Raw genomic sequence first — 72,089 nt, 5'->3', positions numbered from 1 at the left:
GAACGAACGAGCGACCGGCGGAAACGTTTTGTAATTTGTGTTACGCTTTTCAATTTGAATAACGATCGCAATGCAATCCGGCATTTCTATGTCGTCGTCGTCGTCGTCGTCGTCGTCGTCGGTTGTCGTGTGCAATAAGTGAATCATAATTTGTGTGCCGATTAACAAGATAATAAAATAATTATTTTTTTCCAACCATCTTCGTCTCTATTGCACACACACGTGCTGATGATTGGTGTTATGCCAACAAGAATTAGTAGGAGAAAAAAGGTTGAATTATGTAAACGGCCCTTTAAACGAACAAACCAGCAAATGCCACAGCAAAACACACACCTAGACACACACACATCTCATTTTCACGATCCCATGGCTGGTTGTAAGGCACATTTGATATCGCGTCTCTTCACTCATCCAATGCACTTTTCGTATTCTTGGTTCTTTCCCGTCAGCAATACTGCATTCTCTCACTGTTTCGCCGTTCCGTTGCATTTGTTCGTTGTTTGTTCGACTTTATATTTGTTATAAAATTTATTTACGGTGATGGTGCGTGCATTTAACTAGCCTGGCTCGGTTCTCTTCTGCTTTCGGGTAAAACCTTATCTACCTCATAAAATCTATATTTTCTTTTCATTCATTCCGTTTTTATTTCCCATGTCATCGACAGTCAGCGACAATTTTCAAATTACCGAAAATTATCAACGAAGAAAAAACAACGATGTTTGATGATTTTCCGTGTGTTTCGTGCGCCCAATTTAATTTGCCGCGCGATCAACCAACATTCCTCGCCGTTGAACTCTTTTCCATTTGGATGTGTTTTTGGAAAATGACGGGCTCCTGTCGAATGTCAAAAGGAAACACAGAGAGTGGAAAAAAACGTCACTTATTCCATCAAATCTCATTTTTGATCGCCTGATTGTTTGTCGTTGGCTTCTTTAATTTCGATATATTTGTGTCGTTTGTCGTTTGTCGTATTAAGGAATGTCGAAGTGGCTTGCTTTTTATGACTTTACTACGTTTTAATGGTACATTTAACGTGGCAATAAACGTACGCTTATGTCGCTCTAAATCACATTTGATGAATTTCAACAAATGATTTTCTATTTTTGTGTCCGCACTACCACTTTTGAATGAAATGACTGAATGAAAATGACTCTCTCTCTCTCTCTCTCTCTCTCTCTCTCTCTCTCTCTCTCTCTCGGCGATTAACTCTGGCATAAAAGATTCCTATAAAAGCAAAGAAATGTTGTAGTTTCCACATCACATTGGTTTGGGTAAGTGTTTTTAATTTCTTTCGATGGTTTTTAATTGCCCAACTAAATTACTTCACTTCGGGTTTATCCACTGTTCATCAAACCGAAATGTTTTCGGATTCAACTGCCACCGATTTTTCGGTGTTTAGAAAAACCACAATTGAAGCAGATTTTTTTGTTGAAAAAATTGAAGCATTTTTTCTAGTTTTCTAATTCATCTGAATTACAATTCAAGCAAAATCAACATAAACAAGCTCAAAAGAAGAAAAATTTGTATGAAATTTCCTTTCATCTCGCTCATTCACATTTAGCGGTTGATAAATCACGAAATGAGCAGAAATATCAAAGGAATATCAATGATCGAAAAGAAAGGCGAACGGTCCAAAGGAGAAAAACAATTTTCTTCTCATTTCAAACAATTTCCATACAAAATATTTTCATCGAAAAATCAATTTCACATCAGAAATCCATAAATCTTTCGTGATCAATGTTGCCGGTTTCGCTGGTAGTATTTTCATATTTCGAATGTTGTACAAACAAATTGTAAATCACTTAATGAGATAATTTGGTCAATCGCACCCACCAAATTAATCCAAAGTTTAAGTCATTTTTCAAAGGCGAGCAGAATTTGAATGTACCTAATGATAATCACAAGCTCTGCTACAATTTTGTGTCGAAAATGAAAAAAAAAATCGAATAGTGGTTTTTTGAGGCCAGATGCGACCATCGGAACTGGATCATGTTATCGTCAAACGTAGACGCAGCATGAAAATTGATATTTTGAATGAGATTCAATTGATTTGTATATAATTCATTACTTATTCGTTTCAATTCAAATTGAATCATTCAATTTGTTCCGAATCACATCAAACGAACCAAAAAAAAGTGTTCTGTTTTTGTTCGACCGAACGCATTGAAAATTGAAACAAAATCAGGCTTTTTGTTAATTGAACAATTTCCTCAGGTTTTCAGCTCGAGTCTTCTTCTGATCTCGCACTGAATCCGCCACAATAAATACAAACAGTTTATTAATTTCGAAGTGATTTCATTCAAACGATTTACTTCTGGTTTTCGCTCTATATATATGTTATTTCGATAACGATCTTAATTAAATGTAATGCTTAAACTCCATTTCATTGTTGGATAATATTTGTTTGGAATCACCATTCACCGTCAATTTTTCATTGCTTATTTGCCCATTCAGCACCATCCATTTCAATTTTTTTGTTCGGTGTTCGCTCTCAATCTCTTCAATCTGGTCGCCTTTCGCGCATCGAACCTCTTGTGAACGCCATTTTTACACTTCTTTTTCTAACATAAACACTTCGCTCATGAATAAATTGGTAATGAATGCTCCAATTTATTCAAATATTTCCAGCAGTGAAATAATCATGAGGACGTAATTTTTTTTTTTTCGTTGGGGAAATGTATAAATAAAATTTATTTGCTTTTGTGTGTCTGTCGTTTGAAATTATTCAAATTCACCAAACATACTGTACTGGAGAGGCCAATGTCGAATTTAAATAAAAAAGAGAAATGTACAAATATTTTTATTACACCCAAAATTGAAGGCAAGCAATTTTATCGCGCTCGCGCAACCTGGAAATTAATTGTGTAAACACGAGGAGGTAAATACCAAAGACCTATTAATTTCACGGGCTGTCACCTCAACTGCACTGTTGAATCCATTGAATAGCCTGACTGCTTTTCCCAAAGTCAAAATCCATAATTTGTCTTGACATAATGAGAAATTATCACCTGATTATTTTGTTATTATTCAAAATTTAAATTTCAAACCAAAAGAGTAAAAAAAAAAATTCCGAACAAGAACGATCACCGTCAAAAATTATCGCAAGTGAAATTTATAGTGCGTGCCCAAAAAATGGTTGTTTCAGCATTTTTTTATTCGGCCAACAAAGATAAAGACTTTATTTTTTGTCAATTAAACAAAAAGAAATATTTACTCAAACTCATGGGAATTGCCCGTTCTGGATTGTCTGTGGAAGTCTATAAATTCCATTTTTTTAAACATATTTCTTCAAAAGACACCTGAATAAATTATTTTGGGCTCGTGTTACGGCTACAAAATTCTTGAAGACTTCCAAAGGAATGAGTGAAAGGTGTGAAAAGAAACGAGCGTACTGCATTGCGTAAATAATTGATATGGTAATTTTATTAGGTCCAAGTCAGGAGTTTTGTCGCTGCATGCCATCCAGACTTTTGCCCATTCATGCACCCCAATCGAGAGAAAGAGCAGATGTGCCGTTATCCAATCGACATCATTCCTTCGATACTACACAACAAATGCTCAAGTAAAAAGACGCAAGTTATACTAAGTAAAGACACAAGCTAAAATAAAAACACACAACGACAGTAATTGAATGATTCAACATTGCTTCGGTATCAGTTTTTTTGTTGGAAAACACAAAAAAATCGTGTGCATTCAATTCGTTGTCGCTGGTAGCGACGACAAGACAAAAACCAACAAAAATTAATGAAATAATGACCAATTTAGGTGGAATTTACTCATGTTGTCGCAAATTGACGGAAAAGTCGCATTTAATTTGATTAGTTTCTTCATTTCAATTTAATCGTTTCAATTTATTTTTTACTTCCTAAAATTTGCCCATTTTTGGCTTCATTTCTCTGTCATTCAGTTTTAAAATCAGATGGGATTGAAGAGAACCCTTCCCTTTGAATCATTCGAAGCTTTGAATTTAAGCTACTTTAACTCCACTTCTTGGCTCATCGACTCCACAGTTTTTTACTCCTAAGCCCTCACCTTCTTCATTTCAATTCAACGCCTCGACTCACCTTCGCTTCTTCAAAAAAAGTTTTTAATTGAAAATACCATTTTTTGCATCCTCACTCGTAATCACTCAATCTCTCCACGAAACATTCTCTAATCGCGTCATGCAAAAGGTGCTGAGGCCGCAAAAACGTTCTATAAAAAATGAATAAATTTATTTACCCAAAGCAAACTACTCTATCGAATAGCAATTTTATGTGTTTCGTTGTACATCGAAGTGCATTATCGCTGGTACCTTCCTACCGGCGAACCAAAAAACACACAAAGTTTTTAATGCGGCAGCTCAGGCAAAAAAAACACCGAGTTCTTAATAAAATATTATCTCCATAACACAAAAATCAAAGCGAAAAGCATCGAGTAAAAACTAAAATATTCATTGATCCAGTCTTGATTGGGATATTGCGAGTGCAGGCAGCAGCAGCAGCAGCAGCAGCACAATAAGCGAATGGGAAAATGTTGTGCCAACGCCGACGAAGAGAAAAAAAACACAGATCGCGCCCAACCAACAACGATCAAGAACTAAACGAAACGAAATAAAATTTATAATGACTGCATTAAATTAAGATTCGTTGTTCTTTTATAAATTATTAACTTTTGTGTGCGAGCGTCCACATACTTCATTACATCTGTCCCTTTTGCTCTGTGTATTCGCCATTCAAAGCCAGCCATCCGAATGCCGAAGGTAAAGTGTTGGTGCTGATGAATGGTGCAATGCTGTTTGCTCGCCTGTATTTTTCTCATCCGTAAAGGTTCTCTTCCCCTCTCTCTCCCTCGGATCTTGTAGTGTCGCTGTCTTATTCTGTCTATCACTTGGAAATGTAGCGTTCATGTTCGTGTTGCGCATAGTAGTGTAAATATTTATAATATTCAAAATGCAACAAAGAAAAAAAAACACAACCGAAGATAGTGAATGATCTGCTGCACCAACAACAACAGCAACATCGTCATCATCATTGCTAAAATGAAGCGGAATCGGTTTTGAATAAAGCCGTTCATATCACACGGAACGAATAACATTTATTTACTTGCATCGTATTCATTATACGAACAAAACCAGGCACCAAACCAATGAATTGAATGGGATGTCGATGAGTGGAAATGCGTTCGTGCATATGTGGATGTACCTTTTATTTCGCATACCATCTCTCTCTCTCTCTCTCTCTCTCTCTCTCTCTCTCTCTCTCTCTTGCCATCGAGGCTTTGACGTGCACACGCAGAAAAAGAACACACAACAAAAGGGAAGAAAAATGATGATTATATGAATATATCGTAATTATATTTTTATTTCAGTCGCTTTGCCTTTAATCCGCTTGTGCGTTAAGTTCGATTTCATGTGGTGTGATTATTGGTGGATGCTTAGCGAGCGCGAGCGCGAGTACACGTCGATCGTTACGTGGATCAAAGGGCACCAGCAACAGCGACAGCGGCAAACTGAATGCAGATCAGACACGCAAAATCACATCGCATCGCCACAAAGAATGAAAATGTGATTCTTCAAGCGCAAAATATTTGCTTATAGTAAATTCATTCGCAGAGATTTATTATTATTATTTGCTGGCTTTGGGATTTTTTTTCCGTTGTTGTTCTTGATGGCATTACTTGTTGCTGTTGTTTTCATCGTCGTCATCGTCAACATCTATCGATCTCATTTGCTCTACCAAGCCGATGCCAACGACATAAACACAACAAAATGCCAATGAAACCGATTAAGTTTTGCTGTTGTTTATTATTTTATGTTATTCGACTTTTGTTTCCATTCCGTTGTTGTTTTTTTTTCCTTTTTTCATATATGTAAAACCGTCAGCAGCAGCAGCAGCAGCCGAATGGAATCGCAACACTCAAATGTATATCATTAAATTATTCGCCATTTCCTTTTGATACGCAATGATACCACGCACTTTGCGCAGTGCCGAATTCAAGTTCCAATCATGTGCATGAGAGCATATTCTTTCTCCCTCTGTTTGTTTCTCATGTTACAATATTTTATTTTAGCTGGAGCGGAATCAAAGTGTTCTTTTTTCTTCTCTTCGATGTTTTTTCTCCGCTCTCTCGGTTCGAAACATGGAAATCAGACACGAAATCGCACACAAAAGGAAGAATTTAGCGACCGAATGGCGAAACAGCGGCAACAAAATATAAGTGTCGTTCTCATCACACATACACACAAATCGAAAAAAATATGAAAACGGCTTCGATACAACCATGACCGCATCGATCCGATCGATATGTGTGTGTGTGCGATGCACTCTCATCCAATCGCGTTCATCGAGATATTTATGAATATTTTTCTTATTTATTCCCTTTTCGGTGAGCGGACAGATTACATTTTTGTGTTGGTAAATGCAATATGTTCGCTTGTAATCATTCGATACATTTTCAAATGCCAAGTGTGTTTGTTCGCCTTGACATGATCGTTATTAAGGAAAAAAAGGAACGAACGAATGAACAAACAAACACGCACACCATAACCAAGCCATGTGCGCTTCGGCACGATGTCAACAAAGACTTTTCGAATAACAAGCAAAGTATTTCACATCCTTTGGCTGTGTGTCGATGGTTTTGAAAACGGAAAACAAAACACGGCTCGCTATTTTTTCGGACTTTCTTCGCACACCAAAACTAAAAGAAGAAGAAAAAAAAAATACGACAAAAAGAGATCTTACGAAAGCGAATATGTTCGATTTCACTGGATAAATAATTGCGCGCATTCCGATAAAACAATCTTTGTAGCGACAAAACAATGGATGATCTCACCGATGTTCGATTTGTCGCCAATTATTCTTTATTACATATACGCGAGCACATGTGTTCATTTCGTGAAAGTCCAGCGACAATTTGCTCCCACGGGAAAACACGGCCTTGAAACAATACCAATTTTCGGTTAGACCAGGCGAGAGATCTTCGGTTCGAGAGCTCTTTGACTCAACCTCTTTTTTAGAAGTTATTTAATTTAGTGAAGCGAACGAAACGAGGCAATTTTCAAATTGATAGTTTTAGCAAGGTCGCTTTCTTCGTATACAAATACATGGGACGTAAGCGATCTTGGTTTTAGTAATGGCATGACCGTAATGTAAATTTTAAGGATGATCCATTTTTCCACAGAAAATGGTATTCAAAGAAAATTCGAAATTCTGTCGGTTTTGTTTGATTCGAACATTCATTTTCTATGAAAATAATCAAAAGTCATAACTTAACACTTTGATTTGCATCAGCGTGAAATGACTTCGTTCAAAACTGGATCAGCCGCACAATTTCGGTTAAAAGTCATAATTTATCATTTCAGGATGCATTAACTCAAATCCATAAGAAAAGAAGAAATGCACATATGGCCTATTTCGAAGCCTTTCTTGCTGAAATTTCGTGATCTAGGATGTTTAAAAAGTTAATGTTGTAATATGCATAATCATATGGCGGCAACAGGAAGAGACAAAAAGTGAAATTATGACAAACATTTGTGTCGTGTGCATACTGCATAGAATATATTCTGATGTTTTATAATACTCGTACAGTTTTTTTTTCTAATAGAAAATGGTCTACGTTGGCACATAATGGGATTCAATGAATACACTGCACTGTGTATGGTGTGTATTTATTAATACATAAACATAATCGCTATTTGACGAAATGCGTTTGGTTAATTCCACTTAATGTGCAGGCAATTTGGTTAAAAATGTGTCTATAGACAGCTTTGGAAAGGGTTGCATTGTGCGGGAGCTAATATGCATTTCTGATATATGTCTGTGACTCATAAATTATTATGATAGTTCAAACGGTTAATGAACGCGGGTGTCACGTGAACAACATTTGGTTATTGTTCAAAACACAAGCGCTGAAGCGCATTTCGGGAAAAAGGGGGAAACGTGTGTACGCTGTACGCCCGAAAGGTTACAAGTTCAAAATTACAACAAAACCGACATGCTAATATGATTACATATTTTCGTCAATATTCGGAACATTTTGGATGACATTTTTCATACTTTTTTACGATTATCGAACTTACTTGATGAATATCGTATACTTTAAAACGAATATGATGAGTATTTATCGACACAAGATAAAAATAGATATAAAGTGTGTGTAGGTGATCATTCACAACGATTTGATCCTTGTTGCTGTGATTCTGAGCAAGCAAATACATGGACATCTTTAGGCATCCTGCCCGGTTAGCTCAGTCGGTAGAGCATGTGGCTCTTAACCACAGGGTCGTGGGTTCGAGCCCCACATTGGGCGCTATTTTTTTTTATTTTTTTTCACACCCATTTTTAGAAAAAAAAATCATGTAAATATGTTCAGGTATTTGCTCGCTCAGAATCATCGCTACAAGGATCAAATTCAAGATTTTTTTTTTTCATATTCTTTCATTCATTTCATCGATAGTGAATTATGTAACGTGGATTATTTTTCATCATAATGAAAAAAAAACAGAAAATTAATGATAGAGACGCGTGAAATTTTCTGATGACCTTGGAATTGAATCCAATTTTGGTCAAAAACATATCAATATGTTGGTTCATTTTTTTGAACCAAAATATATTCTGAAAGAAGATCAAAAATCCCATTGATTAGTCACTACTTGGTGATTGAGTTAATTTTTTCATGCTGATAGAATTAAAAACTTTGATTAAATTTCATATTTTATAAATTAAAATGATTCGGCACATATAAAAATAGATATAAATTGTGTTTAGGTGATTTTTCACAACGCTTTGATCCGTGTTGCTGTTATTCTGAGCGAGCAAATACCTGAACATCTTTTCATTATGAAGAAAAAAATCAGCGCCCAATGTGGGGCTCGAACTCACGACCCTGTGGTTAAGAGCCACATGCTCTACCGACTGAGCTAACCGGGCAGGATGCCTAAAGATGTTCAGGTATTTGCTCGCTTAGAATCACAGCAACAAACGATCAAATAATTTTGCATTAATTCTAGGTTAGAAATAGAATTCACCTATTATTATTTTCAATCCATATCGAATGTCTCCATAAACTTTTGGTGTTTTCAATTCAACCAACTGTCATTTGGAATCAATTTTCCTGCTTGACTTCTCGTTCAGAGAGCACACAATGCCAAATTAACCGAATGGTGTCAATGTATAATGATTTTTCCTAATACGTTTCTTCCGTCACTAAATCGCTCAAATTCATTAGTTGCGTGTGTTTCAATTTCCCCAATCGATGAATATTGAGGAACATTGTGTCTTGTCTGACAGACAATGTGACTTTCGTGTAAACAATTTTTCAAGCGTTGAAATGGAAGGCGAAGGAAAAAAGTTATGTTTTCAATATTCATATTCCACAGAGGGGTCATATGATATATATATCGCGTGTTCAGCATTCTATTTTTACACGCATAAAGATTGAAAGGTTTACGTCACACCATCATTGAGATAAATAGATTTTTGAGTAGTTTGCTCCACGAACGAACGAAGAAACGAAAAAAAAACTATCGTGAAAACGTATGTTTTTTGTTCACTTGCTCGTACTGATAGCGGCTGACGTATGCTGTGAAACATTACAAAAAAACATAAACAAATTATGATTTCCACAAACCATCAATTATTACGCAGTTCAACACTGTTTACGCACTCACGCTTCGTGCCGCATTTAAACTCTTAATAAATTCAAATTTTACTGGAATATTTCATCGGCTTTTTTTCGACGAAATAACCAAGAAAAAAAATTGAAGCGTATTTTGTCATTACTCACAAGTTAGCAATTATACAACTCAATCTCAACATTCAACACATTGGCTCAAGAAACAGTTTTCATTTGAAAAAAAAAGATCCGATTCCGTAAAAAAATTCATATGAAAAACAATCTAGAAAACAATTCATTAGAAAAAAAATTGTTCAGTTGGAAACTGTAACCGATATCCGAATAGATTTCCAACCGGATGCTCGGAAATGTATTTACAATTTGCGTTTTTTTCGTTGCGTTCGCTATGGGAAAATATTATGATTTCATTTAAAAATAATAATTCAAATGAAACATACGGTCGAATTTCGTTTAGAAAATGTGTTGATTTTGATTAAAATATCGAATGTGATGAATGAGTTTTTGCTTGGAAAACAAATCAGAGTTTTTGACTTTTTTCTTCGGAGGTTTTTCTTTCGCATTTTTTTTCTTCTTCTTTTGTCTAAACAAATCCTCTTTTTTATCTTAAAGTTAGATAAGCCAAATGGTGGTTAATAACCGAACAATTCCATTTTGGATGTAATTTCAAACGGATTCGCGTATTCGTTTAATTGCCGCTAGAGAAAAAATTGATAACACAGTGCGATTGCGCGAAATTGGAATGCAATTTTGCGGTGTAATCGGTGAAAATGTGCAGCGATCGTAAAAGAAGCCATTTATTTTATTGGATATCGCCTTGTTCCGTGTGATCGTAATGAAAAGCCAGGCTTCAGTTTGTAATTATTTATCGCATATTGTGTGAGAGAGAAACATAGGCAAGGAGTATGAGAGAGAGATTGAGTAAAAGAGGGACTTTATACCTTGTCTAGGTCTTTTGCACGTGTAATAAATTTAAAGGCATAACGCTGTACGTATCCATCATATGTGTGGAACGAGTTGTGCGATTTGCAACATCTAGCAAAATGTGGTTCATCGCATCGATATTAGTGCATTTTTTCTATGAAACTTGGCTGGTCGGCTTGAATGTACGTGCAATAAAACACACGGCTAAAATGGGATTAATTTCATGCAATCACAGCGATGAAACGTTTATCGTAGAATATATCGACATTCGACACTGAAACGACCCAACGTTAAGAAGTTGCACAAAAAAGGAATAGAACTGATGAATCGTAGGCAATGAAGCAGTAGTCGATTCAGGAGGAAGAGAGAGTGAGAGAGAGAAAAAGAGGAGCGAAAGTGCGAGATAAATGGACGATTAAAATATGCATTTAGATTCGCTCGATGCAATATTAATTTCTGTTTCGTTTGTTGTGTCGTTTTGCTGCCTTCCCTATTTATAATTAATACAGTTTTATATATAGATTTACGGCGTTCAACTGACGAGACCATGGTCGATTGCTGGCGTCTGGTGTTTGTAACGACCAAAACCGATGTGCCTTGTTGGAATGTTTGTGCAGAATAAAAAAAAAGAAGTAACCAGCAAACGAACGTGCATTTTGTATTGGGGGCCGTGTTATCACGGAGCGAATGTTCAACTGTGTGCGATCGCCACCCATGTTTTCGAATCGCGCGCGGACAAATCTTGTCGACATTTCAGTGTCCCTCGATCTCACATATATGTATATATGAACCATCAGAAGCTCGCGCTGCATTTTTACTAATCGATTATTCCTTTTTTAGAATTTTAATTTCCACTTCTTATGCGTGCACACCACTGACGTGATTTCGATAAAGCAGAGAGAAAAAAACACGCGAATCGACCACGCTCTCGAGCAGCCATTGCTCAAACGACGAGACAGCAACAATTTGTGTTGAATCCTTATTGGTGAGTGTGCTGGCGCAGCCACAGCACCCAAATACGCAATAATTAAGCTAATATGATATATTTATTCATTAAATGCAGTGTATCGAAATGCGTGTTACGCCACGCGAATCAAGTGAGTGACAACAAATACTTTACGCGAAAAGCGACTTACTACTTTTGGGATGCATGCTTTTTGGTCATTGGTTGAGAGATCATAAGGTAGATGGAAAAATTGAAAGCTGAATTTTGATATTTTTTTTGGGAGTATTTCTGTTTATTTCAGTATTTTCTTCGGGATATTTGGTCAATGAAAATTTTACTCAATGAAAATGCTCGATAGGACCGAAGGGCTTGCGACGCCTGAAATACGGCCATATTTTCATATATTTCCATATTTCAGGCATATTCCGTCATATTTCAAATATTTGGAATATTTGATATATTTAAGGCATATTTAAGCCACATTTTGACGCTTTTTGGTATTACCCGATATTATTTTGACTATATCTATATGAAATATTTCTCTCAATTTTCAAATATTTGAAATATAGCCAAATATGTCAAACATACGAAATATCAAGATGCATTTTGTAAACAAATAATGCTTCAATATTTGAAATATTTGGCATATTTGAATATATTTGAAGATATTTCATATATATTTGTTCGTCGCAAGCCCTTCGATAGGACAAACATTGATTGACCCTTTGCTTAAGCATTGAGTGCACTTTCATGCAAATGTAAGTCGAGATGCGCATTTTTTTCGTTTTTTCTACTTTTCTGTCTTTTCTTCAATTACATAAATCAAAAGTGTAATTTTCCCCAACTTTTCGACATGCGGCATGTTGTCCGTTTGGTTGAACGGTGTTTTTTTTTCGTTTCATTGGTAACATTTAAAATTCGGTAACAAATCGGCACGATTGGACTTAAAACAATTGGGAAATCAGTTGAAAAAACCATAACAATGCATAAATAAATGAAATCGAATCGACCCGGTCCCGTTCGCTTGTTCGAGATGTTTTGGTGAGATAATATTTTATAACAACACATGGTATCAATCAAATTGTCAGTGTGGCTCAACCAAGCTGTTATTTTCCGTTTATTCGCAACTAAGTTCGCAACTCACACAATGTCCGACTAATCACAAAACCGATCCAGCACAACAACAATGTAAAAAAAGCACGTCACGATGTGCAATAAACAATTGCAATATGTTATTCATGAAATCGAGAGCAGTTACAAAAACCCGGGAGAGAGAGAGAGAGAGAGAGAGAGAGAGAGAGAGAGAGAGAGAGAGAAGGAAAAAGAGACAAAAAGAGAGGTTGAAACGGGAAAAAGCAAGAGAAAGAGATCGAAGAGTGTGCGCTTCGATCCATGGCATGCAAAAAGTGTGAGCCCGCCTGTGTACATAACAATATAATTTGTACAATTTAAAATATTATTTGGAGTTGAGTTTGATATTTGTGGTAATTTTGCGATTACAGTTGGTCGACAGCCTCGTAGCCAATATGTGAGTGCGCTAGTACGCGAGTGCGACCACTTGTATAAGTGCAACGAAAACAAGTCTATAATTTCGCGGTGCATACAGATGGTTTTTTCTGTCATACACACGAAATGCGATTTGTCGGTTTGAGAATCAACGCGACGAAGATTGATTTGCGCGAAAGAGTGAGTGCGAGAGCTGAAAAGGGAACGCAAATCGATGAAGAAATGCAGGAAGAAAATGAATGAAAAAGCAAAATGCTGCACCACGCAAGCGATTACAGATGATTTTAATTTGTGATATTGTCTAGTTTCATTTTCATGTGCACAGTGCAGCAGAAAAAATAAACACACACCAAACAAGCAACGATCCAATCGTTGCGCACTGTGATGTGCCGTACTGATTTTCTATCGTTTATTATTGGTGCAGGCCGAGCTCCTCTCTTCTTTATTATTTTTCGCTGCATTTGTCTATAATTTCGAAGCGATAAATCTCCGGCCACAACATTCATTCGGCACAAAGCAATATTCACTCTGCTGTTGCTGTCTATTTCGTGAGAGAGTAAATTACTGGGGCCGATCACATCATCTTGAGCGCTAACATTGTAATTTGTTTTGATTTGTGCAACTAATTTTAATTGGTTCGTCGCTTTGCAAGCGTCTGTGCAAAAGAACAAATATGCCTTTTGTATTTGTGTGTGTGCTGTTTTGCAGCAGATTGCGATCGCATTTGGTGTTTTTGCTGTTGCTTTTTTCCGCGATGCCGAGAACAACTCATTTTTATGTTTTATCCTCTGTCAAATCATTGTTGCGAGCAGCATTGAATGTGAACACCAAAACGGAAACACAATCAACTTAATTATTATATTTTTATGCTAATTCTCTCTGCCTCGCTCGCCTGTCTATCGAAATGTTAATCAGAGCCCAAAACGTTCTCACGCACCAAATCGCGTTCCACCGGCCCTGCAATGCGCAACGCACAAACTCTCCTCTTTCTCGCTCATTCTCATTCGCACTCACACACCCACTCTATCGCTAGGCGATTTGCGCACACATTTTTTCTCCATAAATTATCGCTTCACATAAATTCATCGAAATTGTTTCACATTCGTTTTCACGGCAGCAATATTTGTTGCGCGCCGATTGTCACCCGGAAAAACTCTATTTTTTTTTCGAATCATACATATCGAAACTAACTCATATTGCGTATATGGCGGCCGCCGCTTCGATTTAATTTATGCATGAAATTACCTTATTAACATGATAAATGATAAACAGCACAATAAATACATTAAATAACGCGATGGCAGCGACCAAACGCCTCGAAACATTTGCAAATTATGTAAAATAATTTTTGCGCGGTGATTTTCTATAGAAAAAAACCGGCATTGTTCTAACGACAACTCTATATGATGAGTAGAATAAACGATACACACAAACAATATTTGTCAAACATGCTACCTATGACAATTTGATGTGCAAATGAGCAAAAACCGTGTCTTATTACCACTATGATTTATTCATTTTCTTCGTTGCAATGGGTGCGAGAAAAAAAATGATATGAACATTCCATGAAAATGCTGTCACCTGTGAACACCAAGGGATTTATGCATATCAATGCTTTGTTTTGCTTGGCTTCATTTTCAGTCAGTTTTTTTTTCTCCATTTATATTCAGTTTTTTCCATTTATATTTCGTTTTTTTATGTTTATTTCCAGAACTGAATTCCCATTAGAACGAAGCATAGTGTCGCCTTGGTGTGATCTGAATTGAACGAGTGAGCAGACACAAAAACCAAGAATTATTAAAACAATATCAAACGTTGATTCAACAAACCAGACACAATAAAAACAAACTTTATGAGTTCACGACACAACCATGTCCGGTCGATAGAGCATTTTTATTCAGTGCTTTGTTCTCTCTCGATTCATTCTAAAATGATTTTTATCGATTTACATAACAAACAAAAATATCGTTATTTTTTTTTTTATTGTCCGGTTTTCAATGGAATAGATTCAATTTGAAAGTATTATTTTCGAGATTTTATTCGAATCATTGTCCACTGGTTTGAAATACGAATTTCAATTCATTTGTTATTGACGTTATTGATGACGTTTTTTTTGTATGAAATAAATATTGAGATCGAAATGAATCGATGCAAAAAAAAAAATGGCTGCGGAATATGGGCTTGGCGCGAATGATCATTTCGAGTAATTTTCATAACAATGACCCAAAATACAAAAATAGTCGTAGTCAGGAAATTGCAGTGATTTTTTTTTCTCTGTCATTCTGTGACAGAGAATTTCTGTCAGATCAGATGAACTGAATCTCACATTTTTCATTCAAACCCCGTCAATAAATTAATCGAAACGGTTCCAATTTTGTCGTATGCTCTTTTTTTTATTATTTATTTTCATCGAATAATGAATAAACGACATATGAAATAAAGCGCCATAGAATCCAAACAAATAAATGCGATTCAATTGAAAAAAAGAAGAGAAACACAAAATATATTGACAGAAGAAGAGAGAGAAAAAAGCGAAATAATCAGCGGAAATGGAAACGTTTGATTGATTAACGTCACATAATATTACCGCCAATGCAATGTATACCTTTATTAAATTCTATCGCTCGTTGTGCTTTTATGAATGTGAGCGCGATATTAATTGGATAGTGCTCGTGATGATCAATTAACAGGTGTGTTTCATCTCATACAGTACTCGTTCGCAAGTTCGTTATCATTCAACAGCCACAAACAAAATTGTTTTTTTTCTCTTCGAACGAGACAGATTAATTGGTGCATGCGATTGAATGGCAATAATATTGAAATTGTGCTATTTCGTAATTTGATTGAACGAGTGATTCATTAAGTACACAGGAATTTATAAATGAATGTCTGATTGGTTCAATGCTGAGAAATATTAGGAGAAAAATTCCGAGAAATATTGAACAATTGATTGAGATAGAGTCATAATTTATGAATTTTAAAATGATTTTGTGTCGAATGTCTGAAATATGCGGTGATTTTGATACAAAAAGACAGATAAGGCCAAATCTGGATGAAATTCCTGATTTTTGCCACCCAAAAAAATAAAATCTAAAAATAATCGACAATCAAAGGAAATTGACTTCAATTATGGTTCTGATATGTTGATCCAAGAAGACCGTGACTGCGTGATGAGTAAACTGATGGTACAATTTTAATACGTAGAGTCTACAACTTTCAGTGTTGAGTCACGTCCTTCTTTTCTTCGAATGAAAATAGTTTTTTTCATTTTATTTCATTCATTTTATTTATTTGCAAGCAAATCTAAAAATTCCATTATTATTCACTTCTACGTATCGAAAGTTTTAAAGCATTTCTCTCTTCACATGTCGATAAACAGAGCAATATAAACTGCATATAAGTTCATGAAATGCTGCATCAAAAACTTGGCTTCATTTCCTCTGCCCATAATGACGTAATCGGTGAATAATTCATATATTCGGCAATGGTACAAGGTCGACAAGCGGCCTCGAGCATCAACCGTTACATTGACTTCGATTTTCTAATCAAATTTTCCAATCTCCTAGCGAATTCTTTTCCATTCAAATCGAAAAAAAAAGTGTAGGCCAATCGACACCGGCTCATCGTAAATTCCATGCAGAATTGGAGTGTTTCACGTAGCCAAAGGAAAGTAGATATCTGCAATGGTCGAATTTAAAATGAAAAATGTCTTTTGAATAAATGCATAAATCACATCGTTGCAACAAAAAATGCATTTGCCTAGCGAGAGAAAGACACAAAATGTGGCGATTAAATGCAATTCCAGCAATTGAAATGCATGAAATAAAATGTGTGTTAAAGCAAAAGCGAGCAAAAGTCATCGAATCAATTTTCAGTGAGCGTATTCGGTTGATGTGCTCGCGTTGAGACGAGCCCAGTTTTGAGTATGTGTGTGTGTGTATGTGTGAATTTCTCATTCGGTTTTGTCCAGATGACCGATAAATATTATTTATTCAGAATGGCATGAATATTGTGTGTCGTGATGTGTCGCCAGTTTTCATACCATTTCATTCTCTGGCACATTTGAATTTATTAATTTTACACAAATTTATATTCGCAGTTACTACATCATATGCTGCGTAAATGTAGAAGCACCCAATTTAGAATGCGACGCACGAATTCGAAATATGGCTGTGGTTCTCATGTGAGAAAAGAAAAAAACCCAAAATTTCATAAGTTTGCCGCACGGTGACAGAAGAAAAAAAGCAAATCGTGTTATTATTTATGAAATGCGCAAAGAAATTCGTTAAGTTAGTTCCGTGTTCGCATGGCGCTCCATGGAATTCAATCAAAACAAATGAAGTCATCATCATCTTTTTGTGTTCGTCGTTGTCGCAACTGAATTGTAAACTACGAAAGCGATTATTTGATACCGTTATTGATCCAGTTTGAACAAAATAAAAGAACTTAAGAACTAACCGTTCGAATTGTTTGTAATCGAATCATTAATAATATTTAGAGTCAAAAAGAAATTGAATCAACGCGGCGATTTCTTTAAATTTCACCGTGCAGACGGCGAAATGATTAATGGAACTTGATTTTGGGATAGTCATGCGACAAATTAACTTCATATAACACCATTGTTGTTGTTTTTTTTTTTTGAGGCGCAAATGTTCTGAACCGATCAGTTGATCTAAAGTGGTAGTCAACATGCATTTAATACGCGGCGATTGAGTCATTAATCATTTTACAAAGGTGCAAACAGTTTGATCTCACTTTGATCCATTATATGGAGAGAGCGATAGAGACCGTGTAAAAGAGAGTAAGAGAGTGAGAAAGACAGAGAGGGAGAGCAAAATTATCGATTAAAATCCGGCATATAAAATGGGGTTAAACACTGTCATTTCGAAAAGTGAAATCACTACGGCACTAAATCCATATGTAAATATTCGATATAATCCAAATAAAAAAAAAAAAACCATAATCAAGGCTTTTTTTGCGCCAGAAGTAAAAAAGAATGCATTTAATTAACGGCTAATTGTTGCTTGTGTGCTCAAGCTGGAAAATATTCATTAATTTTACTTTCGCGTTCATTTACAATAAGGGTTAGCTGCGACGACGACGGCGACAAACCGTGTGGTTTGACAAATGATATTGCACATTTCGAAATTGATATTCGAAGCAACAGCGAACGAACAAACTCCGATTCTAATACAATGCGATCAATTTCGGAGCGAGCGAATAAAAGTGAGCTCAAATCAATTTCGGGCACGTCACGAATCAGGATTTCTATCGCCTCTATTTGAATAAATACTTATAAAAAAAACCTTTTTGGACTGCGAACCGAATTCAAACAGTTCCAATTTTTTGTTTGTTAAATGATACCAATGAAATTAGGCGCTTGACAGACAATAACAAATAAAACGCAACCGAATATTGCAATTGTACACATTTGGAATATTAATTTTGTCAATCTTTCATTTGTTGAGGCTTTGGTGTATATCAACAACAGCAACGACAATAGTCATGGTAAAAAAAAAAGTAGCAGGCGATAAACAGAGTGTTTTTTTTGACAGCCACCTTACTGAATTCACTGAAATTAATGACAATATTCAATGCATATGAATGCAATCAGCCACAAAAACTCGGCAACGAATTTAAATTTAAACTCGCAATTAAACAAAGGAATAAGTAAAATGAAGTGAAAAAAAAACAAACAAATCCAATGAATATTCAATTCTCTCATAGAAATGAGTTCATAAAGATAAATTTATCAAACGTTTGTTCGCTCATAAAATCGTGCAATGGAAAAATTCGACTTTCTGCTTTGGTACTACGATTTGAGCTACGGTTTTTTCAACTAATTTTGGTTTCGACGTAATTTCATATGCGAAACAAGTAGGCAATTATCCTTAAAAAATGTCAAAGTGGAAGTAGAACTTTTCTTTGGAACTTTCATTTCATATAGAAAATGAAGAAATAGACTTCTTCATGGACTTTCTTCTCAGGTTTTTTTTTGTGTGGATTTTTTTTGTTGACTTTTGCGGTCATTTATTGATTATTTTTTCATTCCAAATAATTTTTTTCCCTAAGAAAAAAAAATACCTTTCACAATCATCTCAACGAAAACATATTCCTCGTCGTGTCATGTGTCTTTGTTTTGCTTTTGCAAGTTCCTTTTTCGTCGATAGCAGTGTTTATTCAAAGGTTCTGTTTTCCCACGAACAAAGTGCTAAGAAACTGACACCAGTGTGATTTACGCGTTCAGCGCGAGCGTTGTGTCGTGTCGATAAACTTGATCCTATCTCGCACACATGAAAATCGATTACCGGTTATTCGAATTCAGAGCTCTTTCAGCTCACACATGCAAAACACGCCGTTGCTGCCTATATTTCGTTGTTTGCAAGTGTGCGAAAAACAAAGCTTCGAAATCGATCGAAATAGAAAACAGCAACCGACGATTTCCCCTGTAATTCGACTCTTACATTGCTCTGCCACGTAGTTACCCTTCGATCTGTTGAACCTCCACGGAAAACGTTCATATTATCCAATAAAATTAAGTTTGAGTAAATAAGGTCGAATTTGAGCCGAAATCAATTTTTCAATTATGAAAATGTTGAAAAAAAAAATGAAGGAATTTTCATTTTTATCAAAATTCGACAATTTTGAACTAAATCAAATGATTTATAAACGTAATTCGTACTAACAAATTTTCGCTCTCCGAAATTCGATTCTAATTAAAATCCATGTGAAACGAAACAAATAGTGTCTTATCAAAATTGTCTCTAGAAATTTTCAACCGTATTCCAATACTTTTACTACGAAGAAGAAGAAGACGACGACGAAGAATAGGAAACTCGATTCGATAAACCATCGGAAAAAAGCTCTCGATTAATTGTATGTTCCGTTTGGAGCATATTGTTCTAGCCTTGGATTCGAAACCATATTCCAGTAGCTTCAATAATAACTCCGCCTTTAAAATGTCAGAATGTTATCAAAACATAGAACATAGCAGTTGAACATGGGCAAAGAATAAAAATGAAAAAAAAGCGAATGGGAAAAAATACACGTACGAAAGAATGGGATCGGGGCGAAGGAAGCGGGAGAAAAAAAAACGAGTCCGTATGAAACGCGCAAAATTTACGAATACATGCGAGAGGACGATGCGAGGAATAAAGAAGAAGCGACAGCCGCAGCAGCAGCAGAATAAGAAGTATACACACAGCACACACAGTACACGGAATATCTCTCGATGGCGATATAATATAACTAGAAAAAGAATAGCCCCACTTTATGGTGTATGCGCGTGATTCAAATTGCACAGTGTTGGAAGTTGTTCCTAGTGTGTGTGTGTGAGTTTTCGAGTCCCAATGAAAATGTTCTAAGATGCGATGGTAGTTCGCACCCAGAGTATGCTATATAAAGTGCAAAAACGGCAAGCACCAAGAGCGTATCGGTGTGTTCCTCTCTGCCAATGTATGCGTTAGTATTTCTCCAACTTTGGAGCGAATACCGTTTGGGTATGTGTAGCATGATATTGGTGTTGGTAACCGTGGTCTGTGCACCCATTGCACGCTTCGTCATGTATCCGAACGCAGTGGTTCCCATTGAATATGCTTATCGAAATCGCGTCTAAATTCACAGAGCATTTGTGTTCTTCGGCAATGTCAAAACTTTTCGACGGCGATGCTTTCGTCGTGCGTTTTTCTTTCATTCGCTCATTACAGTCTTGGCAATTTTCATCACACGGTGTGTGCGTGCAATGCATTTGTATGTGTGACGCGCGCGATATGTGTTCGCAGAGCGAGAGAAAAGCCTTTTGGCTTTGGTGTGTTGATGCTTCTTGCTTTGATGTATGCGTTTGTTGTTCTCTCGGCGCAAAAATCTTTAAATCCAGCGAAAAATGTATGCGATGAGAAATCACCGAAAGCGCACGGGCACTACGAATCGTGAACACAGAGAAAAACAATCGACGGCACAAAAAAAAACGCAACTATCCAACAGAAACGAGTGGCAATAAGAGCAGTAACAACGTACATTTTCTTATTTATTTATTTTTTTTCCTTCGTATAATTCGCCGTTTTCGACAATCGTCGTCGCAACGTAAGATGTTGATGGTTAGGTGCACACACGGTGTGTCCCGTTTGCCGTCAATGTATGAGTTTTCGATACTGACGTTGATATCTATGTGGTGATTTTGCTATTTTGTTTTCAACAAACGGCGAGAAGGTTGTTGTTGTTGGTGCTGCGTTTTTTTTTCGTCTTCTTCAATTCAATTCGTACCGTTTTACCGTTTCGGTTCTTAGTTCTTGGCATTCGGTGCAAATGCGTACGCGTACATACGGCTTCGAGAGCGATGAGTAGTGTGTGTATTGCCTGAATTATACGTTCAGCTCTGCTATCGACCGACCGACAACGCCACACCGTCGTTTATGATCGAACTGGAAATTTTTTATTGTGTTTATTGTTGTGTGAATTTGGAGCGAATATACACAATATATTTGTTGGATCGCGTCTATTCGCTTTGTCGACTTGTTTTTTGTGTGTTGTTGTTGCGTTTGTTCTTGTGCTGACCGGGCTTTGAAAAGTGTTCATTCGTCGAGGATTATTGAAAATATAGATTTTTATAAACATTTCAAATCAGAAGAAGAGACTTAAAACAGTTTTATTACCCGTTTTTTTCTGAGTTTTGGTCGTGGTAGTCTCTTGTGTGGTGATTTTGTGTGCTTTGATTCTAAACTTTTGAATGTGTCGGCCTAAGAATTTACATCGATGATTCTACGATTCAATATTCAGGGTAGGAAAAAAATCAGTTAAAAAAATTGGTTGCGTGCAAAAGTGTCAATTCGTGCTCAAAATTGGATCGATGATGATGTAATACAGGGCAAGAATATCGTCAAAAAAAAGCCCAAGTAGTGTACACACAGCATCAAGTGATACAAACAAACGTTGAAAATCGCAAGGCGACACCACAACACGAAACCATTCACGTAAGACAGAGACGCAAGGTTTAACTGTAATCGATTCGGGGCTGCTTTTTTTCGATGTGTTGCCATTTTTATTGAAATGCGATAAAAAAAAAACCGAGTACGAAAGAAGAATTGAAAGCGTATAAAAAAGGAAAACCTTTGCACATGCCGATATCAATTCAATCAGTCGTTGAAGGATATCGGATCCACATTGACGGATTTTTCTCGTTTTCCTTTTTCGGTGCGCGCTCCTCAGTTCATCGTTCTTTTTTTTGCTTGCTTTTTGTTCATTGTGCCTCAGTTCATCGGTTTTCGGAATAAGTTTATTGTGAACTAAGGGTTAAAACGGACGTTTCCATAAAAGAGTAAAGAAAAGAGAGAAGAAGTTTTTGTTGAGTGAAAATTCCATTTTGGTTTCGAGACGCATTGTTTTTCCTCGGTTCAAAGATTGGTGAATGCTAACGAACGTATCAGTTAAATTAACAATGTTGAAGTTTTGATTAAAACCAGCAGACAATGTTGCTAGTTCCATTAATTAAAGTGATATCAACATCAAATCGCAGCGAATGACTTTCTTGATATTCTTTCGGGCCAAAGTGAATTGAGTCGCTGTACACACTAACACACACATATACGCGCGCGCACCAACGACCAACTATTATGTCCAGACGAAAACAACTGCGACCATTCAAAGTACAAGATGACGATGATGACAGCAATGCAAAGCAAAACAAGAGTGCAGATAACGGTCTTTCGACTTCGTCAAATGGTCACAGTACCTATGAAGCGCATACATCCAGTAAGTTTGATTTGGAATATTTACTCTACCTGTTTATGACCACGGGCAATCGAACTATTCGGTTTTTCCCAATCGAAAATTACTCGAAAACCGGTCGGAAGTGACGATAAAGCGCATTTATTTGATAAATATGATTTGTTAATTCAACAAATTTGGTTCACTTTAGAGACATTTTGTCTCTGAACAGAGTGTTTGTTGACATTTTTGCCCTGAACATTTGTATTTTATTGAAGTTATTTGGATTTTTTCGATTAACGATGAATCAATGATTCATTGAATCATCGTTTATAATTTGATTTTGACTAATTTCTATCTCAAACAAAAACATCGACTTGAAAGTCGAAAAAGAATTCATTTTCTGTTGAATTCTTTGTATTTTGAGTGACAAACTCGCTATTTCTTTCGAAAACCTCCTTACTTTCTGTGCATAAATGGTCAATTTAAAAGTCTTTGATGTTACCTCATCATCTACTGGAGAAAAAAAAACCCGTCGAAAAAGCAATTAAACTGGAAAATTGCGTTTCCTGCTTCAAAAAAGTGTACTAATCACGTGCTCCATAATGAAACTGCCATTTGAAGTGTGCTTTACAATCACCTTAATTTATAAATCAAAGTAAATTACTACAAAACCGAGTTTTTTCGTACATTGTTTCCAAAATTGGTGGCTTAAAAAAAGGAATGTGCGAATGTCATTCGATCGACTAATTTCCAAATGGAATTCAAATTAAGTTAAATTTTGGTTGGAAAGAAAATGCTAGACAAAAAAAATTAGGAGCACAAATCAAAAGTGGAATAAAATGTAAAGCAGAATGGTGGACAGCGTTTGGGTACCAATTAAAAATCACCGAAAATGTGTGAAATGAACGGAATAAAAAAAAAGTAGCAATTTGACAACGGAAGCGTGGCAAAAGAGTAACAACGACAGAAAAAAATGGTTTCTTTCTTTCTTTTGTTGTGGTGGTGCTGGCGATCGATAAAAGTTATGTATATGAGGAAACGAAAAATGTTCGAATTGTAGATTGGGACCGATGCAGAAGACAATGCCGGAAAGAAAAAACTTAAATATATTTAATTGAAATTAAAGTAATAGGTTTTTTTTCTGTCGTGGTCGTTGGTCTGGTGTGCCACAAATGTAGTAAAATATATTAAATCGAATGCATAATTTAAAATGAATTATTTTTACGTTGTATTTTGTATATGGCGCCATGAACTGCACGTAATTGGCTTAGCTTTTACCATTTGCGTATGATTTTTCGATGTGACTGAAACAGATGAGAGAGAAAAAAGAATCAAACAACAACAATAACAACAACAACAACAGCGTCTCAAGCACACACAAAAAAAGAAACAATTTATATCAAATGACGATTTAGGCAGGAGGGAAAAAAAGTGGAGAGAAATCTTTATTCTCTTTTGTAATGTGTGTTTGTTTTTGTTCACTTCTCAATGCTGGCTGCAAAATTTCATTCGGTAGAACGAAGAAGAGCCCGAACGACGATGAAATGAAGAAAAGAAACATTCTGTGTGTCGTCATGTAGATCACCGTTTGCTTTAATCACTATTTTGCAAATGCATCGAGCACTGTATGTGAATTCGGTGTGTGCTCATGTCGTTTTTTTTGCCCATTCGTTCTTTCTCTCTCGCTCGGGGCTCGCGACCAGACATACAAGTGAATAAAATAAAAACAAAAGCAATACACACATAGGGAGAGATACACACTCGCTGGCAAAACATTCGCAACAAACGACATCGTATGCATATTTATTTTGTCGATATTCAATGAGAAATAAAAATTCAACTAATTGGACATGTTTTCTTTTAAATAATATCGATTTAAGAAGAAACTTTTGCAGCAGCAGCTATAACAACGGCTGTGTGGAGCAACAGCGGCAGCAGCAGCAGCAGCAGCAGCGACAACGGACAGTCGTTCGTCTCTCGTTGGCTGCAACGGAACGAAACGGATAACAGAGATATGCAGCAAAAGAGGCAGAGAAAAATATAAGCGCGCGCGCATTTGCACTAACATAAACAGTGTACGAAAGTAACCGGGCTTCGAGGTAATCGCCATCGATCAGTGCAGACGCAAAACGAGAAAATACAACACGAAAGAGACAGCCAATGCAACAATCACAACAGCCCAACAACAACCGAAATCAAATGTGTGCATATTTCATTTGTATGTTATATTTTCAACGCACTCCGGCGATTCCCTCAATGGCCACTTTTATTCACTTATTCGCATTTGCACAATGAATCAATGTACCTGTGCGCGCGCGTACCGATCAGGCTCTCTTTCATCGTCATCATCATCATCGTCGTTGTTTGGGGCACCGGCGAAAAGGCGATATTGTTCCAGTGCAATAATCCCACGGCCGGCTGTTGTCAATATGTATGCATTTTTTTTTGCATATCGCAATGAACGTCGTCGGCACACACGGACACGAAGCGAACCTCTCATTCCGAATGCCTTAATCAAAAATATCAACGAAATAAACGAAAATGAAAATTTATTTGTTTGCATGCGACTGCGTTGTTTGCTCCATCTTTTTCTTCACAACTTTGTTTCTTTTCTTTCGTTTTTGTTCAACCAGCGTGGCTTTTGCAAAGAATCAGAAGAGAAAAAAAACGAAGAAGAAATAGAAGAAAACGCTTGGCATGCAAATTGAAAACTGGAATCGACCATATGCACACACCAAACTAGCCATATATTTGATCAGATATTGACGCAGTCCTCATCGATTCTTTCAGATTCGCTATTGCAAGTGCAACCAGAGCCAAAAGAAATAGAGAAATTTGAATGTTATCTTTGGGTGTTTTTTGCTTGCCTTCTTGTCTTCACCGAGCAGAACTCAAGTGGTGTTTTGTGACCTGCCTGTGTGTGTATAGTTTAATTTTCAAATTCTCTTTCGCATATTCTACGCTGCGTCGTGGTAACCGTGCTAATCACACTATTTTCCGTAGGGTCTAAATGTCACCTTTCTCAATTATTTATTCGTTGCTCTCAAAAAATCGACTTCGCCGAACCAACCGAACGAAATTCCATCCGAATCGTTCATATCGTTTATTTGCATTTGCAAACGTGTACACGGAATCGATTCTGTAGCATGCGTGTAGCTCAGCTCTTCGTCATGTACGGCCCCGTTTAATTAATTCATTCGAACTCAGCGAAAAACGAAGTCACAAATAAAATATTTTCGCAGGCGATCGAGAGTCAATAAAATGTTAATCGGCTATCGAGAGAGGATGGAACGCATTGGTGTTATGGCTTTAAAGGTTATTCCGTTTTCTCTCTCTCTCTCTCGCTGTTTCATTCATCTCACACACACACATACAGGCCAGCCGATCCGAAGGACGCATTGTTTATGATAGAGAAGCGATTTTCAAAAACCGAAAGGCTACTGGTTTTTCGCTTCGTTTCGTATGATTCGATCTTTATTTATTCGATCGTTCTGCTTTTCGAAAGTACAATGCGTACGGTTTTTCGGGCCGAAGCATACAGCAAATTCGACTTCTACCGTTTTTTTTTCCATTTAAGAATCGTGTGCTGAAAGAAAAAAACGCAATCCAATCGAATATGAATGGGTTTTTACTGCCACGGCTGCCCACTATTTATTGCCAATTTAGAGCACTTTTGTTATTATTATATAGTACGCCTTCGTCTCTTTCATATGTATTACTTACTACTCGCTGGTTACAAACATAATGATGAAAAAAAAACTACACCAAAATAAAAATAAAGTCATCATTATGATTGTTAATGCTTTCACATGTGTATGTGTATGTGTAGTAATAACAATTGGCAAACAAACGTCTAAATAATTCGTTACACGTAACGTAATAATGATAGAGTCGCACAATACCTTCTTCTTCTTTTAGCTGGCCGGCAATCGCCCAAATGGCATTGTTTACGCATTTACCCATTTAAAAAACCAACCGTTGTCAAAAACCTGAATTGCACGCATTTTTTTCCATTGGCATTTTTCTGATTGTTCTGGCATTGTTATTGTTGTTTTTGTTTTCAATGAAAAGTGAAAACTTTGAACCGAATTACGGGCAAATGCAAACGGTAATTGATAAAATGTGCACAAATACTGGGTTTGATATCAATGTTCGTTAGTTGAATCAATTGCGGTTTTTAGGTGAGTGTGTGCTGCTCTGATCAGCAGCGTTCTATGGTTGACTGTAACACGTGGGATCAAGTGGTTTTTCGATGCATTCCGAGCACAAAGTAATGCACGAGACTCGATTACAATCAAATACAAAATAATGTTTGAATAGAAAATTAACAAAATCAACGAAATACCAGCTCAAATTCGGAAACACAAACGAGAAATGGAGAAACGAGCGCAGATTAAGCATAAATTCAGTAATAGTATGAATGAGTAAGCAGAAATGTGTTATTTTTCAAGAGAAATAAGTTGAAACTCCAGTTTAAGTGGAGCTCATGAGAGAGAGAGTGAAAATTTACTTGAATTAAGCCAAAATATGCTGAAAACAAGGCAAATATGAACAAAAACTACGCAACACCAGTAAATATAACAAATTTATGCATTGAATTTCGCATTCTCAACTACAGAGCACACAAAAAACAGGCATTTTCAAAGGTTAAATAGGAAAAATCAACTGTATGAACCATATTTTGATTGCGTAGTTTATGTTGACTGCCGGTAATTTGGTTATATTTGGTTCGATGCGATACCCGATTGAGAAGTCAACTATGATTTCTCTAATGAATTGCATTTCAATTCACCACATCAATTGGTGGAACAAGCCACGCGTTTTCTTCAAACGCGTCGTTCAGTCTCTCTCTCTCTCTCTCTCTCTCTCTCTCTCTCTATCTCTCCGCCTCTACCTCTCTTTCTCTCTCTGTCACTTTGGTCACAAACGTTCCGAGAGCACCAAATCGATAGCGCACAGCAAATAAAGACATTTAAATTCGGTTTTACTTCGACAATTTGTGCCAATACACATCCCACTCACGCACAATCTCTCTGTTTCTATCTCCTTTTTGCCATTCGTGTCGTGGATGTTGTGTATGTGCTTTCTAACGTTGTGAAAATACACACAGCAGTGACATTTCTCATCGTGAACCAGCGTAGAACATATTGCACACGATATATTCACAGCGAATGAACGAACGCGCAGAGAGATGCAAAGCATTCAAAAGGCAATACCATATCCATGTCAATAACTCTATTTGGTTATTCTGTTATTCGCTTAGTTTGCCGAATCACACACAAATACACACACTCACACACAGTGGCGGCTCTCTTTTGACAAACGAACTATTTGCTGTAATTAATATCGATCTGGTTTTGCCACACTGCTACTGTTTGCCGATGTCGAACGAAAACACAAAACCCCAGCCAAATAATTGGGTTCATTTGCTGTATTATGTCTCATATTTGTTTATTTCATTCCTCTCTTCTTCATGCGGCCGATTGCGCGCATTCAGCTCTTTTTTCCTCCTCATCGCACGTTCTCTCTCTCTCTCTCTCTCTCTCTGCTACGTTTTTTTAAACGCCCGCACATAATCGCATCATACATTTTATGAAAACCCACAATCAAATATTAAACACACCAAAAATACGTGACTAGAATACTAAAATCAATTTAAATAGACCAATTGCAAAGCCCCTCGCTTCGAACAACTAATGCATTCCACCATTTTTACAATGAAAATGGTCTACAAAATTTTAACTAAAAAACAATTTTGAAATTGATGAAAGTGTGCGCTGCGCTGTGCACACAGTGTTTTAACAAGTCCGTTAACCGAAATTGAAATGAGTTCACTTTGAATGGTTTTTTTTTCTCGGTTGCCACATTCAAAGCGGTAGCTCATTTTGATAATAAATTCCGTTTTGAAGAAGAAAAAAAGCTCAAATATTCTCGCAATCAAACCAATGATCATTTTACTTCATAGAGCCATTCATTTGGAATTCATTGTTCTAACCGCTCATCATTTTTAATATTCATAGCTGCTCAGAGATATCAAATGAGTAGACAAACAAATATAGAGAAAGAACGAGTGCGACACATATTACAGGAGAGCAAGAGAAATGAAGACCGACTGAGCGAGGAATAAAAAAAATATATCATATATTCATGTGAAGTCCGAGATATAAATTCATAACTCGGCTTAAATCATGGCAATTAAATGAAGAGTGAATATTTCTGTGTGCACTTGTTGGTCTGTCGTATGTTTCAAATGGCTTCATTTTACGTGACGAACGTTTTTTTTCTACTTGAAATTTTATGTCGGCCACAGCAAAATCAAACGTTTCGGTAGCAACAAGAGATTCTTAACACTTGATTTGATCAAGGCGGCATTTCATTTTTTCCTCTCGAACACTTTATGAATTCTAATATTTTCATATTTAACAGCAAAATGTGTGCATTTTAAACAATTTTTTATTGACTTTCTGCTTTCGAACTATTAAACAAGTGCTTAAACGTCCCGGCAACTATTCAAACATTTTCGTTGTGGAGTTGACGACGTCAACTATGAAATCGGTGCTTCATAGAGCATAGGAGAGACTAATGCATGCTAATACAAATTTATTCGTTTAAATTCTAACTAAAAAGATCCATCCGAAAATTTGGAATCCACATTGAAACTGAATAAAAATGGATTTGTTAGCCATTCAGAGATCCTTTGGAAGCGATTACAACATCAATGGGCCGCAACGCAATGAAAATTCATTATCATACAAATTATTATTGAATTTTGTTTTTTCGTCTCATGAAATATTCAAAAATTGTTCCAACCACGAGATAGTCCTCCGTTTTCTTTTTGAAGTGAAATGAAATGCGTTTGCCTCGTAATATCCTGCTTTTTTTTTGGGGGGTAAAAATGAAATTTTACGACACCAGCATAAATGAAATGCTGTCTGGTGAGGGCATGAAATATGGACGCAGACACAAACACATAAATTATCAATTTCAAAACATTTGGCACGAAAAACCAATACATTTCGATCGAATTGAGCACGCGTCAATGCCTTTTAAAATGCGTACTTCCAGTGAATTAGTTTGGTTTTCAAATGGTTCAACGAAAAATATGGTCATCAATTTAAACATTTCGAAATGAAATGGCAGTTGAATGTTACATGGGAATATTTGCGTCAAAGATGTTTCTACAACAACAAGAATGTTCTGGTCTGACTTTAAATGGAAATGCATTTCGAAAATGTGCATGGTTCCATTAAGAGTGTTGGATATTCAATATAAACTCATTTGAGCTGAAAATGGAACAGAAAATGCATCTGATTCTCTGAGAAAATTATGTGCACTTTGACTAGTAAACAAATTCTCCAGCGCATTTGTTTGTTTTGCGATAGAAATCGCAAAATCCTCCACCCAATTACAGCTCTTCGATAAAAATATACTGGAAAATGATGCAAACGAAGGCATAAAACAAAAACCTCGTTTGATTATTACATTGAAAGTAGGGAATAAAAAATCAATAGTTCTATTCATTCGGCCATTGATGTGGCAGTGATTGGATGGTTTATCCAATGTCTTTAATATGATTAAATTTAATTAATGAAATGAAATTCATAAGGTTTCCATTAGAGAGAAAATTAAATGAGATTTTTTTTCTCTGCTAGCGTCTATATAATTTGTTTATAGACACAGTCAGTGATGAGAATGTTTGATAAAAATTCACATACAAACCAGCAAAGCATATCGATTTCCTTGGTATAGTCCATTGAATCACATTTCAATTATTTTCACGTTTGTTGTGTGTGCGTTGGGATCATTTCGAATTTATGTCAATATTTTTAGAGAGCTTTGGTCACATGGAATTGATACGCTTGCATATATGATTAGCAGAATGAACGAAGACATTGAGTGCTTCAATGGATACGCCGACGACGAAACGAAAAAAAAAACATGTGTTTTCGATGGAATTTTTATGTTTTCGCAAATAATCCTATATAAAATATGTCTATGGCTATATCGGGTTGGTCATTAATAATATATACGGAATGTTTTGGTCAAGCATTTAAAGTCGGATTACATAAGCAATGGGTCAGCTTGCAATTTTAAATTATTCACATTAGATGAAATCACATCGGAAATTCAATAAATTCGATTGAGATGTTAAAATCGAAGCGATATTCTCAATGGACCCCATAGCATAGAAAAAGTACACACATAAAACGCAATTCTCTATTTACGCTAACGTGTGTAAATATTTTATAATAGAATCGATTCGATTCAAAGTGTGCACATAGTATACGAATTGAATGTACGTATAAAGGAAACGTATTCACTTTAAAATGACCCTCATTCGCCCCGGTTTTTGGTGCACGTCATGAATGGCAATGCCATAAATAAAACTTTGATAAATTCATTTCGTATAGAAATGATACTTTCAAGTGTTTGCAACCGTCTCTATGTGCTGCTGTTGCTGCTTGTGCACACACGAAACGGAATTGGAATGACACTCAATTGAAAACGATGGAATTGAAAGGAAGCAACGAACAACCACCCTCGTTTGAATGCGAACCCAACTGAAATATAATTGTACGAAATGTTATTATTATGGTTATTGTTAACTAGTACAACAATGCACATTATAAATGTCAAACTGCAATCACTTCCTCCACTTGGTCTGTGTCTGTGTCTGTGTGAGTGTGAGCAAACTCAATGCGATCGCTGTAGCGCGATGATATTCCGTCATATTCTCTTCATTCTTTCGTTTCACACTTTTTCTATTGTAAAAATAGAATTGAGCAGGAACAAGGACAACGACACATTCATACACATCCATATGGAAATGGAAGTTAAATGCTAGGGCGATACATGTTGGTATTGTATTTCACGTGCTGCTAATAACACTGACGCGTGCTTGGCTTCAACAATTACCCCAAAACTATTAGACGAATTTCTCGGCTGTTTTTTTTTTCTTCTCCTCCTCCTCCTTGTTTCCATTCTTTTCGAAACATTCAGGCGTCGAGACGATACGATGTGTTTGCACAATATGATTGAAATCAGTGGAATTCGAACGATATGCCTGACATGAGCGGGAGATGGAGGAAGAGGCCAAATCGTTTAAACCAAGTTCAAGCACAGGGAAAACTATTCCAAAAATAGGAAATTATGAATTTGATACACAGTTCTTTTCTGCCATGGTTTAGCCCCCATATTTGGCCATTCTAATTATGATATTGTAAGACTTTACGTCATTTCAAGTGAATTATTGTCACAAGTGAGTAGAATATATTGCGGTCGGGGGACAACATTCAATGTTGACGCGGAAAAAAATGACGTACATGAAATGTTTATTTTTGGAATTTGTTCCCAAATCAAATGAATTATTACATTGCTGATGATACCGAATATTCAAATGCGGAAGACACATTTAAATTATTTCATTTGCCGAGGTGTTTTCTTTTCGGTTATCATTTTCAGCAAGGGAAACAGTCATATTTTCAATCCACACTATAATGAACAGGATCTATAGGTATATTCTTTTGCCATGGAAATAAGTAGCATATGTTCAATCGAAAGTAGAGCCATAAATTTGTCAAAAAATTTGGATCATCTTTCATCATCACCCAATTCAATTTCCAAACCGAGGCCAATGTATCAAAATCACCTTCTTTCGATGAAGTACACTTTTGCGTGTTTCTTTTTGATTTGGGATCTGAAGAAGAAATAATGTCTGGTTTCATTACGATCTCGATTCGTTTAAATGTTAGATGAATATTCATCTTAAATGTTGCGTTCGTTTACTTTTAAGTTTTAGTTTATTTTCTTTGAATCAGTATTGAATCATCGTTTCAAGTGAAAACATCACTTGTACATCATTTCCAAAATTCTCCAAAGGAAGAGATTTTCGCCATGAAGAAATAGCACTTCCGTTCGTTTGATATTTGAATTGGACAATGAATTCGATTCGAATTGTCGGAATTAGTTTTGAATTTTTTTTTTTAATTCGGTACATCTTGAAAGTGAATTGAGAAACATTTGCATAAGAGCCTGATTTGAACAGAGGTGATTAATACACTTATCGATTAATACATGCTACCAAGACGTCAGGTCATTGTAAAGTGAGTCACTGTACTAAGGGTGTCAGCATCTCGACAGCCTTTTCTCGAAGATACTTGTTGTCGACTGAAAGTGATACGGTATTCGGATGAAAGGCGCAGATGGTCAAGATGAAACGCCTTCCGATGTAAGAGAGAGAGAGAGTAAAAGGGAAAAGAGATATGACACGCACAAGCCTGTCGATGAAACGTACATACGCGTTGCACTTTTTGACGAACAAATGTGCGAAGCAAAAGTGGACAGATGCGAAACATAATTAATATATTTTGATCTAATTTTCCTTGGTTGATGGCATTTTGCCATGCGGATATGTTTTAGTGGCAACCCACGCATCCACGTACAACTTACATCATTAGCAGTACGATTGAGTAAAATCCGAGGTCGTATCCGTTACCATGCAGTAATATCAATGGTTTGCAGCCAAATCAATGGGCTGAACTAAAAGGCGAAATGAAGTCATTAATCTATTGAATCGATTTCAATTGAAATGGCCAGTCGAGAAAATGTACATAAAAATGTTGCGTTTCTGACTGACCACTGCTGTGATCCTGTGTGCCGTTTAAAAATGCATCGCGCCATCACCCGCAGCGTCCGAATATTATCTTTATTGATAAATTTTATTGCGCATCATTTCAACGGATCGCACGTTGATGATGTTGTTTGTTCGCATGATGTGTGTGGAATCGGATCCATTCCTGCATCCATTAAGAAGTGAATGTTCATTAGTTAAAAACACGACACACACACACACAGAGAGAGAGAGAGAGAGAGAGAGAGAGAGATACGAACCATCTTTTTTCGATTATAATAAGCGCTCGCCACCGCCACGATCACCAATTTAGAATTTATATTTATTGATAACTTAATTCCCGAAATTCAATTTTAGTTCACACATTTCTTAATCGAATTTCAAAAAATCGTGTTAGAATTCACGATGACCAAAACACCGTACGAAATTATTATTGTTGTTTTTTTTTCATTTTTCTCATTCTTCGCTCAAAATTGATCTCTGCTTCAAAAACAAATATCGATTTGTGTTGTGCACATGTGTTCCGTATTCGGTAACATTGTATTTACTGTGCAACAACATCAGCACTCATTGAAATTGCTCTCTATGTGGTGGGTGTGTTGCTTGCAGTGCGATGCTATTGTTTGTGCATTTCGGTTCGGTTGACCGATGGTCAAAAGGGCAAAAACTAAAATTTATTACCAATCATTTATTTGTTCCGATGCCCGTTGGGTCAAATCAATACATGCGCGTGCTCAACACAATTCGACAGATGAACATTTTTCAATGTTGTTTTGTTAATGATGATGATGATTTTTGTGCGTATGTGTGATGCTGTTTGATTTTCAATATAATATTAAATTTCACATATTTTTCACAACTTCGTTTGCACATTAAATGGAAATGGGGAAAAAATAGATTCTCTACGAATAGAAAATATTGGAACATTCATTTATATGAAACATTTCAAAGTTGGTGTGCTCGTTGCTGAAATATGTTCTCAGTCGAGAATGTGTGTAATTCGACAGTTGAACATCTTTGGTTGAACCGAATAAAACAATTTATGATTATGATCTCGAGGCAATATATACTATACGCCGCCATCGAAGAATTCACTGCCAAAATAATTGCTAATAAATTTTTTGTTGATTCAATTTCAATGTATATGTGGAAATGTTCTGAGCCTCTATAAGACCGAATCATAGCAATATCATCTGGTTATTATCACGAGCCGAAACAAAACAAAACCATAAAATTTTATTAAAATTTCAGTTAATTTTCAATATAATATTTCGGTTGTTTCGTGTGTATCGAGTGCGTTATTGTTAGTACGAAGTTTAATGGTAGCTGAAGCGAGGCGCAGCAGATGAGAATGTTCAAACATTTGTTGCTTGATCGTAATAAAAATGCGCTTGAAGAAGAAATAAAATAATATAAATTGTATTCCTTCGGCGAAAAATGATGCGTTGTGTAAATATGTATCGTGTGTCGGGGATTCAACAGAAATCAGTCTCTGTTGAGAGGGAGAGAGAAAAAGCCATGAATCCGTGCCGCATCATCATTTTCCATGTAATCGCGTTCTAATTATAATTTCAATGTTATATCAAAGGCTCATCTCTTGATCGTTTATGTGTGGCGCCGAGATGTAGTAGCCACAAAGCGCATAAAAGGAGGCAAAAAACAACAATAATAACATAAAGAAGAACCAAGTTAAGCGACAATTGAAAAATCGTGTGATAATCTTTTGAAACGAGCCATTATTGCATTTTAAACAACAAATATTATCGTCCACAAGCCATAAATTATTTATGCATACATGACACTACATTATCTCAATAAAATCAATCGTCACTCGCTACACTTGACACACGTGAACGAATGAACGACGCCTGTACTGACCGTACGCGCTGACAAATCTTCCATTTTGAAAAATCGTTTCGTTTTTTCTTTTTTCTTTCGAACGACGAACTGTCGACAGGAGAATAGATACGATTAAATTTATCGACGGATTTGTTATTTATCACAACAAACTAGCCTCTAATATGATAAATGTCATAAGAATAAACACACGAAAAAAAACCAAACCGTCTTTATGTCATCCATAAATGTTTGGCTGCCGTTTGACTTAGAGAGGTTTAGGCACTCTAAACTATAGAAAACATGTGGCATTTTTGAGAGAGGGAGATAGAGATAGCGAGAGTAAAAAAAAAATGATGCACAAACAATTTCAGTGACATGACGATGACACGCGGTGGAAAAAAAACAACAAAACATGACACACAGTGGATCTAAATCAGTCACCGTTTGCATGGCATTTGTCAGAATGCGATTCGCTTTATGATCACTATCGCATGATCATCACCGGCGACGATGGCTACAACAACAACTCTACGAATAAGACGCGCCGCGTCACTTTGTGTACAACTCAAGTTATGAAAATGAATATCATTTCAAAGGGTTTTGCGTTCTTCGTCGGTTTTGTTGCGCTTGTTGAGGTGAAGCGACTTACAAACGAACCTATAAACGGTGTAAATGAGACGTTAATACGTAACGTCGACAGAGGCAATTAATCATTTACATTTCGGCGTTTGGTGTTTTGTGTGTCGGGCGCGAATGTACCGACACATTCACGCATCACATCCAAACTAAACAAACAAACGCATGTAATATGTTTATACGGTTGCGGTGACTTTATTTTGCCAATGCGAGATGCAAGTAGCGCCAGCCAAAAAGAGTTTCTCTCATTCCATTTTGACGCGCCAAGAATTTTGACTCGGTATTTTCCAATTTCACACCAGAAATTCCAGAAATTTTGTTACAATTTTTCAAAAAAAAAAGAAACAACCCGTCAAAGGTGTTTGACGGAGAAAAAAAATGCCTGTTGTCGTCAGTAACAAGAATTAGTCGTTGAAAAATCGGTTGAAATTAGATTGATGGAGCCCATCGAATGGGTGAAGATTAATTGAATGAAAAATTTTAGGCGATTCATTGAATTCGTGTGATTTTATCTACAAATCGACTTAAAGTTGATTGAAATTGTTGTGTTTTATAATTTTTACCTTGAATTGATCGGATTAATAGCGCTGTAAAAGTTTTTGAAGAGAGTTGTTGAGAGACTTAATTTCCTTCACCTTCGCATAATCAGACCCACTCAATTTATATTGCTGATTTTATCATTCAATCCATTTGAACGTAATACACGTCATCGTCATCGTCTTCGTGAGCACAGTTTGCGTGTACGTAAGTCGAGATATATTCACTTGTGTGAAATATTTTACTTATATAGAGAACTAAGCTCAGAGAAGCGTTAAACGGAGAGTCGCCGAAATTGTAATCCAACTTATACGATGTTTGAATTGATATCGCGCTCGCTCGCAAAGTATGGAACATGAAACGACTTTAAGTTTTAGATTTATTAAATGCTTTGAGGCAGCCACACCATAGTCAGAAATGTTTACAACAAACCCTTTTGATAGTCAGATGAGCGAGCAAGCGAGCGCGCGCGCGTCATCAAGACTGTTGGGTAATGTGAACCCCATTGCATTATGAAACTTCGAAATCCACTTGTGCGGTGTGGAGTGTTGATCGCTATTTGTATATAAGTTTTCATAAAACACCCGATAAATGTATGCCGGAGCCGAGCTCTCGAGTCAAGTTCAAAATGTTTGGAATATTCGTGGAATCGGGAATTAGAAGCGCTTAATAATATAATGAAGTTGTTGTTTTGCATTTAGCTCGTCCCAACCCCGCTCGTGATTTACACCCAAAGCACGATTATGAGGATAATGATATTTTGTGCGCCCGGTCGCTATGCGTGTGTATGTTTGGTGCGGTTTAATGTCGCATATAACAATAATAAACAAAGGTGAATGAGGTTTATCCTTTGATAATTTGCTCGGCTTTAAGTTGGCACTTTGAGCGTACAATTGAACTGTGAAATTGTAATTTGACGTACAAAGCCAAAGGAACTGCGCGCTGTCAATAAAACAAACAAAACAGATCCTTTTCGAGGGTGTTTATTAATATATATAACAACGCGATATAATATTTTCGGCGGGTACACCATTTGACTTGATGGCGTGAATATGGCGGTTTGTGTGGTTTTTGTTTTCCTTTCGTCAAAACCGTGCACAACAGCAATTAGATAACAACATTTCTCGCTATAATTTGTTTGTTCGTAGGTGGAGCAAAGTATTCATTTTTTCCGAACTGGATATATATCGATTGCTGTCTATCATTCACCGCAATTAGACATCGCGGCCGTTGATTCGTGTGCCGTTGACTTTCATTTATTTTTATGAATATCATAATTGATTTGGAAAAGTCAATTAGCCACTTACTGACATTACAATCCGATCAACCCATCATTCGAAGAAATATTCCGCTTTTTTTCTCTCTTTTTTCATTGAATGCAATGAAAATGTCACGCGATCAAAACGATTCAACCAACGGACAACTGTTTGTTGAGTTTTTTTTGTTCATCGCAAAATAATGAGCCAACAAATGGAAATGAAATGCCAGGCTCAACGAAATGATATATATAAAATCGCAGTAATATCAATAATGTGATCGGCTATTTTATTGCTCAAAACGTTCATCACATTCAATCCACTCCCATTAAAATAAAATTTATTACATACGACTTTGGCTCTGGCTTCTCAACTTCTTGTTTCCCTTCTCATGATAACACTGTGGCCATCGTCATCATTGACTTTCCGAACCATTCAAATTTTTACTGCTTCACTTTATTTCGTTGGGCCAGAGTCGAATTCACTGCCGCCGTTCCCGTTCCCTACGTTGTGTCCGATTCAGTCTTTTATTTAGTGATTAATTAAATAATTAATTATTGAATCGATTTTATTTATTTTTCTATTTATTCGATAGATTCTTATCAAAAATCCAACAAATGGACGTGGTGTTTACATCTCATGCTCTTGTTTTTTGTTTCGTATATGAATAGAAAAAAAAAACGGAAAAATGTCTGCTGCTGACAATAAAGTCTCATTTAAAATGCTTTTACCCATTTGTACTGCCTGAATTGAAACTAATCACTCTGATTAGAAAAAGAGAGCATTCGACCAGCTTTCACTGGTGAAAAGAACCGAAATATATCACTCGTGATTTGCGAGCTAGAGAGCATATTCCCAAGATTTTCTATGGCTACTGCTTCATTGAAAGACCTTATTTAATCACATTTTTTCGAATTTCTCACATTTTCGATGAATTTAATCACTCCCTCGGTTTTATTTAGTCTCATTTTAGTTATGTTTCAAAACGAAACTATTCATTGGTAAAAATTCCAAAATAATTCTTTTTTATTAGAATAAAAGAATTTTTTGTATTCAGAAACACAACGGGGCTTGTCATAGTCCAACTAGAAAATGTAAAGCATATATATTTTTTTTTGCTTTTATAGTTTGTTGACGCCACATTAAAAATATTAAAATAGATCCCACGAGATTGCATACCGGCCATTTTATATACGCGCATATGATGACATTATAATTTATTAACATTTTGTTTTCGTAATTCTTGTGTTCGTCCATAAATAATCATAAATGAATTGGATGCCTATTTAATAAGCATAATTAAACAGTTGGTCATCGGTATCAGCATTTGGGAATGACACACATTTTGTCTATCTATCTAACTCGCATTCTACATTATCACCTTGACCACTTCGGTTTGTGCGCACAAAGAATATATGATGATAGCTCATTTCTTTTCCCCTTTCGAGAGAAAATGATTCTTTTTATCTTCTTTTCGAGAGTGTATTTCATTCGATTTTCTTTTGTGCGAAAAGCAAATCATGATAAAAAGGTGTTGCAAATGGATTGGAATGCGATGACTAGCGAAAAGAGAGAGAGAGAGTGTGTGTATTGAAGACATTCTTGGCATATTTCAATAGGTATACTACAACAGAAACTAGAGTCAGTTTACGGATTGAGAATAAAAATGAGACTTGCGAGCGGGCGAGTGAGTGAACGAGCTCGAGCTTCGGTTGTGAGAGCGTTAGCGTCAAAAGGAACCAAAACAAGTAGTAGCGCAAATGTAAATGATGTGTCTATTTTATCGCACATCATAAATATTTCGTTAGTGGTTCGTGAACAATTTGCATACGATAGAGCATAAAGTTGCACTGGGACCTGGCCCTGCTGCTACCACCGCCGACAACGATGGCTCAGCGAGACAACGAGACCAAGCACACGACGATGGCGAACGAAACACGTAAATTTTTTTACATTTTATGTGAGTGTTTCGAGCCGAATGTCACATTGTGCTCGTCTTCTTCGCCTTTTTCCGTGCATACACACACACATACACACCGACCTCTCGTGAGGAGGAAAAAATGATTATAATTTTTAATTTCCATTATTGGCATTCCATATATTTTAATGATATTAGTGTTGATGGTCTCGACATTGGGCAAGGTTTTTTTTTCTCGTTTCGAATATCATACGCGGAATACAAATGTACGGATATGCTTTCCGTCTAATGTTCCACTATTTGAATACAAATAAGTGTGAGAGATCGCAATTATTCCAGTTTCGACCGAATAAAATGGAGAAAAAAAATATACACGTATACCGAAAAAAAACTCGCTCTCGATGCACAGAAGTAAAAAAATAATCATGGCCAAAATCTGCATTGCATCGCATGAGACAACAAACGGAATGGCATCGTAAATTGAGAGGCACAAACAAAACGAATATGTGCACAAAACAATTGCAGCATGCAATTTCAATTTCAGCGTATGTATGTTGTGTGCCGTGTCTCTGTGTGCAAAACCGAAACCTTAATGTAAATGTTATGGGCTTTATTTTATTCGCTTAGGTTTTTGGTTTCTTGTGTGTGTGTGCGACGCGCGTTCAGCCGCTTTGCTCTGGCTATGGCATGTGTGATGTGGTGCCTATAAAATCGATAATGTCCCATTAGTAACGACTAATCACATTTAATCGCACATAAGAACAAAATGTGCATTGTGCACCATCGCGTTTGGTGCGCGCGACACTCATTCGTTCGTACGTTGGCTGCCGTGAGTTGAATGCATTGCATCAGCTTCCAGTACCGAAAAACTCGACCGGCTGCACTTTATTTTTTATCCAAGCATATCAATAGAAGCTGCACGTATCGCATTCACTCTGACCAAAACACGAGACACAGAACAGACGCGTACCGTCGTATCGACCGCGATTAAATTATGCCTTTAAATTGCCGTTTATTGAGCAAATATTTTCCACCGAAATAGTGTTAATGCATTGTTAACGTCAATTTTATGATCGACATTTCAGCACTTCACACAATTTACAAATCTCAATATTCTTACACCCATTTCCATTTTTTTTTCGCATTCAACTATAATATTTTTCACTCTGACAATTATTGGACGTTTAACGGTTTTGTACAATGTCTTCATGACATTTAGATAAAAGCGAATGATACAGTTTAAGACTAACGAAAACGTTAAGCGATTTTTAAATGCATTTTCTTCCTTCTTCTGAAATTATGGTTTTATGTTAAGGTTCTACTTGAACTTATCGACTTTTGGATGAACAAAAAAATCAATCTTTTTAAGCCGGTATAAATGAACCAGAAAAGAATCTCTAGAAGAAACGCCGCAAAAAAAACTGGAATTTTTGAATGCTTGCATTTTATTGTTGAAAGAAACAAAAAATACATGGTTTTTTTTTATTATAATCTTGGTTATAATAAAACTAAAATATAATTATATTTTACTTGAATTCTCAGTCCATTCCTTCCGGCTATGCCGCATATAACCAATAAAAAGGTTATTGCATAATTATTACGTTCGCTTCTGAAGACACTGACGAAATGGAATTATTTCAAATTATTATATGGTCAATTTAAATCATTTTTGCCAATTAAAATGAACTCCATTGCAGCGAGAGTTGTTCCTTCACTTTGCGAAATCATGAACAATGGGTGTAATTGAAGTTTTAATCAAATCTTTGTGATTGCTTCACTTGTTTTATGGGCGAATTTAATTATTGGCCTTGATTAAACTCTTCCATAAAATGATATACTTTCAAATTAAAATCAAAATTGATGCTGAGCCAATTTTGGTCTAGATTACAATGACCATATGGAACTGCTATTCTTGCGACTCTATACAATTCTTAATTTGATGATTTGAAATCGTAACGAATTAATCGTTAAAATGTGATCTTTGATACAAATTCGGAAATAAAATTTCAAGGACTTTTTTCTGCTTAAATTTTGGGAATAGTTGGCGTTTGGTTGGTCAAAAATGGATGTCAGAGCGCGTTATAATGATAAACAATAAAGAGTAAACATGAGGTATTTTATAACTCGGTAACTCTTTGGCGCCACTTTTCCACATGCGGACATTGTGTGTGTGTGTGTCTGTGTTGAAACTGTGGATTTTATTGTTTGAAACGGCTCAATTTGGGAATAGCATTAAAAAGGCAGCAGTAACAACAGTGAATCATTTCAGCATCTTAAATAAACAGAGAATAGGCTGAGAGATTGAGTGAGTGGTGAACTCTGCAGGCCATTCATATTTCTTGTCGAACATTTTATGATTTAATTTTTTATGATTTTATAACTCATAAATTCAAAGCATTTGAATATGTACGGATGATTTTGGCCATGTGAAAGCAATAATCCAACGCTGGACGACGTTGTTTATTCAACGTGCGTCGCCGTGCATAGGAGAGCAACACACCGTGCGGCGACTGGGTCGTCATTAAATTGTTTCGTGTCAGTTTGCGTACGTAAATTTTTTTGTTCCGTTTCATTTTGTTTCAACATCTCTCTCTCTCTCTCTCTCTTACTCCCTCTCTCGCTGGCCCATTCTCTCCATACAATATATAATAAGCGATCTGAACTGGCGCATGTGCAATTAATATGCTTGCACTTATTTTAATTTTTATTTTCAAGTCAGGCATTTTAAAGTCATTAAAAGATCGTTGATTATCAGTGTGAATTTTTTTTTCTCTGTCGTTTTGTTTTTGATTCGTGCATTGATCAATGCGAGCCCATGGACTTGATACGATCGATGGATTGCTGGCCAAATTGATGACTTCATTTAATGATCAATATTTCTTACGAAACGATCGATTCCAAAACAAAGCACACATTCTGTTCTCCATGGCGCAGTTCCCATGCCATTAAAATTATTTAAAAAAAAAATTTACTAGCGATCACCGCTTGCCTTTCATTTTTCTTTTGATTACGCAAAAAAAAAATCGATGGAAACAAAGAGATAAAACTCAAAGCAGAAAAAAAGAGAATAAACAAAAATGAAAAATTAAAAATCGAAATTAAAATGAAATAAAAACATGAAAACAGAACTCGATTCTCGTTGTTGTTTTTTTTTCTCGTTCGAATATGAATTTTTATCATCGAACACATCGATACTGAAGCTCCGCCTTGTTTTCATGGGAATGATAACAATTTAGTTTTGTTTTCTGTTCACTTGCGCGCCCATGAACGAGATTCTTATGAATATTAAATCAAAATAATACGAAGAATTCATGCGTGGATCGAACATCAATAAAAATTCGCACAACAACAACAACGACGACGACAGCGACAGCAATAACGCTCCGCCCGAACGCTGTTCGCTCTCTGTTGCATGCAAACAGGATTCAAACGGCAGCGCAATGCTTTTTTTTCCTGCTGTTTTGTTCATCCAACTTCGTTTCATTGCATAAATTTAATATTTACAATTCATTGCGTTTTTCATTACTCTGTTGTTTTTCATCACAAACGAAGCAAAAAAAAATTCTTTTACATTCCTCATCATCGAAATAAATTCCGCGCGCACGCGAGAAAGAGAGAGGGAAAAAATGGATAGTTCAAGTGTCTGGCATGGTATAAAAATCGCCCGATCGGATGCATTTTATAAAGCATATTCACAATTGAAAAAATTTAATTTTATGCAACAAGAATTGCAAAAAAGAGGGAGAGAAAAACGTAAATTACACATTGTTTTCCAGTGCAAACTTTGCACATTTGCATGTGTTCATCATTATCGGATTGCATTCATATGGATTTAATGGTGCTTTTTTTTCCGCAGTGGCGGCTTCGTGTTTATATTGAAAATAAAAATACATGAAAAAAAATGTGCTGGAAGCAAAAGATAGTAGGAAAAAAAAACATCATGGCATCAGCAGAGAAAAATTGCCACAAGGAAAAATGCATCGTCAGAATTGAATAAAACAATGAAAATCTCCCATTGAACGTCATTAATATTTGTAGCGTTGTTGAGAGTGAGAGAGAGAGAGAGTGCGCGAGTGAAGCGATAAATGTGTTCTTTGCTAGATATGATGGTCGGTGCCGACCAATCTGCCGGCTCAATGCTTCTTCTTTTTTTCCACCATCCGCTTATAATTTAATTGAATAATATTGCGTCTGGATTTGCATATACACACAACGCATACCATGCCCAAGAGAATATGAGGATTCGTTTGCGATTTCCCAATCTCATCTATTTATGTCGCGCTCAGCAGAAGCCAAATGCAGACACGCGCCGCATAGCGATAGAGCGAGAAAGAGAGAAAGAGATGACGAATACATGTCTGGACATAAACCACTGCCGCCATATCGTTGCTCGACGCGTTTATATACATCAAAAACATAGAGCTGATAAAATACATATTTGCGGTCATGTTTGTTGGATTCTCCGGGATATGGTGAACACACCAAACCAAGCACCGATGATGCTATGCGCAAAAACGCAAATCCCCACAATCGAACCACGACGTTCCAAAACCAATTGGAACACATTTATTTCGCAAAAGATGCATTTCAGCCAATATAAATTCTGTCGATGCAGCCGCCGTAGCCACAACTCATCTACTAATATAATGATTGAAAGCCCGTGCAATGGCTAAATAAAAATGTTGACAATGATGAGAAATGTGCTGAAGGCGATGATTGAAAGGTCTTTGTTCAATGATTTTAATGCCATTTTTCTCTCGCTCTCTCTCGGTCTCTCTCGATCGTTTGGGCACCTCCTTGCAAAGTGCTTTCATTGTTATATGCATTCGATTACACATCGGTTTCAGCTATCTCGCTTGCTCTACTCCTTCTTTTGGTCTTTCTCTTCCTCTTGTTCTCTTACACTTACCCTGTCTCGCTCTTTCTCTTGTTCACTCAAGCTCTCGTTCTTACACTCTCCCGGTCGTTCGGTCAGTCAATTTAATTTATTTCTCTTGTTGATTTAATCTAAATTGAGTTTCGAGTCGAGGACATTCCACCAAAGAATTTACTACTCGCACTTCATTCATGCAAACAATTTTCCATTTTTCACACATATACACACACACACACACACACACACACACACATCAACGACCACTTTTACGACCATCCGAGGTGCTTGTGTATATTCACCTCGCTCACATGTGAATGTATGTGTACGCGCCATTCTCATTTATGCAATTGAAAACACGTTATGTATCGAATGTTGATAAAATGATTGATGTCACAACACTTTGATGATAGTTTCCATTGGGACGAGCTTACGTCAACAGTTCAATTTTTTATGAGATTGTGTCATTTTGCACAGCGTAGCCATCAACTAACGATGAAGAATGGTGCCATTTGCAAACTTTATTTTCATACTTGCTTTCGAAATTAATTGAATATTTTATTTCCAGATCAAAATTGCGACGAAGTGAAAGATGGTGGACAAGTGATTGAAAAATGCAGTGAATCAAATAAGGTTCTGCCAACCAGTGAAAATGGAGCCGAGAAGATGGAAATATGCCAAAACAGTGCCAAAAACGATGAAAATTTTAAAACAGATCAATCCGATGATTCTGCAAAGACAGATTCGGAAAGCATCGCACCGGAGAATGTCACATTCGATGCACTGGAAAATACAAAAGTCGCAATGGCACAATTCGCAGCGGCCGCTTTATCGAAAGGGACCAATGCAAATTCGGTTAAAGACTTGACAATGCTTCAGTCAGCTTTATTTACACTACAACATCAGCAAGTCTTTCAGATGCAACTGATTGAACAGTTACAATACCAGCTGGCCAAAAATAGCGTGAAAAGAGACAAAAAACATGTGACATTTTCGCAAGACGGTGAGAACAAAGATGAAAGTGAAAAAGTAAACAAGGATCTAGTTGATGCAGCTGAAGATGCAGTTGAGGATGATATTTTCATCAAAAATTCGGATGAACGGTAAGTTTATTGGACAAAAAATTCGATTATCGTAAATGCTTCAATATTTTTTTAGCAAATTTTTTTTTAGCCCGTAAAATGCTTTTTGTTTACCTCAATTTATATCCAAAATATTTGGGTTAACCCCTTTTCTCCACACAAAAATAGCTCTGACACTCCAAATAGCGACAAAACAAAAGAAATCAAAGTACAAGATGAAAAACGAGAATCAAAAGTCGAACCAAAATCCAATGAAAAAGAAAATTCCGGTCTTGAGTCATCACCAGCCGACTGTAACATTAGCTCAACGCTTGCTTCAAATATAATCACAAATCATGACTCAAGTCCACCGTCAAATGGGACCAATTCCCTGGAACTGTTGCAAAAGCGTGCCGAAGAAGTGTTGGATTCCGCATCACAAAGCTTTACAACGGGCAACCTAATCGATGAGCTTTCATACCGAACTGGTGCTTATTTCAATGATGGTCCATCGGATGATCCAGCACTAAAGCATCGTTGTCGTTTCTGTGGTAAAATTTTTGGCTCAGATTCAGCGTTGCAAATTCATTTGCGATCACACACCGGTGAACGACCATTCATTTGTCGTGTGTGTGGCAGTCGTTTTACAACCAAAGGCAATTTGAAGGTCCATTATCAGAGGCACACTGAAACAATGGAATTTGGCGATGACTTGAAAAAAGATCTTGGTGTTCTATACGATTTTCGAGCTCAAAGCAAGCAAATGAAATCAAAAGTATTGCCAGATAACTTGCTCGATGAAACGTTCGATTTAAGCCAAAAGAAGGAAGAAAAGGAAGATTTTTACAATGAATCAAATGAACCTAAATACTCTCCAGCATCGGAATCACCAAAAAGATTCGATGATGATGGCGGTCGTCATTTTTTGAATTTCGATCAAGAGTATTCGTCGTCGAAGAAGAAAGCTTGGGAAAAGTACATGGAAATTGTCGACACACCCAAAGCATATGAACTGCAACAGGACGAAGCCTATCGAGTTGATCCAAACAAATGCCCAATTTGTAATCGATTGTTGTCGTGTCGAAGTGCTTTGAGACAACACTATCGAACGCATACCGGAGAGAGACCATTTCGATGTCGACTGTGCACGCGGTCATTTACGACGAAAGGCAATCTAAAAACTCACATCGGCGTTCATAAGATCAATCCACTATTGAATCCAGTGCACAGTTGCACAATGTGTCACAAGAAATATTCAACAGCTCATGCAATGCAGCAACATACTAACACACATACTGGAGCTCCAATTGAAATGACCATCGATCAAATCAGAGCCGCAGAAGTTCGAGATTTTGTGTCACAAGATTCATTGAACGATCTGTTTGGGTCGAACTCATCGCTGGGCGATTTTAATGAAACGAGAGACAATTCAATGGATTTTGAAATGACACAACCGAAAAGCGATGCGGACCTTCAAAGCAAAATACCGTTAGTTGACTTGTCTGATTCAGAGAATTCAAAAAGTCGAGCAAAACGAATGTCACACGATTTTGAGAAAGAAATTGAAAAACTACGGAATAATTATTCAGGATCACCCGAACCAAAACGACGGTGCAGCGAAGCGGACAAACCAATTAAGAGTGAATCGACAAAAGAGAAAGGAATGGATTTCTTTACGAAATTTTCACCAATGTTTGGCTCAGCATCAGTTCCACTGTCATCGCCATCACTTCTCAGCGGTAATATCAACTCATTGCTGGCGTGCAATTCGTTTAGTCCCGGATTTTCGACAGGTAAGGAAATTTTTTTGATGAAATTTCATGAGCCGAACGAAAAAAAATTACTTTCAAACTACGATTTTTTCGCAGATTCTCTTTGATGATTAGATCAAAATAGCCGATAAACGTTTTCCTTTTCAAATTTTGATCTTTCTTCGAAAATAAGTGGATTTTATGCTAAAATTGCAATTGATTCTCCGGATTAAATCAAATCTTCATCGACTTTTCTCTCTTATTTCCTCACTTAGGTGTTCGCGGTAACACGACGTGCAATATATGTTTCAAGACGTTGGCGTGTCATTCAGCGCTTGAAATCCATTATCGTAGTCACACAAAGGAAAAGCCGTATGTGTGCCAATTGTGCAATCGAGGATTCTCAACCAAGGTAATACACCGAGTTTTGTTTATTCGAACATACTATTGTAATGAGTGAAAATCAAAACAAATCTGTGCCTTTTTTTTGCAATGGCTGTGGCATATTGTGCCACCAAGTGTGCAAAATTCCCCGTCTTAAGTGTGCAATGAATGCGTGACATTCTTTTTTCGCTGCTGTTGTTGTGCGTAGAAAATGAATTATTCCGACCAGACGAGCAACTGTTCAGCATCAGTGGCAGTGTGTATCGGCATCGGCATTAGCAACGAAGATTCGCTATAATATCGCACATGAAAAATCACGGCTCGTGAAGCACTTAAAATAAAATTTCATAAATTAATAATCTCGTCTAGTCGCTAGACTATGGCGATGTTTTTTTTCGCCTGTTGCTTTCTTTTTGTTGTTGCTGCTGAATTTGTTGTACATCTCAATGTTTTCAGAACATTCGTCAACGGATTTAATTGTGTCCCTTTAACGTTGTTCATTATTTCTTTCATTTTTCGTGCAGGCAACTCTCTCCCATACACACACAGACACACACACACACGATATTTTTCTGTCCCTTTTACACGATTCGTCTCTGTCGTTGCAATTAATGCGAATTGAAATTGATGTTATGGCGAAAATGCATCGCGCGTCATTCAATCACACTGGGGGGAAAAAAGAGAGAGGACGCTGAAAGTAAGCTAGAGTGAAAGCGATAGAGAAGAAAAGGGCAAGAGAGATAGAAAACTTGAGCACAAAGTGAAAAATCATCATCTTCATCGACGTGAACAACAAAGACCGTGAGAGACAAAATGTCTCATTCGTTTTAAGTTGCAAATAGATCATACAATTTATTGTTGTTTATTAAGTCTGTGAATAAGCGACAAATATGATGAGATGGCCGTGCATAAGCCGAACCGATTATAATGATGCCGTGCATCATAACACGAAGAAAGCGAGCGCGCAGTGTGCGCGAGCTCACACCGAAACATGATCGGGCATCGTGCCAGTGTCTTCACGTACACATCATATATGAAATGCGAGTCTAATAACGAAATAAAACGAATAATGTGTTATTACGCGAAGCACGACGAGTTTCTGTCTGCGATGTATCATAGCGTAAAATTCTTGGTTCTGTCGTCGGCGAATTTTGACATTGTTTTTTGAAATGTTTAATAAATTGCCTGTACACGCTCTTGCGCCCTGTCTACGCAGCAACAGCAGCAGCAACAGAAACAGCTTCGCCATACAGAGATGGTTGTCGCTTGTGCGACGTAATTCATCTTGAAAATGGCTGTGCCAAAACAAATGAGAAAGTGATTATAAAGCGGCCAACAATATTTTACAATTATTTTCTCTTCTTCGACGCTGCAGCGATGTCTGTTCGTTTGTTTTTATTTATGGCTTCGTTTGCTCCGATTCCATTTATTTTGTCCTGTCACATTTCATATTGAAAACGCACTCGCGACAATAGCCAATTTTGGCTTTCGGTTCGGATTGTTTGTTTTTTTTCTCTCTCTCTCTCTCTCTCTCTCTCTCTCAAAATTTGATGACTTTTTCCATCTGGTTGTTTCTTCGACTAGGGCAATCTCAAGCAACAATCGAAATGATTGCCATTGATTTATTCAATTTTAAGTTGTTCATTGCTTTCTTTTTTCCCCATGCAATTCTAAATGCGTCCAGGGAAATATGAAGCAGGTATGTTCTACTGGTTTATTAGGTGAATTAGTTTATTGTAAAGTTTTTGAATCCAGTCGTAACTCTTTGAAACATCCTCTAACCCGTCAGCATATGATGACTCACAAAATTCGCGATATGCCACAGCATATGTTCCGAAATTCCACACAATCACCATCATCGGATAGTAACAATTCGCTGTCAGTCTCCGCGACTTTTCAATCACAACAGCAGACCGAACAACAACCAGCTGAGACTGCACACAGTCTGGATGACACAGTAAATGAGGATCGCCAATTAAGAGCATCGTCGCACACAAATGACAATGATTTTGACAAGAATGCTAGCGCTGTCACAGCTGCTGATCAAAGCAATCCAACGTACTTATCGTCGGATGATTCAGGCTCAATGTCATCGCCCGCCCGAACGAACAACGGCGAAAGTGAAATTGGTGGTGGCGGCGTCGTCGATGACAACAACGAAATCAAGAGCGACACAATTTCAAGTGTAACCGTTAACATTCCATCGAAAACGACCGCAAAAAGTGAGGACGATTGTACCAAAGTAACGCCACGAAAGCCGCGAACAAAGGATAAAAATCGAGACTACTGCAAATTGTGCAACAAACATTTTGGGTCATTTTCAGCGCTTGAAACTCATATACGATCACATACTGGAGCCAAGCCCTTCACCTGCACCGTATGCGAAAAATCATTCTCGACCAAAGGCAATTTGAAGGTAAATTGATTAACTCTAGGAAGCAGTTTTAGCTTTAACATTTTTGAACATGCTCAATTTGCCTTATCGAGGTGAATTTCGGCGCATCCGCCAAGATTTGAATTAATCTTTTTTTTTTCAATTTTATGCTCATTTTGACTAGGTTCACATGCAGGCACATTCCTGGCCAAACGAACCCAATCGCAACAATCGCATATCGCTTGATTTGTCAAATCATTTTCCACCAATGAGTCCGTACGGTTTACACCGGCCGACCGAACTATTCAACCCATTCATTGCAAACGCTGCCGCTATACAGCAAAAGGTAAGTCTCGACACCTTTTTTTTCGTTGTCATTCTAATTTTAAAGCTGTTTCGACGCTCGTCATCATCATAAAATGAGATGTTTGTAAATGTTTTTGTTCTGCTTTTTTTTCTTCGCTTCATTTTTTTTTTCCTAGTTACATGAAGCCAATTTGTATCAAAAATATGCATCAAACATGCGAGAATTTACAGCCGACATTCTGAAAAACAATGACGAACAATCGTTACACCGAAATTTATTTGGGCTAGCACATTTACCATTTCAAATGTTTAACGACCATATCGATCACGGTTCGATGAAAAACAAATAGATTTTTTCGATCTTCAGTGACAAAATATCAATCGACGGACATTTTTTTTTTCCGCGATCATAATCATATTGTTGCATTTTCACAATCAAACCCTGATTTTTTGTTTGATTTCACACACTCACACACGGTATGAACATCAGAAAAAACAATATCAAGGACATGTCACAGGAATCAAGTACAACAAACTACAACTTAAGAACCAACTCTATATCACATTCATATTTAAATTAGCTGCTAACGATACCTTTTAAGTAAGTGTTTAAGTGTGAACAAAAACCAGAAATATGAAGAGAAAACAAAATAAAGGGAAAACCAACACGGAGAATTTAAACAACATGGAAAAATTGGAAAAAAAAGTGAGACTTTTTTCTTTTGACTTGATTTTATTAATGGGGAATTAATTCACTTGTTGCAATGGATAAACGACAAAATGTTGTCAAAACATAGGTAAGCTGCATATTTTTCAGTTTTTTTGGCAAAAAAAAAGAGAAATTAACAGACAGGCGATGTCTGCCCATTCAAAAACGATTTTTTTCCACTGGAATATATTTTTCGCCATTTTTTCATGAATTTTCTTATTTTTTGCTCTTTTTGTTTTATCTGAATGAAACATTACGAAAAAAATTCGTACAATAATAAAATGTGCAACGTAGTTTGAAAGCATCAAGCATCATCTTTTGTTCCTTTTTGCCGTATCTTTTAACGCATGTTCAAAGGCAATCACAGCATTTCATGTTTTCGATTTCGAGACTTCCATTTGGCATTTACAAAAGCAAAGATTAAAGAATAATTTTTTGTATCGCGCGACAGTCAAAACATGAAACAAAGATAATAATGGGATCAATGCTCGGTTTCGCCGAATGAAGAAATTTATTTCCTCAATAAAGGAAAACTCCAAAGGAAAATTGACAAAAAACGATCTTGTGAAATGAAGAATCAAACGGTTGGGAAAGAGACATCACCGGAGGAAATCTGTTGAATAAATGAATTACATTTCAGAATTGAAAGCGACAAGAGGAATGAAACATGATGTGTGTTTTGTGAAAGAAACAGAAATGTTCTCTTAAAAAATTTGTGTTTTCGATGTGGTATTTCCGTGTTCCATACATTGAAATGTTCCAGTTGTTGGTGGAGAGTGTGTGAAAACCGGGCAACACAAAAATTTGCATATTTGTTTGACGATCAGTAAAGAATTTATCATATCAATGGGATGAAAAATGCGGAGATTAAACGTCTGTAATTGCCAGACACAAATGAAAAATATGCGTAAAATGGAGAAAGAGAAAAAAAGTGCACACAACCGATTCCACAGAGCGTGTGTGTGACACATGGAACGAAAAATGCGATGCGAATTTATAAATCTTTTAATAACTCTGTCTGCAAAAACACAAGTGGCACTCGTGGCATGTGTCAAAGAATGAAAACGCGGTGACAATGGTGGCAATGAGTAACCGTAAATCGACGACGACGACGACGAAGACGAAACACAACAACCGAACGAGAGAAAAAAAAGTATCACCAAAATAGCGAATGTGTTTGGTGCGTACAAAACGTGCCTCGTGCAATGCAAATAAATAATAATATAGGTGAACGTCTTCTAAATGATCTTCAAACGGGCAAACAAACATAGACCTCTACACACTAGTTGAAATTGATTGCCATTTCTACATACACGCACCGAACCTCACACAGTATGTACCAGAAAACCACTGAACAAAAATGGGGAAAAAATCGAGTCGATTGTCGATGTTGTCGTACTTCAGACGCATTTTTCTTTCGCTTCTATTGACTTTTTCACTTCACATCACACTGCTTTCGACTAGTTTTCGGCGAATACAAACGCTTTGAGCAAGTGTACGACATATTAAAATTAATTTACGAACACGGGCTCCTTTGTCTGGCCAATTTAATTAAAATTTTGACTTGGATGTGCTCGTTTTTTCATGCAAAAAAATGTATCATATTTTATAATATTGTCTCGCGAAGCAAATGCAATTCACTTGAGCAATGTTTGTTTGTGTGTGTGTGGTGAGTTATCGTTTTTCCGGCCTAAATACACACAGCAAAGAACCAGCCGCTCGATTCCGCATGCATCAAATAATTTATAATTGTGACATGTTCTAAGTAAATATTGGTTGCGCCAAGTAAAATGCGCCAATTTTTGCCAACCGTTTTTTTTTTCGTTTTATTATAATTTGTTGTCATCATGTTGTGGTTTTTATTTTCATAATATATGATGCATTCAACACAGGGGCCTTTGTTCTGCATTCATTTCACTGTTACTGCTGTACTCGTTGTTGTTGTCGCCTGTTTCATTCAATATTGTCGAGCAAGTTTTTCATTGCTCGAATTTTCCGATCTGTCATTTGTGGGCCTTGTTTTGACGTCATCATAGCAACAGAAAGATCGAATGAAAAAAGAGCACCGCACCGAACCAGAAGTGTTTTCGAATATTTGTGGCAAAATTTACGACTGCAGACAATTGAAACGGGGCAGAAAGGTTTTTAGCATTTCGATTTATTACACGACATCAAATGATATAAAAGACATTTGCATTCATGGTCTGGTTTTTTTCTCTTCTTCTTCTATTTTTGCTCGACAATTTTCACATGAAAATGACGAACAAAACATTCCGTTGGTCTATATACCGTCGTCGATGGCATTGCACATACGATTGTAAATTGAAAAACCTTTGACATTTACAATGGCTTTTGGCAAACGCTATGATTTTTGTTCCGAAAAAAAAATTATTCAAGGTACAAAAGTCGGGCGAATTAATTTGTTTGGGTAAAAAAAAAATGCTTGGCAAATACTTTGAATTGAAAAAAAAAAAAGTTTTGGAGATGCCGAGCATTGATCTCGGTACCTCTCACATGCTAAGCGAGCGCTCTACCATTTGAGCTACATCCCCGATGAATGTAGCGTGTCCCTTATCATTCGCACTCCTCAATGACATAGTGCTTTGTTTATTTAATAGTTTCAATATGGATCGAAGTGAAAGGAGCAATTATTGAACTAGTTTTTGGTGATTTTATCGAATGAAAGGGCAGCAAAACCACCGTTTATTCGTCGGGGATGTAGCTCAAATGGTAGAGCGCTCGCTTAGCATGTGAGAGGTACCGAGATCAATGCTCGGCATCTCCAATCATCTGTTTTAAAAATCCTCCAACAATAATGTTTTTTTTACGAAGAAAAAAATCGAAAAAATTTCTCACGCCACGGACGTGTTGATCGATATCACCGTAAATATTCGTGGTCACCGCTGAATTGTTTTTGGCATCGAAATGCAAATATAACGTTAAGCTTGTAAAACTTTCGCATCGAGAATGTGCGTTAAACGGGCAGAATTGATGTGCGGTTTCCGTTCGGCAGTAGAGTCAATTCAACAATCTCATACATCTTTATTATAGACATTCTCACAGCCGACGACACAAAAGTCATAGCGTTTTCTCTGTTTAACGCATACACACCACCAGTCGACAAAATTATGAAAGAAAAGAACAACAAGCGAAAGAATTTATCGCAGCGATAATGTGAAGCAAGAGAAAAAACACACACCGTCAACCGCACATATCTAATTATAATTAATCAATTAGTCAGTGAATTCACGGAATGAGTGAGGAGCGTGTATAGGTATGCCGTGGTACGGAAGAGCCGAAATAAATGCGACCGAAATATATACAAATATTATTAGTTTTTATTTATGAGTCTATGAGATGATGCAGACTACAGCCATTCACCACGTGTGAATATGATAGCAGTGATGATATGTTTCTATATTTATAATATTTGTTTTCTCTCTCCCATCAGAAAAAAACAAAATGTGTGTGTTATTTATTTTCCGTGATTGTTTACAGTTTCCAAAATGTGTGTGTGTATATCAGAAACATATTTTTTACACTTTGCAGCAGCAGCAGCAGTAGCAAGATTTGTTTGCATTGTGGGCCTGTAAAAATGAGTGATTTATACATGCGCGCAATGAACATGAGCACAGTTTTTTTCTGGTCGATTTGAATCCCATTTATTATCATCAAATAATTTGAACGCTGAAGCGCACTTTGATATTTGTGTTTGGTTTGCGTCACAAAATCGAACCAAAGAAAAATTTCGTGCTGTGCGTCACGGTTACCATATGAGAGAGAAGGACCCAGCTTGTGACCGAGTAACAATACATGTGGTAATGAATTACGATCACATAAATTATGCAGAATATTCGGCCAAATGGTCAATTACATAAATTGGGAACAGATTGACGCGTATTTCATTAAATTTAAGATAAAAATCGATTAAATTGGGGCGAAACGACTTTTTGTTTCAAGATTTGTTTTTCGTTTTCGATCTATAATCCGAATAATTAATTATTCAGGCAATGACATTCAAGTATTTCCTGTACGGTCATCATTCCCAGGCATTTCTTTGCCGCGTTGGTGACGAACAATTTGATTGCCTTGTTTCACACACGATTTTTGGTAGCTAGATATGATCAACATGTGCCGATCGATTCTGACGCAAAATCCATTTTCAATTAATAAATTTAATTTTTATTCTGAGACACCACTCTCTTTCTCACTCTGTTTTTTTCCCTTTTCGCTCGCTATATGTATGTCTCATACCGCTGATTCATCTCTGGACTGGCCGATTGGCTTTGCTGTTGCTACCAATGTTGCTGTGTGTAAGTGCCATTGCATATGTAAAAATTTATCGGTTCGTTTGTATCAAAAATTTTGGCGCCAAGATACCGCATCGCAACCATATACAATGTTCCGTACTGTTTGGCGATGTGCAATTTGAGCGCTTGCACACACAAACTGCACTAGACATTGGTAAATATGGCATAAAATAAAACCAACTATTTGCCCATATTGATTCGTCGCAAATGTTCTGGTTCTCGTGTTCTCTTTTTTTTTGTCTCTTGCGCTTGTTTTTCATTTCCATCTGGAGAGTGAGCATCAGCGGCTCAATTTTTCTCACATGGCTCTCGCCAGCAGCAGCCGCAACAGTAACACAACCGAAAGAAGGAAAAAAATTATCGCGCGTCACGATTCTTTTCTTTTTTACATCGAGATATACACACACATTGTGGCTGAAGCTTGAAATTTGTGAGCAATTTCCCGATGCGATGGTTTCAAATTTGAGAGAGAGAGAGAGAGAGAGAGAGAGAGAGAGAGAGTGAAACGAAAAAAAAAACACGAAGAGCGCGAGCACATCGAAACAAATTAAACGAATATGTGGCGAATAATAAGCGAATTGTGAAAAATTTGTGTGCACTTCGCAAACCGAACACGGATACAAGACAAGAACAATATCGAACATTGGTTTTGCGAGTGCAATGAGCAAAGAGAGAGAAAGGAAGCATATACAACACTCGCGTGTACACTTCGAAAATGAATTAAAGAAAATGCCCACGAAAAAAAAGCAGATCGCATAATTAAAGAGATGCCAGTTTTTCGAACATTTCTACGAATTAAATTCACTCGTGGCCGTTGTTTTTTTCTGCTTCAAATTCTGGCTCTCTCTCTCACTCTCCATCACACTAGTTCACAATTCGAGAGCTGGAATGTTAAACTGTACAGTTTTTCTTAATACGAACAATTCAGTTTTGCGGCTCCGAGTTAATTAACGCTATTCCGATGAAAATTTCCAACATTCTTTCATTTTCTGCGGTATTCCATTTTGCGGCATTCAAGGAAATGAAATTCATAAAAGAAACTTCGAATTTCATTAGATTTCAACGTTAAATAGAAGGAATGATGACATAATAATAACCATACATATGTCAATTTGTTATTTCATCCTCGAAAATTCAAACGGCCTATACCATAACGAAACCAACAATTGAGAAACCAAAATAAAAAGAACAAAGGAATAGAGTAACTTTAACTTAGATTTTACACACAACTTCAACAATTACTATCTATTTTTGGTGATTGATTTCATTCATATGTAAGGAAAAATATGTTTAGCAAACGGTAAAGCTAACGAATTGTGATTAGGTGTCTTATTATATCTTGCTGCAATAATAGAATTTAACGTGACAAATCAATACAATTTCAAGTGTCCGACTTTATGGTGAATTGCCCAGGGAGCTCCATTTATACTTCAATACTGTTGAGAATCATCAACAACGAATACACTTTTCGGCTCAACTGGAAAGATAGATTTAAAAGTAATTGATCAGTTGCCATTCGACTGCTTTAATCTGATCTTGCATTATATAAATGAAAATATGCTTGCCAGTTTTATGGTTTCGTAATTGAGTTCTTCAAATGGTCCAATTGTGAAAGTGGCTTCATTTTGAAATCGAATCATCATATGCATCAAGTCCTTTTGATCATCAATCGGCAAGAGATACCATTTGAAATCGTACAATGCCCGGAGTATGCGTTCATTCTGTGCGATCATTAAGAATAGAGTAAGTTTTCATCAATCCAACTGTTTAAATTTAATCTTTCATAATAAGATTTTCAAAATAGTTACCCTGTCAATGACATTTTGACCGGTGATGTATGTCACAGCCATTTCAATATACTCACAAACCGCTAATCCATAGCCAGCTGGATATCTCATCTATCAAAATAATCAGATTAATTAAATTTAATGCAAAAGAATGAAGTCAAATTTTTTTTTATACCATTTTTTGGCAATAAATTGACAAAGCTATTGACATGTTCAATGAAGGAGGTACTAGAAAGTGTCGTATGTACATGATATCAGCAACAAAGTTTATAAATCTACACCAACAAATGACAATATTACCACAGTCATTGTTATGATGTATCCTTTTAACAACCCATTTATGCTCTCATCACAAATGCGATTGTATTCAGACGGTTGTCGATCGTCCCGATAAATGTGTTTGCCAGACACGTTGAGCAATTTATTCCATTGTTTTATCTTGAATACCACTTCAAAATATCCTGAATACAACTTTAGAAATGTAAATGGAAAGAATTTTGAAAACGAAAGTTCGTGTGACATGGGCAAATTTCATAAGAAAATATATCATGAAAATATTTATTGCTTACCAAATTAGTAACACCGAAAATGCAGGACGTTGACAAACACTGAAGAAATTTGTGTGATAATAAACGGTGTACATCATTAAACTGTAGTGAATAACTGCAATAACACTCGGCACGTATCCAAGCGGTCCGATTTTTAAGCTACCATATAAATCAATTTGTGTCGATGCCGCCAAATAAATCGGTTAAAACTGTAAAATGCGTTCCTTTTTTGTTCAGGAGTTTTGGATTTCCATGCAACTTTGATTCGATTGATCAAACCGGAGAAAATTTGAATTATTTTCCATTTGTTGATCATTTTCAAAATACTGTTGTCTTCGAAGCTGATTCAATTAAGTCAAATACAGAGTCAAAGTTTGTCGCACGACAATTTTCAAATATTTCGTTAGATCCGTAAAAATGAACTCAAATATTTGGTATGATTTCGAAAGTGAATGTTATGTTAGTTTTCCCAAATAAAAATTAAAAAAATAAAATATTGACTGTTTTTAAATGTTTGCTATGAATGTCATTTTCAGAGCGTAAAGTTTGACAGATACCATTGCTGATGTTAGGGTGTGTTCAATATCGGTATTGAACAATGAAATGTACTAAACACGTGATTGTGAAATTATGAGTTGTGTGAAAAAATTCACTTTCTATCGAAAATGTGGGAATTAATGTCCACAAAGAGACAAAAGAATGATTTGCCATTTATTATTTTTTACTAGTGTTTTCAAAACAAAGTTGCATTACTTGAAATTGGTCGTGCCATGTAAACTCGATGATGACAATTTTCTCACTCTTATGTTTTAGGCATTTTGCATGCAAAATAACTCGACTGTTGAAATAACTCTGATTTCTTTTCTGAATTGAGTTTATGAATGAAAAAGTGATTTTGAATAAAATTGTATAAACAATAAATAAAATCTTCATCAGAACCATATGATAAGATATTTGTATCACCAACAACAGATGGCGACATTGAAAACATTCAATTTAGTACATCTGTCAAAAAGCACGAAAAGGTTTCAGGTTCTTTTGCAAAAACTCAAACCCAAAAATGGGTTAATTAGGAACGTATGGCATTTTCTCCCAGTAATAATGGGAACCGATATTTCAACTGCTCTACTGCAGAAATCAAATGCGCATTTTCTAATTGGATTAGTGAAGAATAATAATTGAGGGTACAATGAGAACTCTTAGCATTGGCTTTCCGAAGAATTTTTGAAAATATTGAAGCTAAACTGATTTCAATCAAGGCTAATGGGTCTCGATTGGCCAATAAATTAAGTTAACCGCAATTATTTAGTAAATGAAATTTAAATCGTCATTTGATTTCAAGAACAATCGAGTAAACATTGATTGACTTACTTTGCCTTACTGGTCAATCAATGGAAAACATTAGCCTTGACTACATAAAATCAGTTTAATTTCAATTCTTTTTTTTAGTCCTCTAGCGAAACCACTACACACAGGGAAGAATAATTCGGATTTTTGGTACAACGGATTTTTTTCATAAAAAAAAACCAAAATTAAGATATCTTAAACAAAATTTATTATCCTCCATACAAATTTTGCCTGAAAAAAAATTATTTGTTCAAGATGTCTTAGTTTTGGTTTATTTTTACGAGAAAAAAAAATCCATTGTACCAAAAATCTGAACCATTCTTCCCTGTAATGGAATAAAGTTTTCTAATTGTATCCCTAATTAATCTTCATTAATCCAGTCAGCAAATGCGCATTTGATTTCTGCAGCAGAGTTATTCAAATGTCGGTTGTCATTAGTACGGGGAGAAAATGCAATACGTTTTCAATTAAGTTATTGAAACAAATGTGTGAGAAAAAATGAATAGCGAGAAACTACACGAGACGAGCTAAGTAAGCGATACTCTTAATCTGTTTGCATTTTAAGCGGACATTCCACCAGTGTGACGCTTTTTTTTCTTCATTCAAATCAATTTCTATGCATATATACTATAGTATCTTATCAATAGTATCTTATCAGTATCTGTTTACTCTGTTCGATATGCTTGCGCACTTATCAATTTTGTCAAGTCACTTTGATTCCAATAATTTCAAATTGAATTCTGTAATTTGTCTTCATTTCTTTGTCTTCTCTTTCTTTATTTTGCTCTTACTCTCTCTCTCTCTCTCTCTCTCTCTCTTTTTCTCTCTTTCTCACTCACTCGTACTCAAATTCTCGCTTTTTGGCTTTTTTTTTACCCAATTCATCATCTTGCTAACGACGACGCAAACTTCTCGCATCTGGATAAAATAACTATTGTATCTAAATGGTACAATTCAAAAAATTAATTGTTAACGGTACACGAGAGCGCGACTAACGATTCAACGCTCACGATGTAGTCTCATTCTAGGCCGTTTCAAGTGTTCTAGTTCTTCGATTCCATCACCTTGATTTGCTCATTTACATGAATTAATTTAAATATTTGATTTGCACATTCAACTAACAAATGTGTTCGATGATATGCCTAATATGTCTGTCTATATATAGATATATATATATTTTATACTAAGTTTATGCGATTTTTTTTTATTTTTTGCTATTTTTGATATTTATCATCATTTATAAAAATCATTAAGGCGTTGATTTGTGATTGATGAATATTGCGAAATGTTGATCTTCTTCGCACACGTGTTAACATTAACATCTTCATGTTAATCCCAAAATTTGTATGGAAATTGCAAAATTTTGCGATAGCATGACAACATCGTGCCCGAATATAGTATGGCTAACGATTTGAAATAAAGTTAGAGGCAATATATGATGTATTTTTGTCATTCTTCCGTTGTTCAGTTGCTAAACGAATTTTTTGTGTGTCAATGGTTCAAATGTGCCGAAGACAACATTGAATAGAAATAGAGGATTGAGGTCATTTTTAATTCTTCAGTGGTTTAAAGTGCATTGAGGTGTTACAAATTGGATTAAAATCCATTTACTGTTGGATTATAATGCATTGCGTCGCTGGAGCGTGCTGCAGTCGTTGGTGATTAGGAGCGAAAGTGTGGGAAAAATTTGGAGAATGAAATATTGGTTCATGCCATTGCTCACGAACTGCTTTCGTTCTGAATTTATTGATTTGGGCCTTTTAATTTGAATATTAAATGTGGTAATCGAGTTCATTCGTTGTTGGAGGTCGTCAATATTGCGACTGAGTCTAGGCTCATAAGCTGCAGTTATCTCTTGTTTTGGAAGGCCAAGAATCGGAAAAAAAAACTTTCGAACTGTCTTCTCAACTCTTAAAACACTTTGGTTTACCATTGACTGCAACTCACATTCCAGCTAGATACGAAAACCGGCCGGTGAGATTCTTGAAAATTGATAAAAACAATCACATGATTCAAGGTAAGCTAATATCTATGGAATAGTAAGAAAATTCCGAGAAAAAAAATTGTTATTAATAATTTGTACGATTGAAGCGATATCGAGATGGAACGACTGAATTTATGCGTTTGTATCATATTTCTCTGTGTATTTAGCTGTTACGAGCATATTTGTCTGGAACCTATGAAAAACAGCTCGATGTTTGTATGGAAAATATCAAAATTCGCATCGGAATGAACTGTCTAGCGCACTGAGAATACTTAAAAAAACGAACCAGAGTACACGAGTTCACTTATATTTATGGGCAATTCATAGATGATGGAAATTCTATAAACCAATAAATATGACCATTTTAAAACGCATTTACAAAATATACTAGCATCTCGAGGATTTGCGCTGTCTCAACTCGTTTGGATGAATTCAACTGGATTTAAAGCGAAATTCATAAATTTGTCACACAAAAATATCGCGTTTTTGGTATTTTCCATTTGCATAAATTCATATTCGCTTTGTTCATTTAAATAACAGCAACAACAACGATAACGAAAATTATCATCTAATTCAAGCCATATTTTATGCATTTTCGTTGGATCGTCGTGTTTCATCTCGTTGTCATTTCATCTATATCCGTCATTGACGAACGAAAACATGCAATTCAATAGAATGGCCAATTCGTTAGTGTGACCGCACGCGCACTCATACACACAAAATTATCGATGAAACGCGAAAAAGAAGAAGGCTGAAAATGTTATTGAATTGAGTGCCAATTTATTGGAAGCAGCATTTCAGAAACGCGCGTGTGCGCACGGCATATTCGTTATCAGTATGAATAAATATGAGGAAATGTATGGCAATAATAAAATATATTTAAATTGCCGGACGCAAAGAGTCCATCGCATCGTCAGTAGTGTGGCCGGGACCGACACAAAGACAATGATTGAATTAAATTTTTTTTCATGTGCAATGGCAAAAGTGTTAACGCGAGTGAACGCGCGCGCACAAACAAGAACAACTCGAGCACATCGCAATCCAATTTCAATGGCACCACCATATACCGAACTAAATACATCAATGCGACACTCAAATTGCCAAAGAATCAGAAATTCTGATTCAGAATACAACACATGCGACAAAGAATATGAATATAAAAAGCCGAAACTCAAGTGCCGCTGTCGCTCTCGTACTCTAAAAGAAAAACCAAGACCAAGAGAATTCTTGAATGAAATGCGACATAATTTTTGCGAATCGTACGATTAAGCGAAAAAGAGACACGGGCAAGCAAAACGGCTGCATTGACTTTGCACTGATTGGCGTGTTCACCGTTCGTATCCATCGTTGCTGTTCTCTCTATCTTTCACTCTCTTTCTCTGCCTCTTGCGTCCGCGAATCACTTCTGTCTCCGTGCATGGCATTAAATGTAAAATGTTCACGAGAACCGATAATAACAATTCAAGTGTGCGCGATGAAACACAACATTAAACATTCTATAAATGTATTTTTCGGATTTTATAAGGTGATAATTATTTTTATACTTATATTGATATTTATCGGTTAAGCGAAATGAACCGAGTGAGCGAGCAAACGAAGTTTGAGTGCGCTCGAACAGACGAACAAAGACACAACACGGTGAAAAATTGACAGCAGAGGAAAAAAGCATATTAAAATTATTATAAGCGTTCATCATAAAGTATTCGCCCGTTTGTCGTACCGGTTAAATGTGCTCAATAATTTTTTTCGTCCGTTTCGTTTCCAATTTTCGTTCAGTCCATTATTCGGTCTTTCGTCTCCGGCGTGGAATTTTCGCGATTTTTGCTTGTGTCGTCGCACCATATCATTGCTGGCACTGAAGTGCAGCTAGTCTGATAAACCAGCTTTTTCAAGTGCATGTCTTGTGAACGCGCGCGCATACACGCCTGAGCCCAGCCAATGCAAATCACACATTCAACATCAAAACCAGAGAGAGAGAATATTTTAACAAGGAAACATGTTCACGCAACAGCACAAAAATGGGTGGAATGTCAAATGCAAAATCAATATTCCCATTGTATACCATTCGCGAAATCGAATACACGCATTTAGATACCAACCACTCTTATTAACGAAATGATTAAATTACTTTGTAGCAAATAATCATAAATTTGCTATTTCTACTTTCTACTCTTGAATGACTCTTTTCGCTCGTTCCACACGTAGTTCTTATCTCCTTATCTCTTGTCTATTTTGGTTGAGATTGTTGTAAATCATCACGAAAGAGACTCGTTTTGAATTCGATGCTTCGGAAGAGAGAATTCAATGTGTTGTATTGAAAAAAAATCTTCCCTAGTAGTACCGGGTTGGTACCGGAGCATAGCTAAAAATAAAATAAAACCATCCCCCTGTGTGTGGGCTCGCGCCAAACAGTGTGTGCACTTCAATTGAAACGAATGTCAAGTAATTCATCAAATCAAGCATCTACTTGAACATTTCTTTCTCACTGCCTTCAATTTAACCGCAATTTATTTACGTTGGATATGGGCCCGCAAATGTATTCATACTTATGTTAAATTCATTGGAGCACTCGACGAATTTCTCCGGCCGAAATAATTCATTCATCTTGTGCGATTCGAATTTCCGAGAGAGAGAGAGAGAGAGAGAGAGAGCGTGCGAGTGAGAGAGATCGAATGAATAAGAGGCCGAAATAAATCAAACGTAAACACTCAAAAGGACGATGATCAAAAAAGAAAATGTTATGAAATTGTAAAAAAAAAAAGTGGAAATTAATGAACCGCAACGTCATCAATAGCAATGAAAATGGAACGCGTGTGCGACATTGAGTGGTTGCGGTCAATGTGTTAGCGATGATGTGTCAGTGGTAACACGCTCAGAATTTGCGGATATTTTGAATAATAATCAATGGGCGAGAGAGGTTTTCTATGGAAATGATTTCTCGACACAAATTGCGTTAGGTACTTACACTTGATCTTGGTACATTTGGCTTAATATAGCAAATACTCGTTTGAAATTTCCTGCATTCGGTTCCATTTTTGCAATGACGTATAAATAATTTATTAATGAAGCATTTTCCTTTGCAATTTGCAGAACCACGACTGGATACAGTGGGACTGAATAAAACTACCGGTAGTTTTGGAGAAAACGACTGTTTTCTCTTCTACGGAAGAAGGTTTCAACTTAAAATTTTCGTGTTTCTAACCAAGACTATGCTTAGACCAAAGCCAATCCATTTTGATGAACAACAACGCAAGCAGCACATTCAAAGTTTGTCTGAAAATCTTCAATTGTTGCCATTATTTTGGGTTCGATTGGTCCAACATAAATGTTTACGGTTATGTTTATGATAATCATTTCAATATGGCAGCTTGGAATTGTGTGCATTTCGTTGATGCTCTGCACAAAAAAATTGAATGAATTTGAACCAAGGCGCACAAACGCATCGCATAAAATTTATTGAACAAAGCAAATGGGAAATAATACACACACAAATCCAATTTTCTACATGAATTCCTTCCAATGGTGCCTAATGCACTAATAATAATATGTGTAATTCAGATTCGATACATTCAGTCAAACATTATAGCGGATCAGCAACATCAGCAGTAGCGCCAACAACGACACACACACACACACACTGAACACACACACACCGAACACGGCGTAAACGGTAGTCAATGTAAAAGAAACGAAATAAAAATTATTGTGACATCTGTGACCTTATAATCTTCTTGTTAATATAATTCCTCCTCTGGGCTGGAATTCTAAGTCATTCCACCAAAATCGTTCGGAATTATTTTTTTCGTACATAAGACCATATTGGAGTGAAAGAGAGAGTTTTCACTATTTTTCAGCGTCCCACCGCAATTATTTCTCACACAATCCACTCTTCCTTGAGTTATCGGAATAATTCCGGTGGAACGCTGAGAAATAGTGGAATCTCTCTCTTTCACACTCAATATTATAGCGACTTCTATTATTAAAATAGCTTGTAGTGAATGCATATATAGCATTTCCCTGTAGTTGCGATATTTCCTAATAAATTCTCTTGTAGTACTGACACATTCATGTTTGACACTTGTTAACTACATACCACAGGGAAATTTAATAGGTAACATCGAAACTATAGTGAAATGCTATGAATGCGTTTTCTACAAGCTATTTTAATAATAGATGTCGCTATAATATTGAGTGTGTTCACTCCAATATGGTCTTATGTACGAAAAAAATAATTCCGAACGATTTCGGTGGAATTCTTAGAATTCCAGCCCTGTTTTCTTTGATTTTTATGGCTAGCACTTTTCTAACTTCTTTTCGATTTAGACGTACGTGTTTTAAGCGCATGCAAACTTGGAAATTCGATATACATACATTTTATGTTTGAGACCTCTGTGTGCGACCAATGTCATGTTCACTGTGATTAATCTCACTCACTCAAATTACCATAATTCTCGTTCACAGCGAACGAACGCGCGCTCACACAGAACTCATCGATTTTCGATCAATTAGTTGATTTGTGAATGGAACCCCGAAAGAAGTTATCTTATTATGATCAATGTTGTTACCATTTTTGATGGCAACTAGGTAATGTTCTTGTGTGCATACTTAACTAGATGCTCACTGACTCACTCCTTCATTCGATTGCACATCCGTTCGACCTTCACGACCGCTTTCTTTATGATCATCGTAAAATTGCCGTTGTTTGTTCGTTGTTTTTGCCTTTCATTTCAAGAACAAGATCTATGTCATAACTTTTGACCAAGGCGATCGCCGTGTGATTGATACATTCATAGATTCATAAATACATTTTAATTGGTTTTCTTGTTTTATGGCTCATGCAATCGAATTTATTACCTTTGAGTAGAAAAAAAAGTGCATTTATAAGTTGGAAATTGTCATGGCCCAAACAATTTGTTGGTTTTTTTTTTCTTGTCTCTTCTGTTCGTTTTTGAAAGTAAATCGATAAAAATGGAATCAAATTTGGAGCGATATATTATAACAAAATATAATATAGTCGAGCTGAATATTGGACTTGGTTGAATGTTAAAAGCGTCATAAAATCGGTGAGCGCACGCGCGAGCGCGGTTATCGCATTTAGAAACGAAAGAAATCACATAAATGTCAATCAGTGAGCCACGCGTAGTCTACATTTTGAGTGAAGTAATCAATCAGATCGTATTTCATGTGATATATACTTTTCGATAAATATACGATGTTACTATGGAATCGCTTCAATTCAACTTCCAAATCCAATTAATTATACAATATTTCGCATTAAATTATCGCATTTTAATATCACCCGTGTGTTCCGTTGGCCGTGATGCCACCGGTGTGTGTATGTGTGTGTGTGTGTGTGTTGGAGAGTTTCGAATGGAAACAGCATATATAATTGAATAACGATAGTGTGTATACTTCTATAAAAATGGAGAATGTTGCGAGGATTTCGACGACAAATTGTCAATTGATTTTCTGTGTGTGATTTGGTGGGCCAAATTTGGAGCGTTTCGAGAGTGAGAGATAGAGAGATCCATATCATCCAAAAGAAATTAAATTTTATTACCATAAAAGTATAGATAACGAAATTGACGTTTGCGTTTTAGTTAGAGATGATTGCATTTGATTACATGAAATTGGTGTTTCAGCTTGAGTGCACAAAGCTAAACATGTTCCGTCAACGTAGCAGATTGCATAAAATGCAAACATGAACACAAACCAACTCAATGACAAATACTATACAATTTGTTGATGGCACTTTCATCATTAATCTTTGCACACGGTCCCACATCAATGTTGCAGCTAGCAAATGTGCGATATCAATATTTGCAAATGTAAATACACTGAGAGTGACACACACACCAACAACAAACACAGACAAACATGCGAGCAGCATATAATTCAAGTGTATGATCTTTGGCCTCATTCAATTGTCTCCGCATTGCACTATTGTCATGGTAATAATGTGTCACATGAATTATTGCCATTGTTTATGCAGGCATTTTGTATCTATGTCGTGTGGTACATAAATATCTGTGTGTTTTTTTTTTTGTCATTTCAAATTGAAAACCAGCTGCATCTCATAAAATATGCCATAATTAACTTAGTTCGGCCCAGTAAACAAATAATAATATAAATCAAAAACCACCCAATGGAATCTGCAATGCAACAAATTCAATCTGGAATGAAACACCTTAATGCCTATGCACGAGAGACTTAAATAAATTTTAATGGAATTTGATGAGGCATTGACCAAATTCATGCAACTTTTGGATCGGATGGTTTCGCAATAGACGATTGCATTTTTTTCTATTCATCCAAATTGCACAAGGTGACATCGAAAAGCGCATGTCAAATAAAGAGCGATTTTGGTTTTGAATTCGAAAGAGGAAAAACATAAGGTCTTTTAAACTGAATCAATTGGCAGTGTGTTCCATCGAAATTTGTTTGAACTTATGCCAAGCGGAAAAGTAAACAGTTCTTTGAATGAACCGAGTCGGTTAAACTCGACACACAACGACTTCCTTCAAACTGTCATCCCGACTTTTCAGTTGGAGTATTGCGTTTAACGACATGGGGTGTTCAAAATTTCCTATGCATTTGGACAACTCGATTTTAATTAACTTTATCGGCTTAAGCGCCAAAGATTTATATTCGCTTCTTCCTCTTTTTAACATTCATTGAAGGAAACTGTGTGTGATTTAATTTGGTAAAAAGGCAAATAGAGTCAGTGAAACAGCATATCCTTTGGTGAATTTATTGTTTCGGTAATTTCGGTCGCCTCAATTTTTTTTTTCGACGAAAATTTCACTTTCAAACAGACTGTTTTTGGTTAATAACAATATTGATGGCATAAAATCCGAAATGATGATCCAGAATGTATGAAATGGTCGTACACATCCTATTGATTGTTTGAACTGCCGCATGAAAACGTTCGCTGTTGGGACGCAAAAATGCGTAGGACTGAGACAGAGTCTATGGTAATATTTGATGTTCTTTTTTCTTTGTTCTTCAAGGGAAGTAATTAAGTCGCACCCATCCCATTTTGCGAGGGAAAAAAAGCATGCGATGCGTTAATTTCATTAAAACTAATTGAGTTTTATTTGCTGAGAGTGTGCTGTGATTAGCGCCATGGCTATTTATTTGAATTGAGCGAAGCGAAAAAAAGCGAAGAAAAAAATAGCACCAATTTATTTAAATTAGTTTTTAATTCACTCTTAATGTCATCGAAAAAATTTTGCACGTTTTTTCCCTCAATCACGATCAAAATCAATTGGATCAAAACTTTCTCGTATCCATCGAAAGTTTATCTAGTATCTTAAGTGAGTATTCCGTTATATCACAGAAGAAATCACGGATAAAAAAAAATCTGTATCGCTCGAATCGAAACGGATGCATATTAATTCTGCAACTAATTATCAAAATGGTGACATATCGTTTTATGGTCGTCACACGGTGTATATGACATTTCGTTATACTAGTCAAAGAAGACGAAATATTGTTATTTCATTTCAAAATCTGATTAATCCGGAATCTTAATCGATATGCGTTGAAATATTTCATTATACATTGTATTATTACATCCATCTATCGAAGAACTCATTAAAACAAACAAAATGTTAAAGCGTGTTCATCGAGCTGGAATATCGATGAAGGTCGTTCAAAACCATGATGATATTTGACAAATAATCTTCGGAGAAAAATTGGTATCTGTGGCTGAAAATAACAAATATGTTGCTTTGCAAAAATATCATGCGTAGCCATTGCCAACTTTTTCAACGTTTTGCATAAATTACCCAAAAAAAATGGATTTTGCATTTAAAAATCGCTGCTCATTTGTGCCACTGCTGTCAAACTCGATATTTTTTCGAGGTAACGAGAAATCTATTGTCTGTCAGACGCACGAAATAAAAATTTGATCAAAAATAGTGATACAGAAATTAATCCTCAGAAATCTTTTCTCATGACATTCTGTTCATTTATGTAGATTATTATAAGTATATAAGAATAGTGGATAAAAGCACCAAAAACAATGCGGCGAAATTGATTTAGATGAGATGAAAATCAGTTGAATGTGGAGAGAGAGAGAGAGAGAGAGAGAGAGAGAGAGAGAGAGAGAGAGAGATGGTTTGGTGCGTTGCAGAGAGAGATAAGACAAACGACGACGAAAAAAAAAGACTGCACCAAAGAGATGCAAACAAAAGAGGACCAGTGTCATAAAAAACGCTCCTCAACGAATGAAATTTCATTCTCATTTATGAGAGAGCCAAACGAAAACAAAAAACCAACCGATACAGAAAACCAAACCAAAATGAACGGCATCATCATATTGAGCGACACGCAACCGATAAGCATCTCTCTGTTCAATGTGAGCGTGTGTGTGTTTGTAGTAGAAATATGTTATTTTAATAAATTATTACGAATATTTTGTCGCTCCTTGTTCTAATCAGGTATCAAATTTCTCAAATGCAAATAAGCTGTAATTTTTGAACGACGAATGAGAGATCTTTTCATTTAAAAACTGAGATACATTTTGTGTCTTTTTATAAAGGTTTTTCTTCATGCAACATTCCTCCTGAATTGTTTTGCTGTGGTAAACAGTAAATATTGTATGTTTATATACCCATTTCGATTGACGTTTTCGGGCGATCATCGAAATGGACTCTAAATGAGTTGATTCCAACGACGATGACTTCCAACTCATATACATACGGTATTCATATTCAAACATATTTTCGAAATTTATTTGATGGTTAATTATTTGTTGGTTTTTATTTATCTACGATCTTCGCGAGAGACCGGTGATTTCGGTGGTTCTCTTCTTTCATTTCGGCTCTTCAATTCGATCTTGGTTGTTGTTATTGTTGCTCCTCATTATATATTATCTCTTCTCTTCTTTATTAATGGGCATTTTTGGCGGTTTTCCCTCTTCATCGCTCTTCGGCTGCAGACCTTAAAAACGTATAAAATATACATTGATGCTTGTTTAGACGGTGGCATATGCGGCTCTCATCTTTGCTTCATTCTCACCTTTTCAGTGGGCATTCTGAATTTATGGAAGTGAATGAAAGACGTGGGAACAAGTGCATGGATGTGAAATACTAGAAGCCAATCGAAATTCTTTTAATTGTATTTCCGGCCAATGATCACTGAACCAAACGAACTTTTTTCTTCTTTTTTTCATTCCCGTTTTCATCGCCATTCAATTAAAAGCGGTGATGACACAGAGGTTTTTTGCCAAACAACCGAAACACCTATCAAAAATGGCCGAACACATATTTAACGATTCGTTAATCTCTTTTCTTTTGCAGCCAACGATCTTTTGGGTAATTGTTCTTTTCTTGCAATTGTTTTATCTGGTTGCATGAAAAATCTTGAATTAAATCATCGACAATGAAGAAAGATCTTCAATTGATGAAAGAGAAAAAAAAAACTTTTCAAGATGTTGATCGAATTTGATCACAATTCAAATATCACGTGCTCACTTTGCTTCACTGAACTTAATTATTCCACCTGATTAAAAACTGAAAAGTCTTAATTTTTCAAAAGACTTTGCCCGTCAAACTGATCATACCGATTTCCCGACTTCCGAACGGAAATTATTCAATTTCGACCTCAGTTCATTCGGTTCTTTTCCTCTTTCTTGGTCTTTCTCTTCCATTTTGGACCAAATGCTTCGGTTTGGCCTTGATATTTATTGGAAGTTTATAAACAGACAAATATTTTTCGATTCCGAAATGCAGTGGGTTTTTCGTGTTTGCTGGCTGTGCCACTTTGTAATTCGCATAAATTGCGAATATTGACATCAACTGCAATCAATCAAAATTCATGAGTCAGTCAAAATACCAACAGCTGTATACTAATGAATTGTGTTGTGGCGCACGAAAAATGTTCGCCAATCAATATTGTCTCGTTTGGCTGGCTATTTGGTTTTAATTTATCAAAAAGTCCAATAAAAACCCATTTTCGTTATATGTTTTCTGCGAATTGTACAGCGAAGTACGTCAATCGTGATTGACAAGAGCGCATCGCGCACAGACTAAAAAAAAAAATCGAACATTGACGACAACTTCTTTTCGCAAACCGATCGTTTCTCATAATTTTCTCGCAGGATTGTGAGTGTTTCTCTTTTCATTTCGTTTTGTAGCCGTGTTAACATCCTCGTAAATTTTAGAAAAATCTTTTCGGCGACGAAACCATTACGAGACGACGCAGTGTGCAGAGGCTATAAAAGCGATGGGTGGCCACAAAATATGATATGATGATGAATGTTTTCAATTCAGATTGACAAACAGCACCATTAAAACCAACGAGAGATGCACGATGCGAAACGCAAATTATGAATTATTCAACGCATAACGTCGACAGTCAGCACATGCAATGACATTCACCGTTTCGCAGAAGAAAAAAACAACTCAGCAGACCAACGAGTGTGTTTGTTTGTTTTGATGACTTTTGCAATTATTCTAAATGGTTGTTGTGCAATAATTGTCAAAAATCTGCACGGAAATTATGATTATTTATTATCGATCAGCTGCAGTGTTGTTGTCGATCATCGAGCACGAGACGCACTTTCCAAGGAACTCATAAACCGGTTTATTTTCATTTTTTTTTTTACCGCTGGCACTTTTGCGTATAATGTTTCGTTCAAATCTAATTAAAACTCATCGCGTTTTCCTCATATGTCGAAAAGGCAGATCGAACACATTTGCAAAAGATCGAGAAAAGAATTTTAGCGAGTAAAATTACAATACAAACGCGAGAGAGTGGGAGAGAGAGAGTGAGTGGAGCAGAGAGAGAACGGCGTTCCAGTTGCACGGCGCATCGTTGGAATTCTAATGCAACGGTGCCTAATTGGCGACTGATTGCACATAAATTAAACATGATGATTTTTCGTTGGGCTATGATGAGTTCATCATCATTATCAACATTCGATGAATGATGGCGCCTATTCAATTCTATATTTGTCATTTGCCGATGTGTTTTTTTTCTTTTCTTCGTGCGTCCCTTTTCGGTTGTCGCGTCAACGCAAAAATCTATGTTTTGTCTCTTCGTTTTTTTTGGGAGAGAGTAAGGCAAGAAGAGGTAGAGAGGAAGAGAAAAAGATAGGTCGAAACCGAGCGCTATTCCAGTGAATTCATTCCTTTTGGCC

At 36.4% G+C, this 72,089-nt stretch overlaps 2 protein-coding genes and 2 non-coding genes across 4 annotated transcripts; 2 read left to right on the top strand and 2 right to left on the bottom strand.

The window, feature by feature from the left end:
- The first annotated feature begins 8,216 nt into the window (after nucleotides 1–8,216).
- Trnak-cuu (transfer RNA lysine (anticodon CUU)) lies at nucleotides 8,217–8,289 on the top strand. Its single transcript has one exon. It is a non-coding gene; the product is annotated as a tRNA-Lys (tRNA).
- A 547-nt stretch (nucleotides 8,290–8,836) lies between these two features.
- Trnak-cuu (transfer RNA lysine (anticodon CUU)) lies at nucleotides 8,837–8,909 on the bottom strand. The gene has a single exon. It is a non-coding gene; the product is annotated as a tRNA-Lys (tRNA).
- Nucleotides 8,910–21,015: 12,106 nt separating this feature from the next.
- On the top strand, nucleotides 21,016–50,964 carry LOC129566888 (homeotic protein spalt-major-like). The gene is made up of 7 exons (XM_055443259.1): nucleotides 21,016–22,735; nucleotides 44,951–45,485; nucleotides 45,633–47,236; nucleotides 47,470–47,618; nucleotides 49,368–49,994; nucleotides 50,137–50,298; nucleotides 50,435–50,964. Exons 1-7 carry the CDS (start codon nucleotides 22,597–22,599, stop codon nucleotides 50,606–50,608), a joined length of 3,390 nt encoding a protein of 1,129 aa, XP_055299234.1. The 5' UTR covers nucleotides 21,016–22,596; the 3' UTR covers nucleotides 50,609–50,964.
- Nucleotides 50,965–56,818: 5,854 nt separating this feature from the next.
- LOC129567007 (uncharacterized) lies at nucleotides 56,819–57,330 on the bottom strand. The gene is made up of 3 exons (XM_055443456.1): nucleotides 57,240–57,330; nucleotides 57,086–57,175; nucleotides 56,819–56,998 (listed from the first exon to the last, which is right to left on the bottom strand). Exons 1-3 carry the CDS (start codon nucleotides 57,312–57,314, stop codon nucleotides 56,819–56,821), a joined length of 345 nt encoding a protein of 114 aa, XP_055299431.1. The 5' UTR covers nucleotides 57,315–57,330.
- Nucleotides 57,331–72,089: the final 14,759 nt, after the last annotated feature.

The sequence above is a fragment of the Sitodiplosis mosellana genome, unplaced genomic scaffold, assembly GCF_009176505.1.
Source record: "Sitodiplosis mosellana isolate CC-2019 unplaced genomic scaffold, AAFC_SMos_1.0 Smas_scaffold_5, whole genome shotgun sequence".
In the NCBI taxonomy this organism is placed as follows: domain Eukaryota; kingdom Metazoa; phylum Arthropoda; class Insecta; order Diptera; family Cecidomyiidae; genus Sitodiplosis; species Sitodiplosis mosellana.
Note: the sequence above shows the minus strand (reverse complement) of the source record. Positions and strands in the feature narration are given on the sequence as shown.

Bases quoted from the DNA above. Each gene is read 5' to 3' on its own strand.
- LOC129566888 (XM_055443259.1), top strand. From the start codon at position 22,597: ATGTCCAGACGAAAACAACTGCGACCATTCAAAGTACAAGATGACGAT. The intron at 45,486-45,632 runs GTAAGTTTATTG...ACACAAAAATAG, and splicing joins ATCAAAAATTCGGATGAACG to CTCTGACACTCCAAATAGCG. The intron at 49,995-50,136 runs GTAAATTGATTA...CATTTTGACTAG, and splicing joins CGACCAAAGGCAATTTGAAG to GTTCACATGCAGGCACATTC.
- LOC129567007 (XM_055443456.1), bottom strand. From the start codon at position 57,314: ATGTACATACGACACTTTCTAGTACCTCCTTCATTGAACATGTCAATA. The intron at 57,176-57,239 runs GTATAAAAAAAA...TTATTTTGATAG, and splicing joins CAATTTATTGCCAAAAAATG to ATGAGATATCCAGCTGGCTA. The intron at 56,999-57,085 runs GTAACTATTTTG...ATGATCGCACAG, and splicing joins GTCAAAATGTCATTGACAGG to AATGAACGCATACTCCGGGC.